At 44.2% G+C, this 72,089-nt stretch overlaps 2 protein-coding genes across 6 annotated transcripts in view; both read left to right on the top strand.

The window, feature by feature from the left end:
- LOC108925235 (probable ribonuclease ZC3H12B) overlaps positions 1-4,975 on the top strand; it is a 7,413-nt gene extending 2,438 nt beyond the window's left edge. Inside the window, exons 2-7 of one of the 3 annotated variants that reach the window (XM_018737061.2) lie at positions 392-980; positions 1,095-1,192; positions 1,313-1,452; positions 2,444-2,678; positions 2,934-3,040; positions 3,227-4,975. In XM_018737061.2, the coding sequence (XP_018592577.1) occupies positions 525-980; positions 1,095-1,192; positions 1,313-1,452; positions 2,444-2,678; positions 2,934-3,040; positions 3,227-4,614 (2,424 nt within the window). In that variant the 5' untranslated portion in view covers positions 392-524 and the 3' untranslated portion in view covers positions 4,615-4,975. Of the gene's footprint in view, positions 1-372; positions 1,193-1,312; positions 1,453-2,443; positions 2,679-2,933; positions 3,041-3,226 lie in introns of those variants that run through there. The other 2 variants (XM_018737059.2, XM_018737060.1) reach the window with 2 other exon arrangements.
- Positions 4,976-32,276: 27,301 nt separating this feature from the next.
- On the top strand, positions 32,277-57,071 carry LOC108925445 (moesin-like). 3 transcript variants are annotated; one of them, XM_018737381.2, is made up of 13 exons: positions 32,277-32,468; positions 34,491-34,574; positions 36,470-36,565; positions 37,153-37,427; positions 38,323-38,406; positions 39,663-39,809; positions 45,418-45,514; positions 45,933-46,096; positions 46,577-46,707; positions 47,396-47,556; positions 47,879-47,971; positions 54,641-54,853; positions 56,050-57,071. In XM_018737381.2, the coding sequence occupies exons 1-13, from the start codon at positions 32,457-32,459 to the stop codon at positions 56,212-56,214; spliced, it is 1,722 nt and encodes a 573-aa protein (XP_018592897.1). In that variant the 5' UTR covers positions 32,277-32,456; the 3' UTR covers positions 56,215-57,071. The 3 variants fall into 3 exon arrangements, with proteins under 3 accessions (XP_018592897.1, XP_018592896.1, XP_018592898.1); XM_018737380.2 differs by having other exon boundaries at positions 54,626-54,853; XM_018737382.2 differs by lacking the exon at positions 39,663-39,809 and having other exon boundaries at positions 54,626-54,853.
- Positions 57,072-72,089: the final 15,018 nt, after the last annotated feature.

Below are 72,089 nucleotides of genomic sequence, written 5' to 3'. Positions count from 1 at the left end.
TTTCTCCGCTTAATTTGCAGGTACACTGCAGTAAGAAACAAGTAGGTTTTAATAGCTTTAAGTGTAGTTAAAATGCTGTCATGCTTAAAATCACACAGGATGATAGAACATTACAGGCAGTGATTATGCAGCGTCCTATATTTCAAACAAAACAGAATGACCCCAGCAAAAGTGAATTTTTTTGGTTGCGTTATAGCCAGTAAATTGTTTCAGTAAAAATTACCCTGCTCTATGAATTGGTAAATTCTAAGTACTTTAACAGTGTGCATCACTCTGGAGAGAAGTATCAGCTAAATGAATAAATGTAAATGTAATTTCCTTTCATTAAAGTAATTATTTGCTTTAGATTGTTGAAGATTGTGATGTTGATGGTGTCATTGTTGTCTTTCAGGATTGTCTTCACCCTGTTTTCACCAGGTTACTAGAGGAATGAGTGTGTAGCCTTTGTGCTCCGGAAACGGCTGCTTGCTCTCAAGTCAGCCAACAGGTATGATTTCTAGGCTGTGCTAGATGTGAGGGATCTCATGCTGGAGGTCTCGAGTGGGAATCAAAATGTTATGACAGCTTGGTCCATGGTGGGGAAACAGAAGATGGAGAAGCGGTCCTCCAGGGCAGAACTGAGCACGCCAAAGGAGGCCCTGGATGGCAGCGGGGACTCGGAGGATGGCACCAGCTCGGAGAGTGAGGCAGAGCAGGTGAGCAGCTCCCGCCACAAGAAGGAGACTTTTATTTCTGCCAAACCCCACCGGCAGCTCTGTCGCTCGCCATGTTTGGACCGGCCAAGCTTCTCCCAGAGTAACACACTGCAGGAACTTTGCGCTGATGACTCTAGGCTCAGCACTGGAAAGCCCAGTGCTGACAAGGGCTACCAGGCAAAGATGGATTTTGCTTTGAAGCTTGGATACTCGGGAGAACAGGTTGAGACGGTGCTGCACAAACTGGGACCTGACGCCCTGATCAACGACATCCTGGCAGAGCTGGTGAGATTGGGGAACAAGGGTGATGCTGAGACCCAAGCCAGTGGCTGCACCAACATGACCACCAGCACTAGCAGTGGGACCGGCACGTTGATACCTCGTAATCCCTGTCCTAAGGAGATCACCAGCCCTGAAGTATCTCTAGAGGATGAATCCATGGACAATCTGGACAATCTTAGACCTGTTGTCATTGATGGTTCTAATGTGGCAATGAGGTAAGTCTCAGAGAATCTGATATAACATTTCTGAATTTGTGCATCTGGACGACTCTCTAGATGTAATCATTTACCGGTGTCTATTTGTTTTCCTTTATTTGTTTCTATTGTTACATGAAGCCATGGCAACAAAGAAGTGTTCTCTTGCCGAGGCATTCAGTTGGCAGTAGACTGGTTCCTGGAGAAAGGGCACAATGACATCACAGTGTTTGTCCCAGCCTGGCGAAAAGAGCAGTCCCGACCAGATGCCCCTATCACAGGTATTAGTCATAGTAATACACGGTAAAGATACATCTGATTTTGTGAATTCTTTTAGTCTTTACAACCCAGCACTCATTGATACTTAAAAATCTCATCAATGAATTTATATGTTTATCATAATATCTTCAGACCTTTCAGACAAGTGTAGCCTAAGACGATGTTGAGATCTTGACAATGTTGAGATCTCTTGCAACTGAATTGAAAGTTTGCAGTATTACAACAATTTCTGACCATTTGAATGAATTATGCCTTGTATTGCAAATACTGATAATGTTTTCAGTTTCAGATTATAATTGGAAACTGTTTCACCTGCCCTTGCAATTTGCACTGAAATACACAGGCTCCTTGTGTTATGAGTGGTTATGTTGTAGATTTTTTTTTAGACTCTTGAGTTTTTTCCACTAAAAGCAAAAAGATTTTCTTAAACATATTTTAGCCATTTAAAATTTATATTTGTTGCTGAGAAAATCGGTGTACTAAATGGCACTGAAGTACTTTTTAGTAGAATAGGAGTGTGAATCCACCTTATTTGACCTAATTTTTACATTGTTCAGTTTGCATGTTGGTGATTCCAGTAGCATCAGAACAGAGTATAATCTTGTCATGGAGATAACATTGGAGGTAATGAAGAATGTTGAAAGGTCTGAGAAGATAAACATTTTGCATTTTGCTTTTGGAGTAAAAGCCCATGTTGGACATGCAAACAAAGCTCTCTGCTCCATGTTGTTTGCAAGCCAAAGAGCTAGTGTATAAGCAGAGTTTCTGAGCCCCTTGGTCCTTCTGTATGAGCAGATTTGTATACCAGTATTTAGATACTAAGAAAATCACCTTAAATGCAGTATGGAAAAAGCTCACCTTTTTAACACAGTACATTTTGTGAGAAATTAGCAAGGCTTATAGATGTTGATATTTTAGCTTGACTGTTGAGTCTTTGTAATGATAATATGGTATAATTTTTTTTAATTTAATGAAATAATTTTTCTCCCCAAGACCAAGAAATTTTGAGAAAACTTGAAAAAGAGAAGATCCTGGTATTCACGCCGTCAAGGAGAGTGCAGGGCAGGAGGGTGGTCTGCTATGATGATCGGTTCATAGTAAAACTGGCATATGATTCAGATGGCATCATTGTGTCCAACGATAACTACAGGGACTTGCAGAATGAGAAACCAGAGTGGAAGAAGTTCATTGAGGAACGTCTTCTCATGTATTCCTTTGTAAATGACAAGTAAGTTATCCCGCATAATGCAGGAGCTGATTTTACATTAAATAAGAAGAGAACAACATAAATTTGGTCAGCTTTTTAAAATATGCAGTGTGATGGCAGAATATTTATGGACAACTAAAATACAGTGTAAGGAGATACACAAGATGTGTATTTTTTCAACAAGTGATATTTTTAGCACCTGCAGCACATTTTTTGTAGTGCCCAAACAAATTCTGTTCTGGATTTTTAAAGAAAGTATGATATTTGATTTTGAAGGTTCATGCCACCAGATGATCCTCTTGGCAGACATGGCCCTAGTCTGGAAAATTTCCTCAGAAAAAGACCTGTCATTCCAGAGCACAAAAAGCAGCCATGTCCATATGGTAAGTTGCTTGAACCACAATACCTCTAGTCTTTCACTTACTGGTCCCCTGGCATCCCTTCAAAGTGAAATGTCAGTGTATTTCAGTCAGAATTATACATTTGTGTACATGAGTAATGTTTTGGCATTCAGAATTTTTAACCATTTAAGTTTTGTGTAAATGACTTTCTTTACTAATGTTTTCCAGGGAAGAAATGCACTTATGGACATAAGTGCAAGTACTACCACCCTGAACGAGTAAACCAGCCGCAAAGATCTGTGGCAGATGAACTACGCGCGTTTGCCAAGCTGACAGCTGTGAAAACAATGAGTGAGGGCGCCCTGGCTAAGTGTGGAGCTGGCCTTGCATCTGCAAAAGCTGAGAGCAGTTCAGAAACCAAGCGCATTGCTCCGAAGCGCCAGTCGGACCCCAGCATTCGCTCGGTGGCTTGTGAGCCCGAGGAGAGGCTTTCTGTCACCCGGAAGTCCGAGGCTAGCTCCGTGCCTTCCCTGGTGACAGCGCTCAGTGTTCCAACTATGCAGGCCACCAAAAGCCACGCAGCTGGCGCCTTGAACACCCGCTCTGCCAGCAGTCCGGTGCCTGGGTCTTCACAGTTCTCTGGCAGCTCCCTGGAGCACATGTCCAGCATGCAGTACCCGCCCATCCTGGTCACCAATAGCCATGGCGCCTCTGTCAGCTACAATGAGCCATTCACTAAGTACGACTCGGTGAGCGATCACGGCTACTACTCCATGATGAGCGACTTCTCCAGTATTAGCTTGGGCAGCATGCAGAACACAGACAGCTTCTACAGCATGGAGCATGAGCATCCCATGTACCAGAAGAACCACTCCAACTGTGAGTCCTTCTCCTCCTACGGGGAGCCCTACATAGGTTCTGTGGACAGCAGCATGGATGAGAACATGAAGGGTCACTCGTCATCCTCACAAAACAGGCTGCAGCCCTTTGCGCATGGGTTCAGCCATGAAGCCTTGACCAGGGTCCAAAGCTATGGTCAGGAGGAGCCGAAGCAGACGCTTCGCAAGCAGTCACACCTGGCCCCACATTTGCAGCACCCGGTGGTAGGGGCTCGTTCCAGCTGCCCCGGGGACTACCCTGTACCACAGAACATCCACCCCTCATCCACCTCCCAGCCCGGACGCTCCCTAGGCATGACCCGCATGGACAGCATCTCCGACTCACGCTTGTACGAGAGCAACCCCACAAGGCAGAGGAGGCCTCCGCTGTGCCGTGAACAGCACGCAAGTTGGGACCCGCTGCCCTGTGGCACGGAATCCTACGGGCATCTGTCCTACCCACTGAGCAGCAGCCTGATGCAGCCATGCTGTGAGCGTGTGATGGTGCGTAGTATGCCTGACAGGATGGAGCAGATCTGGCGCTCGCCCTGGGAAGGTGTGTCCGCTGAGCACCAGGAACACCAAGTCATCCCAGAGCACCAGTACCAGACCTACCGGAACCTCTGCAACATCTTCCCCTCATATGTTGTGCACTCGGTCATGGAGAAGCACCCCCACCTGACTGACCCCCAAGAACTTGCTGCCGTTATTGTTTGTCAGTTGAGGTCAGAACGCTAACAGCTCCCATTGTATGGGGATGAGGCCAATGTAATGTAGTTCATTTAAAGAGAAGTTCACCCCTTTCACATCTGGCCACTTCATAACAGTTAGCAGGGTGATTGCTGATAGCAGGGTCTTGTGCGTTGCCTTTTAAACTTTTTTTTTTTTCATTGTACAGTGCTGTTCTCTGAAATTACCTTGAGTTTAACAAGAAATAATACACGATAGTGGTTAAAATCTTAAATTTGCATTTTAAATGTTATAGATAAAATTTAAATTTTGTAGTCCTTTTAGTCTGTTACACCGCTTTTAGTTATATATTCTCCTGTGATGAGATGACATTATTCCTGCATTTCAAAATTAATATAACAATATAGAGGGGGCGCGGTCCTGCTCTCTGGTGGGTCTGGGATTCGAGTCTTGCTTGGGGTGCCCTGCGACGGACTGGCGTCCCGTCCTGGGTGTGTTCCCTCCCCCTCCAGCCTTGCGCCTTGTGTTGCTGACCCCTTTTGGGACAAGTAGTTTCAGACAGTGTGTGTGTGTATAACAATATACAGTATGTAAGATTACATTTTCAGCAAAAAAAACAAAGAATTTAATCAAAAGAGTCTTTTCAGCAGTGGAAAGCTGTTTGTATCAATAAGGTGTAGAATGTGGTTTCCCTAGGGTAGCTTAAGCTGGCAAAAAATGTGGTGTGTATGAAGTCTGTCACGCACCCATGTGACAGTGGCCAGATGTACAAAAGGGAGAACTTCCTGTTTAATGGTCGCATCTTTAGTTTTAAAACGACGCACAAAGCTTAACACATAGTGTATATATTAAAGGGTTTCTGTGAACATATTTTTAACTAACCTTCTTTCTTTCTGAGTTTGATGAAGAATATGACTGGATCCTAAGGAAGCGGATACCTCTGTGCATGAAATCTAAACTAGAGGCCTTATATTTAAATGACCTCACTGCAGTTCCAATGTATTGTTCAAGGGCCCTCCTCTGCTTAGCAAAATAATCAGTGCTTTCTGTGTGTACACATGTTTTCCCAGCCGTTTTATTAAATCTCGGCCTTTGATGTGCCGAACAGAATGCAGAGCAGTCCAGCCAGGCATAGAGGTAAAAAAAAAAACGCATTGCATTTGCCTGTTGGTAGATATATCTTTGTCACCAACTGACAGGAAAAATAATAAATTAGCTTTGGGTATCGAAGAAGTGTTTTAAAGCTGCTGACATAATGCCAAAAATATAAACACCTGTGTCATATTCAGGCACGTAAATTGTGTGTGGTTAATTTAAATGTTGCTATTGGCAATTTTTAGAAAAAAAAAAAAAAAAAAAAAAAAAAATCTTTCGGTGTATTTCCAACACTGTCAAATGCAGTTACATTGGCAATGTGTTCCAAAGCAAGTTTTTCTTTATTGTTTCAATATTTGAAAACAGAAATTTGAAGATGTGCATTACTTTCCTTGGATGTGACTGAATGTGCAGGAAACGGGTTTTGTGACCTGGAGCCTTCACGAAACTGCACCTTGACTCATTGCTTGCAACATGTTGTGAAGGGGCGGTTGTATTGCCTGTCCGCACAAAGACATTCTCTTCTTTTTTTATTGCTGCAGCACGGACAGTTGTCCCCCCACATAGTGTAAACCCATTTAAATTGCTGGTTAATTTCCTGAAGGAGTTTGAGTCGAGGCCTGTCAAGTATTTTTCATGAAATGGGTGAAAGGCCATGTACGGTCTTTGGTTGTCTTCATGAGAAGGTGTGACACTGCCTAAACGATTCTTCATGTGAAACACGCAGAGCGTGAGGCTGCCGTCAGGGTTGTTTCTGGCATTTGACCAATGGCTTGTGCTCCGCTGTTTTCCTTCCTCTGCTCTCTGTACAATTTCTCAGTGCCACTTTTGCTGGTTCAGTGAAAACCTCTCTGCGGCCTGTTCATTTAAGCAGAGTATCCTGCAAAATTGTATGTGTACAGACAGTTGGATCAAATTCATAGTTTTTACTTTTTAGATTGTATGTATGTAAATTAGTCTCATCTTTGCTTTATATTAGCATTTTCTGCAGTCCTAATCTAAAGGCTGTATTTCTAGTATTCATTTTAGAATTTGGGGCTTATTATCTGCATAATATGTAAACCTGTTATGTTCTTTATGTTATCATGATCATAAACAAGTGGAAGTATTTTTTTCCCCCCAGTATTCCTTCCTTCAATAGCAGCAAACAGCAAAGCCTCAAATGTCCAGAAACAACCTTTGTTTGTTGATACAAATTGTATCTATTTCTTGATTGTACAAAATATTTATGAAATGTATAATATAATCTATGGAGTATCTTTATCTGAAATTGGGGGGAAATTTGCCACAATTTTTGTGACACTGTGTGTCACTGGGAGTAGCCCATGGTTATGTATTTTTTTTCTTACTGGGCACAGTAGTTTATAGACAGAAGCTCTTTCTAATCTGCTACACAAATGTGCACATGATTCTTGCGTGCAGCTGCTGGCATTATTATATTCTAATGGTACATTTGGTTTAAAAACAACCTATAAAATAACAGTCTTGTTGTTATTGAAAGTGCGTGGTTGCTGTGTACTTGTGATGTCAGTGTGGTAACCTAAAGAGTGCTGTTAGTAAAATGCGAAATACAGTTTCTGCCATTTATTTATGTATTTTTTCGTATTTTATCTGTTTGTCCATTTATTTACATTATTCATTTCCATTAGTGTTCTTTTAACCTCCTTAAAAATCCAGATCCAGTACAGCACTTCATTTTTTAACAACTCGCTAACAGTTATGATGTAAATGAGTTTGGGTTACCACACTGTTCTTAAGAAATAATGTAGTGTGACGTTATTTATTTTTCAAATTTGCCACTCCAATGGCACTTCATATTCGCCTTAAATATTGTCAGATGAGTGAAAGTCTTTTGGGATTTAATCTATTATAAGGTGATGTGTTTTGTGAACTAGCTGAAAACCTTTATTTGTGTAGCTGAGAAAGGGTTGTATGTTTTGCAGTATCACTGAATTACTCTTTCTTTACTTGCTGTAAATTTGAATTTTTTTAGCTACTAAGGGCATGTCACATCGACTAAAATTTTAACTTAAAATTGTAAATCTTTATGATGTAGAACTCTTACAAAATGTATTTATTTTGAGAGTACTTTCAATGTTTGCGCTAAAAATCCACGTACGGTGTTATTTAATTGTTCAGTTACCATAGCATTTCTTCAACTAAATGATTGTACTCTGGTTGTGCAGCCCCCAAATCTCAGGTAATACCAAGATTTATAAAACTTTCCTCCACTGCACTATTGACATTGACAAAAAAAAAAATTCTAATGGTTTAATCTCTCAGTACTTATCTCTCGTTCCATACTGTGTCCTCAGCTGTCTTCTGCTTTGCTTATTATGCAGTTTAAAGGTTAAAAGTATGAACTGAGAATAATTCATGTTGTGTTGTATGGTGAGCTGCAGTAGTTCAGTTCTTTGTTCAGTGGAATATATTGCTTAAATTGTTTTAAATCAAGGAACCAAAAAAAGAACCTTTATAAACTCTTTGAGTCTGTTGACTCAAACAAAATGTAAGTCTCAATGACAAAGGGTGTCTGTTTCTGTATGTAATGCCAAAATGTGATGTTTGTACAAATAACCGTAACATACCATGCAGAGTTATGTGGGGTTGTCTGTAAGAGGAATACAGACAATTTTCAGGCACTAGTTTTCTTATTGTATGATTCATAGTGGTGGGTCTCCCATCTCTGAAAGACACCACTAGATGATGAAATGTCTCTTGAAGAGAAAAGGCTTAGAGAAAGGAGAGAATACTTGTCACTGTAGTTACACGTATTTTCTCTTTTCTCCAGGCCTTGTGATAATATAATTGTATTAAGTCAAGGTTGGCAAATGTGGTCAGTCACCGTTTGCTGTTTGCAGACAATTTACTTGAATGGTGTAGCTGAGTAGTCAATGTATTTTCTTGTGTAGTACATGGGCGCCTTCAAACTGGTAATGCCAAGGGCCAATGATGGTTTTATGGTTCTCTTACACTTGGTTACACCTACAGTTTTGTCAGGAATAAAATGAACAGCAATGCATTCTGCAAGGTAAAAAGTAAATCTTAGCGTTGATAGTGCACAATATGTATATTTTGAAAATATGCTTTTACACTGACAATGGCCATGTTTAATATATACCTAGGTTTTTTCCTTTTCATATATTAATCTTTAGATCGGTATAATGTAATAATGAAGAATGTGTGTGGGAGTTCATACTTCTGTCATTAACACATATTACAGTGTTAGTTGGATATTTAAAATTTTCTTCTTAATTTCACGGCTCATTCAGTAAAACATGCAACAGATTTTCCGTTTATCTGTGAGTTTTTCTTCCATTCATTTTGCAGCTAAATTCAAGGCTGTTCAGAACTGATATTATTTGTAAGTTGTTTGTAAATAATGCTATGGGCCCTCTTCAAGTGTGTAATTTATGTGCTTGACTTTGGTTTTCTTGCCTACATGTCACTCCAGATTTCTCACACAGTGGTCATCTGTTACTGTGGAAGGCCATGGTGTGCCCCCCCGAAACTCTTTCGTACAAAATTAGCCTTGGCATCATATTGTAATTTTCTGTGCTATTTAAGATGTGAAACTAAAAGATAAACTCAAATAAAACAAACAATAGAAATGATTAAAGATAACTAACAAAACAGTACTAATTAAATATATAATTTTAAAAATAAATTATATAAATGTAAAATTAAATAAAGACTTAAAACTAGTAACGTATTGCTGTGTTGTATAAATCTGTAAATGACTATGGGAACTGTCACCTTCAATCAAGGTGTCCGATGAATACAAAGGTTGAGACGCAAATAACGCAAGGTTGATGGAATGGCCATCTTAAGTCAAGGGCCACTTGAAAAAGCTTGTTTCCATACAAGGTACTGTATTTCCTTAAGATGATATAGCTGTTTTTAACTGTGCAGGACCTGTTTTATGTACCATGCACACACACATATGTACAAGTAGAGAAGACAGTACATTTTGCAGTTAAGCAGGTTTTCTCATTAATTTTCAATAACCATTTCTACTGGACAGGGTCATGAAGGTCCATAGCCCTTAATCTAGTATCACTTGGTACAAGGCTGAGGAGATTATACTAATCTATCACAGGGTAGTTATACACACTACAAACAGTTTATCATCACCAGTTCACCAGAACTGTATGTCTTTGAACTGTGGGAGGAAACCATGGCACCCAGAATAAATCCACACAGAGAAAGGGAGAGCATACAAACACTACATAGACTAAGGTGGATTCACACCTTTGCTTGAACAGCCCAGGTGTTATGAGGCTGCAGTGCAACCTGCTGTGCCACCATGTATAGGCTGCTGTTCTCTTACTAAGATATTCTCACTTTTCCTTTAATCCACATTGTGGAGTTATTGTGCAATGTAGTACAGCTTTTGGTTAATGGTTATTATAACTTCCCTCTGACATTGAATTGGCCTTCTTTGATTTCCCTAGTTTACATTCAATCTGTTTTGACTGAATGCATTTCAAAAGACTTGTCTTTGAGTTTCACCTCTTTTAAGTTATCCCTTTTGTTATAAAATACACGAGCCAAATTCCACTATTATCCAGCAATTTTTAATGGTTGCTCAAGTACATCACATGTATCTACAAAGGAGGCATTATATTATAACACAATCTAATTTACTCAGCAAATCCACAGTCCACACTCAATTCTCAGTTGCAGCTTTTTTTTAGATGTTCTGTATGAGGGAGTAGTATATTCGAATATTTGTCAGATATGAAAAAAAAATGTTCATGCATGTGTTCTAAATAAAAAACACAAATTACGAAGATCTTTCAAAAGGGTTTTTTTCTAAGGAGTAGTGCATATATACTGAACACAACTTGTCTGCCTGTGTATATACTGTGTGTGTGTGTGTGTGTGTGTGTGTGTGTATATATAGAATATACATACACAGTATGTATATATACACACATACACTACACGTATTCCCTGTTATACAGACCTAATTCATTCTTGAAAACAGTACATATACCAAGAATCTGTAAAACAAAAGTCCTTTCCCGTTATTTTAACTGAGGAGAAAAATTATACGGTCCTGGATTTTATGCATATACCCAAATATTTCCACAAACACCCTCCAAATGCGTAAAGACAGTTTCAAGAAATAGTAAAAACATTAGAATGATAACATGAAAAATAATCAAGGAGGAAATTAACAAGACTAAATTAGGGCTGAAATTTTATTTTTTACTGAACTACTGTACAGTTAGTACTAATAATCATGCAAAAGAAAAATGTAGTATATTTATGTTTGAATTTATTAATTTCATCAGATGCTGTACTCCAAAGTGAGGTCCATCTCAGAAAACAACACAAAAATTCATTACAACATCAAGAGGAGAGGTTTGGATGCAGATGTGATTCCTGAGCATCAATTTGTCACATTCCACCATATAAACCATTATACATGAGTAGCTGCATGTAGGCTTTTCAATTATTAAACAAATTGCTATTAAAAATTATTAAACATAACACAGACATGTTTAATGAACACTTACGAGAGTCAGAAAGAGGTGGGTTTTGAGACCCTTCTTAAATGTAGAGGTACGTGAACAAAAATATTTTAAAAAAGGAAAACTTCTCAAAACTGTAATAAAATAACTTGAAAAACAATGTTAAATTACCAAGAGGTTACCATACATTTTTGAAAATTCTGTGTCTGACTGGCTCATGACTCAGTATCATCGGTCAAAATTCTGCTGCTAACACCAGAAAAAAATACCTAATACCAGGAAGAGTCAGTCTGTATAGCAAACATGGGTACAACTTTTTTAGGGCTGTTATACCAAAAATCTGTAAACTGGGAATCCGCATACTGGGGATATATACCTGTAATTGTGTGTGTGTGAAACCTAGCATAGCATTTATTATTTATTAAAAAAAGATGCTGTTTGTTAAATATTCATTCACTAAGAAGTAAAGATGTTCTAGTAAACAACTTAATATTAAGTTACAAGTTCGATATATTCTTTCTTACCAAAACCTGGGAGAGGGAGGCAGAGCGAGTAGTCGAACACCGGTAGCCAAGACGGCGTCTTTCAAAACAATGGAATTCCTGTTCGACATAAGTTCTAGAATTTGATTTCTATCCGAGAAACGGAGAGTTAGTTGGACTCGGTGTGTCCCGATGCCTCCGTAGTGTCGAACTCGGCGTCGTTGCTTACAGGCCCCAGTACAGCTAACGAGAAGCTGGGTACGCCTGAGTGCTCTCATGCGACTGGGTTACTGTTCAGAGTAAGTCGAATAAAGCGAAGCCTAAGCCACAGCCGTGCCACGGGTTCCTGGTTCGGATTCTCCCGTCCAAACCCAAAATAGATATTCGGCTCTAAGCAGTTCACATAATAATTATGTTCTTATTTTGGGGGATTCGACTATCCTAAATGTTAAGGTTCGGGGCCTGGGAATCGAAGTGTAAGGTGAAGTATTTCCCACGCACGTGTGTCCGACATGGAGGCACGTGTCTGTTCTTTGACTGATAATGCCATGTCAACTATGGTGCATGTTGGTGGTAATGATATTCGTTATCAGCAGTCTGAGGTGTTAAAGAGCCGCTTATTTCTATGTGTAATAATGCCAGAAGGAAATTTTGTAATCTAATAGTCTCTGGTCCTTTACCTAGACTCTTCATGGGGACATAGTCTACAGTCGACTGGTGTCCTTTAACACTACAGGTGGCTGGAGATGTGGTGCTGCTCTAATCGTATATCACTTGTTAATAACTGGGATGACTTATGGGAAAGGCCCAGGTTTTTCACACGTGATGGTATACACCTCAACTGGAGGGGTTCGTTTGTTCTGTCCCAGAACTTGGCCAGCAAGCTGCAGGACTGACTCATCCATGGGTCATCTCCTTTAGTAGCTGTGTGTATTGATGGGTCTGTTACTCATTCTGGTACCAGTGGTCGTTTCTCATGTGATGGGGTTTCTTGTGTCTTGTCCAGTGTGGGCCTCAAAACTTTAAATAAAGGCGTTAAGTGCAGCCAAAACATACAAACTATTATAAGGGCATGCCGTTTAACTAGACTTAGTGATAGGAGCACGCACCAGAAACCTAAAATACATTAAAACAAACATTCTCAACTTACCACCAAGGCCAAACTATAATATAAAATGCTGTATGTTAAATATTCGTTGACTAAGAAGTAAAGATGTTCTGGTAAACAGCTTAATATTAAGTTTCAAGTCCGATATATTCTTTCTTACCAAAACCTGGCTCGGTGAGTCCGATACGATTCCACTAATAGAAGCCACTCCGGATGGATTATTTGCAATAAATCTTGTTCTGTACGTCGTGAAGGTGGAGTCAGCATTCTTTTCAATAATAGATTACAAATAACACAGAAATCGTGATAATTTTACCTCGTTCGAAGTTCTACAGCTAGATTTCAAGTCAAAACCCAATATAATTATATTCCTTATCTACTGTCCACCTGGCTGGACCGCACTCCTCTTTTCTTGAGGAATTTAGTAACTTTATAACCGGTTTAGTCATTACTCATGACAAAATAATCTTGATGGGTGATTTCAATATTCATATAGACGTGTCGTCGGATACTCTCGTTACGTCTCCCTTCAACTCCGTCAGTTTTACTAAAGTTGTTAACGGTACATGTTCATCATGTTAATATTACTCCTTTAAACAAGGCTATTTCTGATCATTACTTATTAATCTTTGATCTATACATGCCAGTGCCATCTGACCACAATAAGACCAAAATCGTGCAGCGCGATGAAATACTGCTGCTAAAACTGTTGATTATATTAGAAGCTCTGATTTTGGAACAAGCGTAGATGTTGGCTTTTGATTATAATTCACTGGTAAAATTCACCCTAGACTCTGTGCTAAAATTCACTCTAGACTCTTCCGTGCTTGCAGAACCTATTGTTAATACGTCGTTACTAAATGGCTGTGTTCCAAATGCTTTTTAAGTCGCCGTTATTAGACCCCTACTAAAGAAATCGGATCTGGATTGTAATAATCCATGTAATTATAGACCCATCTCAAATATACCATTTTTGTCCAAAATTCGAGAAAAGATCATAGCTTCCAAAATTGTAAAATATCTTAATCATCATAGTATATTTGAAAAATTTCAGTCTGGTTTCCGCACTGGACACAGCACTGAAACGGCACTCACACATGTTGTTAATGATATTCTCATCTCTTCTTATGCTGGTCAGATCTCTATTCTTATGTTACTGGACTTGAGTGCTGCATTTGATACTGTAGACCAAAGTATCCTACTGAGTAGACTTGAAAACCTGGTTGGACTAAGAGATACCATTCTGAAGTGGTTTAACTCATATTTAGTTAATTGTGAACAATTTGTACTGAAATCTGATGACTGCACCCCTTCCATCTCATCTGTGGCTCAGTATGGTGTGCCACAGGGCTCTGTGTTGGGGTCATTACTGTTCTCACTCTATATGTTACCATTCACAATGTGAATTTCCATTCATATGCTGATGACACAAAGCTATTTGTATCATTTAAGCCTGATGATCCATCACATGTGGTGTCCTTAGCTAATTGTTTTACCAGTATAAAATTGTGGATGAATAAAAATTTATCTCTAAATGCCAGTGAGTAAAACAGAGGTACTTGTGGTGGGTGGTGATGCCAAAACTCTCTACATAATCACACCAAGCTTTACAACAAATGGTATTAGCTTCAAGCATACAGACTGTGTAAAGGATCTGGGTGTCCTGTTGAATCGGAAGCTGTAATTTGTATCTCATGTAAATACTTTGACTAAGTCATGCTTCCTTCAGTTAAGAAATACAGCTAAATTATAGCGATTCCTATGTAGACGGGATGCTGAGAAACTGGTTCATGCTTTTGTTTCAAGCATGCTGGACTATTGTAATGCTTTACTGTTGGGTTGTCCATACCAGACTGTATCCAAGCTACAGTTGGTACAAAATGCTGCTGCGAGAATTGTCACTAGAACTAGGAAGTACGACCATATAACACCCGTACTTAAATGGTTACATTGACTCCCGGTCGCATTTAGAGTTAATTATAAAATCCTACTTTTGACCTGTAAGACAGCATATGGCATTGCTCCAGCTTACCTTTGTGAGATTATTGATTCTTATATCCCAGGATGATGTCTTTGTTCATTGGATGCAGGTTACCTTAAAGTACCTGTGATCAATCATTAAGAGGTTGCGCCTTTAGTTATAGAGCACCTAAACTATGGAATACTTTGCCAGTTACTGTCAAAAATGCCCTGTCTGTTTCTGTTTTCAAATCCAGACTAAAGACTTAACATGTTCACTCAGGCATTCTACCTCGAAATGTAATTTCATTTGCCTTGGTTTTTTCCGCCTTTATACAAATGCATATTAAATTGACTTGTTTAAGTTACAAATTACTAACTCGAGGAGGCCGCCTGTGGTGACAGACGAATCCCATGCTGACTGAAGATGATGACCAACTGCCACAATGGACGAGAAGTTCCATGCTGAGCTGGGGATTCAAAATACCATAAAGCAACTGTAGCCCACCCACTCGATTCTGATGTTTTTTTTTTTTTTTTTATTACTAGCATGGGAGGTGAATCGGTGGTGTCTACAGCACAACTTTGGGATGCGTGTACTGTTGCTCCCCCAATTGCGGGGTATGGCTCTCGCTAGGTGAGGAGAGGCCCAGTTAGCATCGTGCAGCTATACTGTTATACTACAGTCGTACAAACCTCCCATGCTTCACACACAGCAACCTCAGCACCGCCTTCCTTTCCCCAAAAAAAACATTCACACCTACACAGGGACTGTCACAACATTCAGGTGAAATAAACCCAACAAACATTTAATATAAAATGTCCACACAAATAAACATTATAATAATTCACACCACCAAAGAAAATGAACACGTTTTTTTTCCTTTTATATGAGTATGACTCAGTCTCTGGTACCGGCGTCGTCTCGTTGGCGCGCTTTAGTCTGGAGCTCCTTGTCCACCACCGAGGGAAATTCCCGCCGTTACTCACGGTTTTCGTGCAGTGCAGGAAACCGACAGCGACCTGTCCTCACAGCCACCCTCTCTCCAGTGAGGATGGAGCGATGATTGCGAGTCCTGGCGACCCCCTCTCCGGGTCCAGTGACAGTCGCGCTGGCCAAACCCTAATCTTCCACTCCCCAACTCCGAAAAAAAACTCGGTCAACGCGGTGTCTCCCACACGTACTCCGTTCCCCCTCTATCCCTTAAACTCCTCCAAAAAAACCTAACTGACTCCCCGCGGGCTGGTTGTCGCTCGCGCCGGTTTTTTTCACAAACCCCCCCCCCCGAGCGAGAACGAACCCAAAACTACTCGTTCTCCTTGCCCGGTCTCAAAAAAAAAACAACTCCCCTTTCTCCCCACGTGGTGTTCCAACCCTCTTCCTCCTCCGTCTTCTCCCCCTTCTCCCCCGGAACATCCTGCCCCAAACATCCAACTACGCGAGAACAAGTTGCGTAGGGGCTACACAACAATATCATTGTTACTTGTTAACTGGCTTAGAATTGTTATTTGATCTAGAATGCCCAGGAGGGGTGGGCAACCAGTGGCCCTTGGACCCCCAGAGGTTTCTTACTCCCTCGACTTTCAGTTGGGAGTTTCTGTTCTTTTCCTCTCTGGCCAGTAGGCATAGCTATATAAAAGTACTATATTATGGTAGTCATTAGTCAGCTGTCTTCTTTGTTTCTTATCTGATGTATTTGTTTTTCCTGCCTTTTGCCTATGTTAAAGCACTCTGTGTCACTGCGTGAGAAGAGCGCTCTATAAAAATAAATTGAACTGAATTGATCCTTTGGGTCCAAAGGCAGCAGCGCTATCAGCTCCCTACTGGTATGTTGCATATGATGTACAGTGCCTTGGAAAATTTTCAGGCCCTTGATCAATTATTCTCTCCTACCAGCTGGTGGTCTCCTTCACCATGGTCACCAAATCTCCATTCCTGTTCTGACCACTGATTCAAAGGTTTTTCTGAAGACCTTGGATTTAAAAGCAAATCTTTGATTAGATTGCAGACACATAATGGGTGTTGCCTTTTTGTCTTTATTCCTATTTTAAAATAAACTATATGCTAACCAAATAGTGTACAAGTACCAACAAAACTATTAGCCTTTTTATCATTATTAATTGATTTAAAAGATTTATTGATGACCGTATGATACTAAGGAATCATAAAAGAGCATTTTTAGTGTTACTGGGTATGTGGAGTTAGCCTCATATCACGGTACATTTAAAGCCACAAAAACAGGAAATGTTGAGGCATTCAGCCTGGCTCCATTTATCTGTGTGCTTTTTCTTACTTCCTGGCTAATATCTGCTTCCTCCTATTACAATAAGACATGGTGTACAAGAACTTCTGAGACCAAATCTGTTTAAAGAATGACTTTGTGGAAGAAAGTCGTCACTGGGAAACGAGAAATAAACAGTTGGCTCAAAATTCTTATTTGGGAATTTTAATGTATGAGGTTTAACAGAGTTCATGCTTCTTCTTGATGAGATCAAATGTGATGTTCATGTGGACAGGTAAGTTCTAAAGATGGGTGGATGGACTGATGGACAGATAAATGATGCAAAAAATCTCAAGAGAGCAGATAATATATGAATAAACCAGCAAACCATCGACTTACCAAAATCCATCCATTATTGGTAACATAAGGGTTGTGGTCTCTACAGTCTATCTTGGAAGATGAAGCATAAGACAGTGTTTGCCATGGAAGGGGTGCCAGGCTATTGCTGGGAAGTCTCTCACATACAAACTCATTCGCGCACACATCGATGACTAAAATTATGACATGATCGCTTCTAAACACAAAGTGATTTAAGAAAACTGTTGTACAAAAGTGCAATGTGTGTTTTTTTTCTTATTATGTGCGTTGAAACTACTACAAACTACAAACAGAAGAAACTTATTTAGCTGACTTGTGATGTGAGGTTTATATCTGAAACTACTTACAATGCCTTACAAGTAAGGTAATTTTTTACTGTATCAATTCAGGGTGGGTACTTTGATTAATGGTTCTACAGCAGGAGTTAGGATTTCAACCCAGATCCTTTGTGTGTAAGGTATTGGCTCTAACTTCTAATTTGGAAAATGAAAATTTATCAATAACTTGCAGCTGTAGTTTTTGCGGGTTTTTCAAGTATCGGAAGAGTGGGGGTCTGGGTGCTGTGGGGGAAACTTTATGTGAGTCTGAGGTGATGGATGCCTGGTGTCTCTTGTTCTACTGATGACCATGATCCAAAAATAGATTTTCTCTGGTGGGGAATGTGTGTCCTGCTCACTTGAAGCACCAGTTCTGGACCACATCCATGTGTTCCCATTTCCCTCCCATTCTCTGCTGTACACGCTAGTGCCTTTATATGGGCATAGTGGGCCTGTGCTTAGTGTAAAGCACTGAGCCACTGGCAAACACAGCTATGAGAGTATATTTACCAATATGTCATAAGTACTATGTCGGGCACTCTCTTGATTACAGATTATTTCACATTACTTGTATACAAACCCTTGCCCCTTTTTCTTGGTGTCTTTTCTTCTGTTACATACATATACAAGCACACAATCACATATATAGATATGTGCATCCATAAAGTACCTTTAAAAAATTTAAACCCCACCAGACTTTTTATTCATGTTTTATTGTTTTACAATATTGAATCATAGTGAATATAATTAGGCCTTTTTGACACTGATCATCAGAAGAATAATCTTTGCTAAGGTGAAAATACACATACATTGTCTGAACCGCTTGTCCCATAGGAGGTCGCGGGGAACCGGAGCCGACCCGGCAACACAGGGCGTAAGGCCGGAGGGGGAAGGGACACACTCAGGATGGGACGCCAGGCCGTCGCAAGGCACCCCAAGCAGGACCCGAATCCCAGGCCCACTGGAGAGCAGGACCCGGTCCAACCCACTGCGCCACCACGCCCCCAGGTGAAAATACAATTCTACAAATCAAATTTCAATAATAATAATATTGGTCCCCCTCCTTGAACCGCCACCTTACAGTGGTGGAGGGTTTTGAGTGCCTGAACGATTTCAGGAGCTATGCTGCCTGGGTCTATATGCCCCTAGTAGGGTCTCCCATGGCAAACAGGTCCTGGATGACAGACGAGACAAAGTGCGGTTCAAAAGCCCCTTATGATGACAATTAAACCAAGGCTTTCGTTTACCCTGCCCTGTAAGGGGCCACTGGGGCCCCACCCTGGAGCCTGGCCTGGGGGGGAGGGGGGGTCGCATGCGAGTACCTGGTGGCCAGGTCTATGCCCACGGGGCCTGGCCGGGCTCAGCCCGAAGCCATGATGTGGAGCCACTCTTTGCTGGGCTCAACACCTGCCAGACAGACCGTAAGGGGCCGGTGCGTTGTGATTTGGGCGGTGGTCGGGCCGAGTGCCCGGCCGACCCAAACCTCGGGCACCAATTCTGGTTTTTGGGACTTGGAATGTCACCTCACTGGCGGGGAAGGAGCCTGAGCTGGTGCGGGAAGTTGAGAGATACCATCTAGATATAGTCGGGCTCACTTCTACTCACAGCTTGGGTTCTGGAACCACTCTTCTTGACCAAGGGTGGACTCTCCACTATTCTGGTGTTGCCCAGGGTGAGAGGCGGCGGGCCGGTGTGGGCTTGTTAATAGCCCCCCAGTTCAGCCGCCATGTGTTGGAGTCTACCCGGGTGAATGAGAGGGTCGTCTCCCTGCGCCTTTGGGTCAGGGAATGGTCTCTCACTGTCGTTTGTGCTTATGCGCCTAGCGGCAGTGTAGAGTACCCGGCCTTTTTAGAGTCCCTGGGGGGCGTGCTGGAAAGTGCTCTCACTGGGGACTCTGTCGTTCTACTGGGGGACTTTAACGCCCACGTGGGCAGCGACAGTGACACCTGGAGGGGCTTGATTGGGAGGAACGGCCTCCCTGATCTGAACCAGAGTGGTGAGTTGTTATTGGATTTCTGTGCTAGTCACGGTTTGTCCATAACAAACACCATGTTCATGCATAAGGGTGTCCATCAGTGCACTTGGCACCAGGACACCCTAGGTCGGAGGTCAATGATCGACTTTGTAGTCGCTACTTCTGATCTTCGGCCATATGTCTTGGACACTCGGGTGAAGAGAGGGGCTGAGCTGTCAACTGATCACCACCTGGTGGTGAGTTGGATTTGATGGCGGGGGAAAAAGCTGGACAGACCTGGCAGGCCCAAATGCATAATGAGGGTCTGTTGGGAACATTTGGCGGAGACCTCTGTGAGAGGGGTCTTCAACTTCCACCTCCGACAGAGCTTCAACCAGGTCCCGAGGGAGACTGGGGACATTGAGTCCGAATGGACTATGTTCCACACCTCCATTGTCGGGGAGGCGGTTCGGAGCTGTGGCCATAAAGTCTCCGGTGCCTGTCGCGGCGGCAATCCCCAAACATGGTGGTGGACAGCGGAGGTAAGGGATGCCATCAAGCTGAAGAAGGAATTCTATCGGGCCTGGCTGGCTCATGGGACTCCTGAAGCAGCTGACGGGTACCGGCAGGCCAGACGGAACGCGGCTCTGGCAGTCACCGTGGCAGAAACTCGGGCCTGGGAGGAGTTCGGTGAGGCCATGGAGGAAGACTTTCGGTCAGCCTCAAAGAGATTCTGGCAAACCGTCCGGCGACTCGGAAGAGGGAAGCAGTATTCCGCCAACACTGTTTACAGTGGAAGTGGTGCACTGCTGACCTCAACTGAAGATGTCTTCAGGCGGTGGAAGGAGTACTTTGAGGATCTCCTCAATCCCTCCAACACGCCTTCTGTAGAGGAAGCTGAGGCTGGGGACTCGGAGGGGGACTCGTCCATTACCCTGGCTGAAGTTGCTGAGGTAGTCAAAAAACTCCTCAGTGGCAAGGTTCCGGGGGTGGATGAGATCCGCCCCAAGTTTCTCAAGTCTCTGGATGTTGTGGGGCTGTCTTGGCTGACACGCCTCTGCAGCATTGTGTGGAGCTCTGGAACGGTGCCTCTGGACTGGCAGAGCAGAGTAGTGGTCCCTCTTTTTAAGAAGGGGGACCGGAGATTGTGATCCAACTATAGGGGGATCACACTCCTTAGCCTCCCTGGGAAAGTCTATGCCGGGGGACTGGAGAGGAGAATCCGACCGATAGTCGAACCTCGGATTCAGGAGGAGCAATGGGGTTTTTGCCCTTGCCATGGAACACTGGATCAGCTCTATACCCTCACTAGGGTGTTGGAGGGTTCATGGGAGTTTGTCAAACCAGTCCATATGTGTTTTGTGGACCTGGAGAAGGCATTCGACCGTGTCCCTCGTGGCATCCTGTGGGAGGTACTTCGGGATTATGGGGTTCGGGGCTCGCTGCTACGAGCTGTTCGTTCCCTGTATGACCGGAGCAGGAGCTTGGTTCGCATTGCCGGCAGTAAGTCAGACCTGTTCCCGGTGCATGTTGGACTCCACCAGGGCTGCCGTTTGTCACCGATTCTGTTCATTATCTTCATGGACAGAATTTCTAGGCGCAGCCAGGGAACGGAGGGTATCTGTTTTGGTGGCCGCAGGATCTTGTCTCTGCTTTTTGCGGACGATGTGGTCCTGTTGGCTTCATCAAATCAAGACTTGCAGCGTGCATTGGAGAGGTTTGCAGCTGAGTGGGAAGCGGCGGGGATGAGAATCAGTACCTCCAAGTCCATGGTTCTTAGTCAGAAAAAGGTGGATTGCCCCCTCCGGGTTGGGGGGGAGTTGCTCCCTCAAGTGGAGGAGTTTAAGTATCTCGGGGTCTTGTTCACGAGTGAGGGAAAAATGGAGCGGCAGGTTGACAGACGGATCGGTGCGGCATTCGCAGTAATGCGGTCATTGTACCAGTCTGTTGTGGTGAAGAAGGAGTTGAGTCGTAAGGTGAAGCTCTCAATTTACCGGTCGATCTACGTTCCTACCCTCACCTATGGTCAGGAACTCTGGATCATGACCGAAAGAATGAGATCACGGATACAGAAATTAGTTTCCTCCGCAGAGTGGCTGGGTGCACCCTTAGGGATAGGGTGAGGAGCTCAGTCACCCGAGAGGAGCTCGGAGTAGAGCCGCTGCTCCTCCGCATTGAGAGGAGCCAGTTGAGGTGGCTCGGGCATCTGTTCCGGATGCCTCCTGGATGCCTCCCTGGTGAGGTGTTCCGGGCATGTCCCACTGGGAGGAGGCCTCGGGGCAGACCCAGGACACGTTGGAGAGACTATGTCTCCCAGCTGGCCTGGGAACGCCTTGGGGTTTCCCCAGAGGAACTGGAGGAGGTGTTGTACGAGGAGAGGCAAGTCTGGAGGACTCTGCTTGGACTGCTGCCACCGCGACCCGGCCCCGGATAAGCGGAGGAAGATGGATGGATGGATAATATTAGTTCAGAAAAAGTCCTGTATATAATACAATACAATTACAAGTGTATTGTAATTGTATTGTATTATATACAGGACTTTTACAAGACTTTTACTGTATTATATATAGGACTATTATATACAGTTTTCCCTTGGGATTCCCTTCCATCACTCTGCCTACCTAGGATATACGAGCAGCTGGATAGTGTAGTGGTAAGATTGCTGCCTTTCACCTTGGAAACTGGGGTTTGAATCCTGGTCATGGCCTACTTCCAGTAGGGGGTCCTTAGGCAAGACCTCCTTATGCTTAGCTCTGCCTACCTTGGAGATGAGAGTAAAACAAACAAAGAGAGTCATGCTGGTTCAGATGTTGCCTGGATTAACAAGGTCTGTGCCAGATGTTGGGGAACCAGGACATACTGATGATAAGTGGGCTACTGGACCTAGAACAAGGCATGCATGGACAAGAGATGAGAATAGGGAACTGCTGGTGTTGTCATGAACCACGTTGCAGCTTTTCAAGTTCGCAAATGACGAGACCGACTCCTGGGTTTCTAACAAAACGTTACATTTAATTAAAATACCAACAAATATCCGTCGCTCCACTTGTACACTCTGAGGCAGTACACTCTTCACTACTTTTTTTATATTTACGCAAAAAGACCAAGGAACGTAATTAACGTATGGACATCTAGTGGCAGTTCTAGAAATCGCATTTCAAATTTGTACAATTAAACTCAATGCCAATCACACACACACACACATTTTCAGAACCGCTTGTCCTATACAGGGTCGCGGGGAACCGGAGCCTACCCGGCAACACAGGGCGCAAGGCCGGAGGGGGAGGGGACACACCCAGGACAGGACACCAGTCCATCGCAAGGCACCCTAAGCGGGACTCGAACCCCAGACCTACTGAAGAGCAGGACCCGGTCCAACCGACTGCGCCACCGCGCCCCCCTCCAATGCCAATCATTCATCAGCAATTACAAGTTGACAACCAAATACAAACAATAAAATACAACATCCTCCCCCCCTATGAAGACCGTAACACCATCAAATTTCTAAAGGATATAAACGCTGAACAGGTCTTCTTAACACAGTCCCAGCTGGAAGATGCACAGTGCACGACCTCACACGTCCATCTCTGCCTGGGATCAGCTCCTTTATTATCCCAGTTTTCCAGATCTGTCGTGGCATTCGGTCATCTCCAACCAAGACCAGATCTCCTTCCTTTAGTGGAGTAGGAGGGGGTATCTTATTGGCATGTGCAGACTTCAAGTCTAACAGATACTCCGTTCTCCATCGCTTCCAGTACTCATTCAGAAGCCTCTGACGATATTTCCATCTTCGTGTGAGTTCCTCTTTGCCAACGTTGGTGGCTTGACTCTCAATGTGGAAAGACTTTGGTGGTAAAGAAGTAAGTCTTTTCCCAACAAGAAAATGTGCTGGTGTCAACGGTTGAGGCTCTTCCAACTCACTGTACACAAATGTGAGCGGCCTTGAATTGACTATAGCCTCCACCTCTGTCAACAACGAAGACAATTCTTCAAAACTCAGTGAAGCTCTCCCCATCACTCTTTTCAGGCTTGTTTTCACTGATTGGATTAACCGTTCCCAGAATCCACCCCACCAAGGTGCTCTTTCTGCAATGAACTTCCACCTGATGCCGTTTGAGGAAAAATATTCCAGAAGCTCAGGCTCTTTAATTGCTGCCCAGAGTTCTCTGAGATCATGATCAGCCCTTTTGAAGGTTTGAGCATTGTCTGAGTAGATGACTCTGCAGAGGCCACGCCTGGATACGAACCTCTTTAGAGCCAGGAGGAATTTTTCTGTGGACAAGTCTGACACCAACTCTAAGTGTACCACTCGTGTCACAGCACAAGTGAACAATGCAATGTATGCCTTTTCTACGGTGGTCCGAGTTTTCACATAAAGAGGGCCAGCAAAGTCAATGCCTGTAATTTCAAATGGAGGCGCTTCAACAATCCTGTCCCTCGGTAGGGGTGCAGTCACCTGCTGAACTGGGGTTGCTGTGAACCTTTTGCAGATCATGCAGGCAGATATGATCTTCTTTACCTTCCGTCTGGCACCTGGGATCCAGTATCTTTCTCTCAGCTGGACCAATGTGTCCCTGACCCCTGAATGCATTACCTTGTTGTGGCAACACATAACCAGCATGTCAGACAGTCGGTGGTTGGTAGGTAGCAGCCATGGATGCTGCTCTCTCTCTCTCAGTCTTGACTGTTGCAACCTTCCTTCAGACTGAGTCACTTCAGTGTTGCTAAGCTGGACTGTCACTTGACATGGCTTCATCTCAGACTTCAATTCTTCCTCAGAACACCCTTCCACTGTTGATTCTGGTTGTGTTGGTGATGTGAGGAAAGGTGGACCTGACCACCACAACCCATCTCCTTTCAGCTTGGATGCTGTCTGTCCTCTTGTGATAAGGTCCGCTGGGTTGAGCTTACCACAACAATGTGACCATGATTCTGGTGCTGTCAGTGACTGTATTTCTGTGACTCTGTTCGCAACGAACTGCTTCCATTTTTGTGCTGAGCCACGAATCCACTGAATAACTATCATGGAATCTGACCACAAACAAAGCTGGGATGGCATCATGTTCAGAATCTTTAACAAGTTGCTCCCTACTCTAGCTCCAACTAAAGCTCCCATCAACTCCAAACGTGGTAGAGTTAGTTTCTTTATAGGAGCCACTCTCGATTTGGATGCAACAAAACTGGTGACAGTTCTTCCATCCTTAGTTCGTCCTTGGAGGTATGCAACTGCTCCATATGCCCTTTCGCTGGCATCACTGAAGACATGAAGAAGTGGGGATTGCGCATTCTGCCAGTCGCTTACTCCGTACCACCTCGGAATGGCAATCTGATGCAGCTGTGGGAGCTCCATGCACCATTGTTACCACTCATGACTGAGGTCTTCTGGCAGCTCCTCGTCCCATCCTAAGCTCCTTTGCCACATGTCTTGGAAAAGGCACTTAACTCGTATAGTGAATGGTGCCAGGAAACCTATGGGATCGAATATTCTAGCTGATGATTTTAGGACGCTTCTTTTCGTGTTACCCTGCTCCTTTAAGATGCTCCTCAGGTGTCTAAGGTCAAAGACAAAATCATCACTATCTGGCCTCCACACCAACCCAAGCACCTTTAGCACGCAACCATGTGCTTCAGGTTCTGGCATACATTCAAATCCACCATTCAGCCACTTAGCCTTCAGTTCTGCAGAATTCGTCGTCCACTTACACAAGTTCTTGCTGGCTGTGGACAAGATCTCCTTTGCTCCTGATGTCAACATATAAGCCTCGTCAATATCTTCTGCGCTGGCAATCAGATCATCTACATAAAGGCAGGTTTCTAGAATGTTAACAGCATGTGGATGGCTGTTTCTGTACCCTTGTAGATGATGCCGGATAGTGGCTGCTAGCAGGAATGGGCTTGAAGAAACCCCAAACATGACACGAGTCATCCTCATCTTGCGTGGCCTTGTGTTCTCAGTGTCAGGTGGTCCTGTTATCCATAAAAATCTTAAGGCATCTCTGTCTTTCGTTGCAATGGATATCTGTAGGAAAGCCCTTGTAATGTCTGCTGTGAATGCAACTGGATGCAGTCTAAATTTCACTAAAATGCTTAAAAGGTCTGGATTAAGGTTTGGACCGGTCAGTAAACAATCGTTAAGAGATGGACTGCCACGCTCATGAGAGGAGGCATCAAAGACCACTCTCAGTTTAGTTGTCATTTTGTCTTCTCTGATAACAGCATGATGGGGCAAGTAATACATCACATTGTCCTCCGTCACCTGTGAACAGTCGTCTTCTGGGACATCTTCACACACCCCCTGGTGTAGATAATCCTCAATGACATCATTGTATCTCTTGAACAATACTACATCTGTTTTCAGTTTCCTCTGCAGTCCATCGAGTCTTTTCTGGGCAATTCTGAAATTGTCTGGGAGGTGTGGGGCATTTTGCTTCCACGGTAACCCTACCTCATATCGCCCTCTAATGTATTTGACTGACTCCTCAAAGCTCTGTCTAGCTTCGCGGTCATCTGCGCTGTCCCCATCTCCCTGTGTTATGCCAAGGGAATCCAATTCCCAGAACATGCGCAGCTGCTTTGAGACTTCATTGCATTCACTTATTCCAATGTTCATACAAGCAACCTCACCCATATTTGAAGCAGAGACTGGTCCCTGTACTGCCCAGCCAAATATTGTTTCTACAGCTACTAGGGCTTCTGATATTCGCTCTACTCTTCCTGACAATATCCTCCAGTAGTAATCGGCGCCAATCAGTACGGATATTTCTGGCTCCTCCCTGCTATCGACTGAGACATCTGCTAGTGGTAGGCCTCTCTTCTCTAGCTGGTGTCGAATGTGTTCACCAGGCACCTTCATAATTGCAGTGCACACTTGCGGTGTCTCAATGGCTTCAATCTCTATTTTCTGTTCCTTATTCCAGACATTCTCCAGCACTAATTTTACAACATTTCTCACAGCCGTTACCGGGTTCTCAGAACCAAAGGTATGCAACTTTAGAGTCTCCCTCCTTTGAACTGGCAGACCCAAAATCTTTACCTGCTTCTCGTGGATGAAACTTCGTTGGCTCCCACCATCCATTAAACAGCGCACCGCCTTCCGTCCGCTGGGTCCTTCAGTCCATGCTCTCACTGTTTGCAACAGCACAGTGTTCTGACCCTTCGTGTGTGTGTTTGCAGTACGGGGCATAACAGATGAAATTAGTGCATCTGTAGAACCTTCAGTGTCATTGGAGGCTTCTGCTTTTTTGGCCTTGCCACACAATGTAGCGTGGTGTCTTCTGCCACAAGCAGTGCATGACACACCCTTTGTTTTGCAAACCTTTGCAATGTGTCGTGGTCGTAGGCAAATAAAGCACCTCCCCATTTTCTTTAATATCTCTTTTCGGGTGTTCACTGTGTCATCCGTGCACGCTTCTGATTTGTGGCTTGTGCTATCACAGAATATACAAGTAAGAGGTGCGGTCGAACTGCCTGTGTGGAGAGCTGCGGCTGTAGGCACATTTGCCCTTCTGACCCTTGTCTCGCTCCGTACATCTACTTTACAGTGTTGCTTGTGAGAAGCCTGTGCATCCTTGGTTATGGTTCCTGCGTTAGTCAAGTGCATCGCACGCTCTCTACTTTCAACCTCCCATTGCAGAAAAGTAACAAGCTCGAGAACCTTCCATTCATGACCTGGACTCATTTTGCGGGTGTATTCAAGGGCAAGATCGTCTGGTATCATTTGAAGCAGTATGGGGCACAATAATCCTCCATAAGTGTCTGATACGACACCTAAGGATTCTAAACTTCTGATCTGTACCTCACACTCGTCATACAGTTGTCTTAATGCTTCAACGTCGGAAGATTTCTTTACTGGAGTCAATTTCAATAATTTGGACATGTGCGCACTCACCACAAGGTCCTTTCTTCCAAATCTTTCCTTCAGCATATCAACTGCTGTGTCATAATTGCTGTCCGATATCTTTAATCCTGCAACAGCTCGGGCAGCAGGTCCAGTGAGGTATGACTTCAAGTAAGCAAATTTCTCAGTTTTGCTTAATTCTCTGTTTTCATGGATAGCAGTTTCAAACTGATCCCAGAACTCTTGCCAAAGACATACTTCTCCGTTAAATTTACTTATAGACAGCTTCGGTAATTTCACCGATGACCTATTAGTTAATATGTCTGTATGCGTACTCACATCACTTCGCCGGGCCGCCCTTACTCCCTCCGCCGCTTCAGTCTAATGTTCAATCAACCTGGCAGCACGGGTTTTCCACAGACTGATGTGGTCCTGATAGTCTGCGGTTTTCGCGACATCTGCATCTAGCTCGTCTATTGGTATTTCGTCTTCTATGTCTTTATCCAATTCGCGGAGATTCTCCTCCTTAATGGAGAGCATGGACAACAACTCTCTCAAACGGTCGCAATTCACGTTGTCCTTACATGTTTCTTCTTCTAGAGACCGCAGTAGTTTCGTTGCGGATGCCTGCAAAACTCCGCGTTTATGTTTCAGCCTCTGTAGTCGGTCCGACATTTTCTCTTTCACCTTTTACTTCGCGGCTAGGTGCAACGAGCTATCCGTTTAGTTCGCCTCTTCCCGGGTTTCGGCACCAAAAAATGTTGTTGTCACGAACCACGTTGCAGCCTTTCAAGTTCGCAAATGACGAGACCGACTCCTGGGTTTCTAACAAAACGTTACATTTAATTAAAATACCAACAAATATCCGTCGCTCCACTTGTACACTCTGAGGCAGTACACTCTTCACTACTTTTTTTACATTTACGCAAAAAGACCAAGGAACGTAATTAACGTATGGACATCTAGTGGCAGTTCTAGAAATCGCATTTCAAATTTGTACAATTAAACTCAATGCCAATCATTCATCAGCAATTACAAGTTGACAACCAAATACAAACAATAAAATACAACAGCTGGAATGCTACTACACAAGTAACCCCAGTGAAAGGGGTTACATGAAGAGGATGTGGGACCTATGGATACTTTGAAACCCAACATCAAGACTAATGCCTAAACAGCTAGTAGCTCAGTGTTACAACATCCACAAAAAAACAACTGCTATCACAACTAGAGATTGATAAGGTACAACACAAATGTTATGGCAAGGGGGAGCCAGGACAGGTTGGGGAGGGGGGAGATATCATCATCATCCCCACACTCCAAGATTGGATACCAAGCCCCAAGAACAATGAGCCCTTGTAAGCTGAATGCAAGAGCAGCTGACCTAAGAGATAAGATCATGGCTAAGAAGGATACCTGGAGCCCCTGTGGCTGATTACCAAGACCAAGTGAAGTACCTATTGAAAATCTGCTAGAAGATGTGAATGCAGCACTATGAACAATCCGTATGGAGACCAACCAGCTGATGTACAACACAGCAACAGTGATGCTTGAGATGCTTGGGTACAAGATGAGTACCAAGCATAAGAAGCAGTATCCTCCATGGAAAAGAAGGCTAGAGGCCAAGATCAAGGCAGCACGAAGGGAAGTTAGCCAGCTATCGGAACTGTAGAAAGGGGTGATGAAGACCATGCCTAAGAAGTACAGCAAGCTGTCTATACCTGAGGCCTTAGAAACTGCCAAGCAAAGACTCACAGCCTTGGCTAACACCCTAAAGAGGTACATGAGAGAGATAGAGGGCAGAAGAATAAACCAGATGTTCTCCACAGAACCATCCAAAGTGTACTCTCAGTGGCAGGGTAATAACATGAGAGCAGACCCACCAAGGTTGGAGACTGAGCAATACTGGAAAAACATATGGGAGAAGGAGGCATCACATAACAACAGAGCCCAGTGGCTAGTGGATCTAAGAGCAGACCACAGCAACCTCCCTGAACAGGATCCAGTAACCATCACAGTGACAGACATCCAAGAAAGAGTCTCAAGTATGAAGAACTGGACAGCACAAGGCCCTGACATGATCCATGCCTTCTGGCTAAAGAAGCTAACTGCACTCCATGAGCGCCTGGCAACACAAATGAACCAGCTTCTAATGGATGGGACCCACCCTGAATGGTTAACAGAAGGCTGGACAGTCCTGATCCTGAAGGACCCCCAGAAAGGAGCAGTCCCATCCAACTATCGCCCGATAACCTGCCTCTGCACAACATGGAAGCTGCTCTCAGGTATCATAGCGGCTAAGATGAACAGGCATATGGCTCAATACATGAGCGGGGCCCAGAAAGGAATTGGTAGAAACACCAGAGGAGCAAAACACCAGCTACTGGTAGACAGAACAGTCACTCGAGACTGCAAGACCAAACAGACCAACAGGTGCACCGCTTAGATTGACTACAAGAAAGCCTATGACTCGATGCCTCACTCATGGATCCTGGAATGCTTAGAACTATACAAGATCAAAAGGACACTAAGAGCCTTCATCAGGAACTCAATGGGGCAGTGGAAAAGAACCCTAGAGGCCAACTCCAAGCAAATTGCGCAAGTCACCATGAAGTGCAGCATCTACCAAGGAGATGCATTGTCCCCACTGCTGTTCTGCACAGGCCTGAACCCCCTCAGCCAGATCATCACCAAGACTGGCTACGGATACCGACTACGGAATGGAGTAAACATCAGTCACCTCCTCTACATGGATGACATCGAGCTGTATGCCAAGAGTGAACGAGACATCGATTCCCTGATCCACACCACCAGGATCTACAGCAATGACATCGGAATGTCATTCGGATTGGATAAGTGTAGCCGGATGGTAACAAAGAGAGGGAAGGTAGTCAGAACTGAGGGGATTGTACTACCAGAAGGCAACATAGCCGATGTTGAGGATAGCTACAAGTACCTTGGAATCCCGCAGGCGCATGGGAATCATGAAGAGGCCGCAAGGAAAGCAGCAATCGCCAAATACCTGCAGAGAGTAAGGCAAGTCCTGAGAAGTCAGCTAAATGGGAAGAACAAGGTCCGGGCTATCAACACCTACGCCCTGCCGGTCATCAGATACCCCGCTGGCATAATAAGCTGGCCAAAGGAGGAGATAGAAGCCACTGACATCAAGACAAGGAAGCTCCTGACAATGCCTGGAGGGTTTCACCCCAAATCCAGCACCCTGAGGCTGTACGCTAAGCGGAAAGAAGGAGGCCGAGGACTAGTGAGCATCAGAGCCACTATCCAGGATGAAACAACAAAGATCCTTGATTACATCAGGAAGATGGCCCTAACTGATGAGATGCTTAGTGAATTCCTCAGGCAGCAGAAACCCGAGAAGGAGGACGAGGAGGAACAGGAACCATCATGAAAGGACAAACCCCTACACGGTATGTACCACTGGCAGATTGAAGAAGTGGCTGATATCGAAAAATCATACCAGTGGCTGGACAAAGCTAGACTAAAAGACAGCACAGAGGCACTAATCATAGCAGCACAGGAACAAGCTCTAAGTACAAGATCAATAGAGGCCGGGGTCTACCACACCAGGCAGGACCCCAGGTGCAGGCTGTGCAAAGATGCCCCTGAGACAATCCAGCACATAACAGCAGGGTGTAAGATGCTAGCAGGCAAGGCATACATGGAACGACATAACCAAGTGGCTGGCATAGTGTACAGGAACATCTGTGCCGAGCATGGGCTGGAAGTCCCAGGATCAAAGTGGGATACATCCCAAGGGTGGTCGAGAATGACCAAGCTAAGATCCTGTGGGACTTCCAGATCCAGACTGACAAACTGGTAATGGCTAACCAACCGGACATAGTAGTGGTGGACAAACAGAGGAAGAAAGCCGTAGTGATAGATGTCGCCATCCCAAGCGATGGCAACATCAGAAAGAAAGAACATGAGAAGCTTGAGAAATACCAAGAACTGAGAGAGGAGCTAGAAAAGATGTGGAAGGTGAAGGCAACAGTGGTCCCCGTGGTAATCGGAACACTTGGGGCTGTGACCCCTAAGCTGGGAGAGTGGCTCCAGCAGATCCCGGGAACAACATCTGAGATCTCTGTCAAGAAGAGCGCGGTCCTAGGAACAGCTAAGATGCTGCGCAGAACCCTCAAGCTCCCAGGCCTCTGGTAGAGGACCCGAGCTTGAAGGAGTAAGACCGCCCGCAAAAAGGGGGTGAGTGGGAAAATTTTTTTAAATTTTTTATATTTATATATATATATATATTTATATATAAATCCTTTTTTTGTAGGTTTTACAGGTACTCTGTGTGTATACATGAAATCATAAAATCCCAAATGCAACATTCGAATCTTAATTTTTCATTAATTAGATTTTTAAATTTGATATGGATTTTCCAGTATCTGTGCAACTAATGTTTTTAACAGCAGGGTGGTGGATAATATAGTAATTCAAATTACTGTCTCTAGATGCAGAGGTTGCAAGTTCCAGTTCCACCTCCTGCTTGATCAACTTACCCTGAATTGATGCAGTAAAAATTACCCAGCTGTACAGAGGGATCAATTAATGAAAATATATTAATATTACAAGTCACTCTGGAGAAAAAAGTCAAATGATGCTTGGAGATAAAGGAATAAATCTTATGCTCCTGTATTATTATTAATATTTAAATGTACATACTATCAATAACATAACAGGCCACCTTTGATGATAGAAATAGTGGAAATTCGGGATTATGAAACATTGACGGGTACTATTTATTCTTTAGGCCAGCAGTCACATCCTGAGTCACATCCTACAGGAACATGCAGGGAAAACTCCATTTTGTTGTTTCATATGTTGAACTTTTGGTGGGTGGGGTCTTAACACATCCGCTGGGAGTACAGTGAAGTAGTGCTCCAGAGGAACAGCTCCAACCAGGAACTGTGTCCTCCTAGAAGGTCTGTAAGACTTCTGTCAAGTCCTCTCTCTTCATATCATTGTCCTCCCAGTTGATGATCCCATCTTGATCCCTGAGAAACGGTCACTGCATGTTGGGATTGCCAACCTCTAACAATGCCTAAAACTGTGAGTATGTCTTTTGTTTCACATATACTCATTTCACTGAGACAAAGAAATTAATTTTTACCAAACTATTAGATGACTATTACTTAAGTAGCAATGTTGAATATTAATAAAAAAAATCTGATAACTGCACAGTGTAAGCTATCTTTTTCACAAGCTGGAATTTGTACAGTGTGATGTCACTTTCATCTACAGTCTAAGAATGCCTGTTTTCATAACGTTTCATCCACATTCATGGTTTAATATCGCAATTAGTTGAAACGTGTGCCATTGAGAGTTGTGTGAAAAGATCATGGTGGAACACTCATATTGTCCAGGACATGTGAAGAATGGAGCTCTTCCACCAAATAAACTGGTTTAATTGTGTTCAATCCTACTGTGATTGTTTAATGTATAAGCATTTTGCTGCCTGGCACAACAGCGATACTTGCTTATAGCTCTAAATCTGTTTATAGTCCACATAATGCTAAGCGTATTAAGCACACATTTGGAAACATGCCCTTTCAGCAATGTGCATATTCCACAGGAATTCAGGAAAGAGAAGAATATGTGTGTGTAAGACACTTTTGGTGCAACTACCTTATGATCAATTTTTTCCATATTTGTAATGTTGAATTTTAATGCCAGACTTCATTTTTAACTTTCTAATTGTTACTTTTGATCAAACATTTAACCTTGATCCTCTGAATTGCAAATCTGTGGACTATATAGTTTCTGTACTAAGGTGGAATGATAGTATGAAAAAAGGTGTCAGTCAACTGGGCATGCGGTACAATTGATTGGTAAGGCTAATTGATAGGTAAGGCTTGGGTCCGAGTGTGGATGCTAGTTATGGGTACATAGCAGTAGAGTGTCACTCTTACCCTTCTGTGAAGTTGCTCCTTGCTGGAGCAGCTGACTATACCAGTCCCAGGATCTGTAGGTCTCAACCATGTAAGACACAGGAAATTACAGTAAGTATAGTACAGTAAGATACACAAGCGTTAAAACTTAGTACAGGAGCTCCAAGTCATGTCTCTGATAAGATTCTAGTTTAATCACAAAAAATACTCCCGAAGCACCATCTAAGCAGATAAGGAAAGCATAACCATATCTGTAAAAGTGGAACATAGGTGTCTTGGAGTCAATATGACTTAGTAAAAGTGTGACCTAATAAATTTTTTCATGTAGATGACATTTTTTATCCATAGAAAATTACAATAATTTACCCATTCATACAGCTGGTGGGGGTTTTTGGTGGCGCAATGGGTTGAACCTCCTGCTCTCTGGTGGGTCTGGGGTTCGAGTCCCGCTTGGGGTGCCTTGCGATGGACTGGCGTCCCAGCCTGGGTGTGTCCCCTCCCCTTCCAGCCTTATGCCCTGTGTTGCCAGGCTTGGCTCTGTCTCCATGCGACCCTGTATGGGACAAGCGGTTCAGACAATGCATGTGTGTGTGTGTGTGTGTGTGTACAGCTGGTTAAATTTGTACTGGAGAAATTTAGGATAAGGATTTTCATGTAAGGTATTACAGCTGTAGGTGAGATTTGAACCTGTGACCTTGGGCCAAAGGCATCAGCACCAACTGCAAAGCTACCACCTGTCACTATTTCTTAATGAATCACTAATTAATAATCAATAACAGAAAGACTGGAATGCAAGAAGTACTGAATGTGATTCTGTTGTGCAAGTAGAAAAGAATGTGATAATACAGTAACATTTAAAAATTATTATTACTAAGTGGCTGAGAAATTCCAGCTGTAGGGGATTTGGTGCTTTTTATGAATTAATTAGATCTTTCCAAGACTTTTTCAACAAACAAACAAACAAACAAACACTTTCACAGATATATGTTAATTTTATACGCCACATCTTTTTCATTGCTTGTTAATTGCTGAATTTCATATTTCTGTGAAATTTACTTCAATTAACACTTCCCAGTTAGCTATTTATCAGCCACTAGACTGTTATACATACCAGCATGTTGGATCCAACTGTTGTGCATTTTTCTCCTGAATGGGGAATTTATATTTCTCGTGTTCCTAACAGCTCAATGTACGTGTCACCACAATGGACGCAGAGCTCGATTTTGCCATTCAGAGCAACACTACTGGCAAACAGCTCTTCAATCAGGTACAGTAACTGCTATTCTTTTGCTATTGAGCCATTAATAAGAATAAACAGTAAAAAGATTAGAGCAAAGAATTTGTCGCTCAGAACCTTAAATCCTTGCCATTCCTATACTACTTATTAATTCATTAATAACCATAAAAAGATCAACCATAAAAATATTTAGCATTGGTGAATGTTGGAAACTACAGACCATCTTTCTGTAGTTGATAAAAGGCAAGAAATTCTACAAAAAAATATAATCTCTTATGAAACATAGGATTTCTCTCTCACAATATTCCTATTCATTCCATGTATTCCTCTGCTACTATTAACAAATCATGCATTGCAATAATTTGTATGCGGTGTTTGTGCCAATTGCAGGAAATAAAGTGAAATATTTAAAGTGTGCTGATGGCCCACAGAATGGTCTTTGGGCCCCACCCTTCCAGAGGTGGAGGTCATTGCACCGCATTGTGCTCTACAGCAGTGGGCTGCACTGCCTGTCATTAGCTGATAAGATTGTTTGGGGAGCACAGACAGTCCACCTTTCCTATACGCTGCATGTGTGAATGTGTTTCCTTCTCTGTTTTCCTAGGGGTAAAAAACAGGCAAACTTTTTTTGTAGCTGTTTAGAGATATTGTAGATTTAATTGCACAGATCTAATCTTTGTAAAAATTAATAGAATTTTAAAAACAAATGAGATTAATAGAAAATGACTTCACCGGATCATCATCATATCCACAAGCCATGACAGAGATAATTTAGAGGTTATGATGCTCAAGAGATGGTGAAAGTACCCCAAACTCAAGAGACCTGTCTCAGTCCTTGTGAAAGTGTGGTAGGCAACATGAGTTTCTTCAGTCTAATTTCTCCACTTGAAATAAAAGAATTAGGTTCCACTTTTATTATCATTATTCTTTATGTAAGGAGGCACGGTGGCGCAGTGGGTTGGACCGGGTCCTGCTCTCTGGTGGGTCTGGGGTTCGAGTCCCGCTTGGGGTGCCTTGCGATGGACTGGTGTCCCATCCTGGGTGTGTCCCCTCCCCCTCTGGCCTTGCGCCGTGGGTTCCGGTTCCCCGTGACCCCGTATGGGACAAGCAGTTCAGAAAGTGTGTGTGTGTGTGTGTGTGTGTATGTGTATTCTTTATGTAATGTCCTATGAAAATGGTTTTGTTGAAAGTATTCAATGGAAAAGTTTGGACCATGACATTTACTTGTACATGAGGTTATGTATAAACTAAGATTTTTGTCCAGCTAAAAGCTGTTTTTTTAAATGCAAGGAAAATGCTGAGACAAACTGCAATAGTTGTTCTGAAACTTTACATCTTTTTGGATCTGTCATTCTGGAAAGACTATAGATTAATTATTGATCATCTATGTAGTAACTTCATTATTTATCGATGTATTGCTTGATTTCTATGATACCAACAGGAAAAGAGATAAAGCATACTATTTAATTAACTTTCTTATTTTCTTTGCAAAGTTTCATACTCACACAAGGAAATTATGAATATTAAATTTTTCAAGGAAAACAAAAACACTTGTATTTGTTGTTTTTCATGTTTTCATGTTGTTAAGCAGCACATCAAAACTACCTTGACCTCCAGTAACTTTAAAGCCTTAAAGATTATTTAATTGTGTACATATTTCAAACTTTTAAAATGTTACACTTTTTGTGTTTTTCCCCCGGAGTTTGTTGTGCTTTGTTCTATATATGCTGTTTATATGATAATTATCTTTAGACAGAGCCATTCTCAGCACTGTGTTAACTAGTTTTCTTCCCTTATTTGAACGCTACAGCCTCGACTTTACATGATCTCCAGCCCACAAACAATAACACACCTGGTTCTTCCAAAGTCTTCGGTACCTGTAGTTATTTTTTAGCACAAACCTATTAACATATGTGTTATTAAAGGTGGTGTTGACTGTGGGACTTCGCGAAGTCTGGTTCTTTGGATTGCAGTATCAGGACTCCAAAGGATTCTCCACGTGGCTCAAGCTCAACAAGAAGGTCTGCACTTTAGAACAATAACTTTTGGGACTGGGTAAAAAATGTCTAAAACCGAAGAAGGTTGTACATTCTGTATTTGTATGTTGCATCCTTCACTTTGGGAGCTGCAGAAATGGAACTTTATTATAGTTGTATAATTACAATACTTTGTAACTGATTGTACTGAACCTGGAAATTTTACTTTAATATTTTCACACACACACACACACACACACACACACACACACACACACACACACACACACACACACACACACACTGTCTGAAACCACTTATCCCATCGGATGTGTGGAGCCTAACCTGGCAACACAGGGCGTAAGGCTGGAGAGGGAGGAGACATACCCAGGATGGGACACCAGTCTGTCGCAAGGCACCCCAAGCGGAAGTCGAACCCTTGCCCACCAGAGAGCAAGCACAGGCCAAACCCACTGTGTCATCGCACCGCCCCCTTTAATATTTTCAATAAATTGTAAATATATTTTATATTAAAATATTATGTTCTTGGCAGTTGCTAGTGATCAAAGCAGTTTTCTCTGTTGCATACTTTAGATAGCATTTACTTATACGGATGTCTGCTCCGTGTACAGGTTACAGCCCAAGACATGCGGAAGGAGAGCCCATTACCCTTCAAGTTCCGGGCCAAGTTCTACCCCGAGGATGTGTCCGAGGAACTGATCCAGGAGAGCACCCAGCGGCTCTTCTTTCTCCAGGTGAAAGAGGCAATCCTCAACGATGACATCTACTGTCCACCGGAGACAGCCGTGCTGTTGGCTTCCTATGCTGTACAGACCAAGTATGGAGACCACAGTCCAGGCATCCATCTACCAGGATACCTATCCAATGAGAAGTTTCTACCGCAGAGGTACAATGTGCCTTCTTTGAGTATGCCGGAATATTTCTCATGTTTCACTCCTGCAGTGTTAACAGTTGAATCTGGCCTTTTGAAACTTTACGTTTTTGCTAAATATCACATCACATCACATTATCCAAAACCACTTGTCCCATATGGGTCGCGGGGAGCTGGAGCCCAACCCGGCAACACAGGGTGAAGGGCTGGAGGGGGAGGGGATGCCAGTCTGTCACAAGGCACCCCAAGCAAGACTTGAACCCCAGACCCACTGGAGAGCAGGACCTGGTCCAACCCACGGCACCACTGCACCCCCCACTTTTTGCTAAATATGTAACACTAATTAGTGATGCTCTATGATTCTGTTAATATTTTCATATATGTTCAGTGTAAAACAGTTATAAAACCTTCACAAGCTATGCATGAGATCTTTATAAGCAATGCATAAACAACCAGGCATGATCATAACAGTAATCATAAATATTTAGGAAATGCACCCAATAAAGGACGTGAACGCAAACACCTGGGTGGATTATGTACATAAAGGTTCCTAACATTAGCTTATAAGATTGTTGTACAGGGTCCATTATAAGAAAAGTATTTTAATTCTTTTAAATCCGTTCTGTGCACTACTAACATAGTTGGAGTTCACAGTGAAGTAATGGACTATTTTTGCTGTTCCTAAATAGACATTACTGATGATTGTGTACTGTATTTGTGATGTGGTGTGTATTATTATTATTATTATTATTATTATTATTATTATTATTATTGACTCCATAATTTAATATTTACAGTTGAGAATTTGAATTTGAGGATATATATTTACACTGTGTAATTGTGAGAAGAATATTATATGGAACTAATGTCCATTTCTGATGTGTGAAGCTATAGTGCTCTGTGTGTTTAGAGTCCTGGAGCAACACAAGCTGAGCAAGGAACAGTGGGAGGAGAGAATCCAGGTGTGGCATGAGGAACACAAGGGAATGCCTAGGTGTGTGCAAAACATATGAATAGTCATACTTCATGCGTTCATGCACACTATGTCTTTCTCAAATGTATTTTCAGGTTCAGGTTGCAGTGCTTTTGAAAGCCATACTGGTTTTATATATATATATATGTCAAGGATCTACCCTCCACCTCTCACTCACACATCAACTTCACAACGGAGGAGTACTGCTTGCAGGATCACCACTATATCATTGCCACCTTTTTCTGCTTAGCATAATATTCAGAGCTGGAGAATCCAAAACACATACAGTAGCAGTCAAAGGTTTGTGTGCGTGTGCTCTGGGCTAATTTCATAATAATGAAACTTGAGCAATTGCCTACAGGAACTGAAATTTGGGGAGCCCAATTTTGCTATTAAGATTGAAAAATAAAAATAATCTTGGGAAGGGGAAAAACTTGCTTAATAGTAGAGAAACAAGTCCATCTATCCATCCATCCATCATCAACAACCGCTTGTTACGAGTGGGGCCGCGGAAGGCTGGAGCCTCACCCAAGGGTGTGGGGTGTGGGCCACACGCCCAGGGCGGGATGCCAGTCCGTTGCTGGACATCACGGGTGGGCCTCAAGCCCCAGGCCCTCCACACAGCAGGCACCGGCAAGTTTATTAGAAAACTGATGAAGATATGCCAATATGCCATATATTATGTGAACTTTGCAGGTAACATTTTCTATGAAATGAACTGTCAGTTTATGCAGTAAATATCTGCTTCCTCAATCAAGTTGTCTTGAAGATAACTTTAATTTTCAGTTCATTTTCAGATGTTAGTTAGATTTTATATTTGCATTCTGTGCGTTTATAATATTCACACACGTGTTATCGTAAATGATTACATAATTATTTTATAAATTCCAGTCTTATCTTTTATTTTCTCTTTTTCATGATCTGTATCTCTATCTAAAATTAAATTATTTTCTCATATACATATGTATGTGTACCTTTCATAATTTACTGATAGAGGTCTAAGGAGTGCTAGACTGATTCTTACCAGGGACCACCAAAAACCCTTGTGCCAGCCATGCACATTCTGGAAACCTGGAAATCCTGGAAATTTTGCAATGCATTAGATTAACAGTTTTCAATTTATTTATTGGAGGCTTTCACTCTTCTGTTCTGTTTGCCCCATTTGAATGCTGCTCAGGTTGCTAATTCTACACAGACATTTGACTGTTACTGTACTCATTAGCTCTGCAAAGGTTTGCAGTACACCAGTATGTCATTATCCCAACATCTGTACACAGAGAGGACTCAATGTTGGAATATCTCAAGATCGCTCAGGATCTGGAGATGTACGGAGTCAATTACTTCTGTATCAAGAACAAGAAGGGCTCAGAGCTGTGGCTTGGTGTTGATGCACTGGGACTCAATATATATGAGCAGAATGACAAGTAAGTCTGAACGCTAGTGCTCCTACACACACACATACACACATACACACACACACACACACACACACACACACACACACACACACGCACACACACACACGCACACACACACACACACACACTGGTATTGAAAAGTTTGTAATCACCCAGAAACTGTCATGATTTTTAAAGAACTCATACTTTTTCATTAAGATACCATTAAACTGATTAAAAAAACAAACAAAGCATCATTACTTATGTTGCAAATGGCTATTACTGCTTACAATGACTGCCATGTTCCGTTTCCGGAATGAGAGAACGAATCCAAGTGCAGAGTGAACAGGATGTTTATTAACGGAGATCCAATAATCATCGTCACAGACAGGCGCAGTTAGCCAAGGTGCAATCGTCGTACTGAGGGAGATCCAGGAGGCAAAATCAAGAATCAGGCAAAAGGTCAAAGAACATGGGAATCCAAAAGGTCAGGAGGTTTCAGGGAGCAAGGAGCAAGGAGCAAGGAACACAGGGCGAGGGAGCAGGGAAGAGAAGCGGGGAGCAAGGAGCATGGCGCAGGGATCAAGGGTAACCAGAATGGTGAGCCGTAGGAAGCTTGAGGTGCAAAGCAAACAAGGATCCGCGTCAGTCTTGGTCCTACCACTACCTTTTATGCTTCCATCCCAATTGGGTCCCAGGTGTAGCTGGTTGCATCAGCAACATGGGCATGCCAGTACCCCCTCCAGAAGCTAGACGCTTGGCGAGGACCCGGTGGTCGGCCCTGGGGTCTGGGAGTGGGCCGGTCCGGGTACTCTCTGTAAAAAGTGGAAATCAAATCAGGATCAAGGATGTCCCGAACTACCCTGCCACTTAGCTCCGTTCTTCTGGCCCGTACCCCTCCCAATCCACGAGGTACTGAAGGGTCCCACCCCGGCGGTGCGAGTCCAGTAGCGCCCTGATGGCAAATGCAGTACCACTCCCATCCTGTAAGGGAATTGGGTCAGACACAGTCGTCTGAGGTTGATGTAGAGAGGTGGCCAGGGGTTTTAGAAAGGAAAGATGGAATGTGGGGTGAACTTATAAGTGTTGTGGCAACTGCAGTCTATAGGATACGGGTGTAGAGTACCTTAAATGGGCCTAAATAATTAGGGCTGAGTTTTTTTGGACAGGTAGGACCCTTGGAGACCCCAAGTGGACAGCCATACTCTCTGGCCCAGCACAAAGGAGATGGGTTGTCGACACTGGTCTTCTTGCTGTTTGATTCTGGCTTGTCGTTGAAGGAGGTGTTTCCTTACTGCCTGCCATACCTTTCCGCTGTTTCGATACCATTCATCTATGGCAGGCACGTCATTGGAACTGGGGTGCCATGGGAACAGTGGCGGTTGATAACCTAGGACACACTGAAAGGGAGAGCACCCTGTGGAAGTATGTGTCAGTGTGTTATGTGCATACTCGGCCCAGGGGAGATATCGGACACATTGGTAGGGCTGGTTGAAGCAGTAGCTGTGAAGGAACCTGCCGATATCCTGTTGCAGCCTCTCCACTTGTCCATGCGCTTGTGGGTGGTATCCTGAAGTCAGACTCACCGTAACCCCCAGCTTTTTCCACAAAGTCCTCCAGAGCCTGGCGGTGAATTGTGGTCCCCGATCAGAAGCAATGTCTTCTGGTAAACCATAAAAGCGAAAAACATGGTGAAACAGCAGCTCAGCAGTTTCTAGGGCAGAAGGAAGTTTCGGAAGAGGAATCAAGCGACATCCTTTAGAAAACCTGTATAATACTGTCAGTATCGTGGTATTACCCTCCAAGCTTGGTAGGTCCACCAAGAAGTCCAGAGCTATATGGGTCCATGGGCGGTTAGGAACCAGCAGGGGCTCCAGGAGATCCGCTGGTTTCTGAGTCGATGCCTTTGATTGGGCACAGGTCTGACATGGACGCACATAATCTTGTACATCCTCCTTTAGTGAAGGCCACCAAAACTGTCGTTGCAACAGTGTCTGAGTCTTGCTAAAACCAGGGTGACCTGCCGCAGGGTGGTCATGAGCCCACTGGAGAACAGTGGCTTGCAAACCCGGAGGGACATACTGTTTGCCAACGGGTTTACCTGGGGGTTCAGGCTTGGAGGCTTGAGCTTGGGTCAGGTCTTGAGAGAAGTCCTACTGAACAGGTGCTACCAAGCAGCTTCTGGGAAGTATGTAGTCGGATTCCACCTGGCTGTGTCGCTACTCATGCATACGAGACAGAGCATCCACTTTGGTGTTCTTGGTCCCTGGTCTGTAGGTGACTGAAGACAAAGCGAGAGAAAAAGAGAGCCCACCTAGCCTGCCTGGGGTTTAGGCGATGGGCAGTCTGTAAGTACTCAAAAGTTCTTATGATCAGTCAACACAACAAAGGGATGTTTAGTGCCTTCTAACCAATGCCTCCATTCCTCTAAGGCTAATTTTACTGTGAGCAATTCACAATTCCCTATATTACAATTCCTCTCTGCAGCAGACAGTTTTCTTGAAAAGTATGCACAGGGTTCCATTTTACTGGGCTGGCCTTGGTGCTGAGATAGGACTGCCCCCACTCCAGTCTCGGATGCATCTACCTCCACAACAAAGAGCAGGTTTGGGGCGGGTTGGCACAGAATGGGTGTGGATATGAACCTGTGCTTGAGGTCGTCAAAGGCGCGCTGGGCTTCATCTGTCCAGGGTAGATGGGGGTATCTTGGTGGCCGTCAATGCTGTTAACGGGGCTGCGACTGAGCTGAAGTTTCTAATGAAGTGACGATAGAAGTTAGCAAAACCTAGGAAGCGTTGAAGAGCTTTAGTAATTGTGGGATGGGGCTACTCTTGGATGGCCTTGACCTTCCTGGGATCCATGGCTATTCCGTCACGGGTGAGTATGAACCCAAGGAATGAAACCTGTTTCTGATGAAACTCACAATTCTCTAACTTAACATATAAACGGTGGTGAAGCAATCGTTGCAGTACCTGTTGTACCAGTCGAATGTGTGGGTCCAGGGGCGTGGAGTAGATCAGGATGTCGTCCAAGTGTATGAGGACCCCGTTGTTTACTAGGTCGCCTAGGACATGATTGACAAATGCCTGGAAGACACTCGGAACATTCGCAAGGCCAAAGGGCATAACCAGATACCCCAAATGCTCCATGGTGGTGCTGAATGCAGTCTTCCACTTGTCCCCTTTTCTAATCTGGATGAGATTATAGGCGCTTCTAAGATCTAATTTAGTGAACCATTGGGCGTGACAGACTTGTTCTAAGGCTACTGTGATCAAGGGCATTGGATGTGGGTATTTTATGATTATGTGGTTTAACACCCGATAATCAATGCATGGGGGGAGTCCCCTGTCTTTTTTCTCAATAAAAAAGAACCCCGCGGACACAGGTGAGGTGGACGGGCAGATGATACCTGAGGTGAGGGCTTCTGATATGTACTGTTGAAGGGCCTGTTGCTCAGGACGCGACAAGGGGTAGATTTGGCTGCGTGGGGGCATTGTACCTGGGAAGAGATCGATCGCACAATCCCAGGGCCAATGAGGGGGCAACTCTGCTGCTTGGGTTTGACTGAAAACCTCTGCCAGGTCTTGATACTCTGGTGAAATGGGAATCTGTCGATCGACTTCGGACCCCTTTATTGAAGTAGCTCTACACGGAAATTTCAGACGCTTCTTTGCACTGGGTTCACCAGGTAACCAATTCTCCTGAACTCCAGAGGAATACAGGGTCATGACGAGACAACCAGGGAAAGCCAAGAATGACAGGGACATCTGATGAGGTTATCAGATAAAATTGTATAGTTTCCTGATGACACGCTCCCCCCGTAGCTTGCACTGGTCCAGTCTGTGCCTCCACATAGCCCCCTCCTAATGGCTGACCATCAAGTGCATTTATTCTTAGACGCATCTGATACTGTACCTGGGGTATTTTGTGAGTTCGTGAAAACGTGGCGTCCATAAAACTCACCACAGCTCCTGAATCTACCATAACCTGAGCCACCAGCTTCCCAGCGCCCCAGGATAAAACAATGAGCACAGTGAGATGGTTGCAGTGGAGGGTTCCATTCACCTGGGGGTATGGATGCACAGGACACTGGAGCCAGCGATGGCCTGGGGTCCTGCAGTACAGGCATAGCTGTTCCTGCACTCTCCTCCGGTGTTTGGCGGTGGTCAGGCATCCATGCCCCCACTGCATCGGTTCAGGGTCCCCGCTGCCAGGGCTGGTTCTTTCCGGGGTCGGCTTGGTCCAGGGTTGCCTATCCTGGGTGGTGTTGTCGAGCACTACTGCTGTCTCAATGAACCAGTCCAAAGTCCACTTCTCTCCCCTGAAAGCCATTTCCTTCCGTATGCGCGTGTTCAGCCCTTGTCTGAAACATGCTAGCAAAGCTGAGCTGCCCCAGCCACTGCACTCCACCAGCGTGCAGAATTCTATGGCATAATCTGCCACCGAGCGGTCCCCTTGTCTAATTTCAAACAGTTTATCACTGGCACTTTCATCGGGCTGCAAGAGACCAAAAACTACTAGAAACCAGGTCTTAAAATCTTCACATGTACTGTGAAGGCAGTTCTGCCATGCAGCTATTGCCCAATCTAGTGCTCAGTCCGTTAAAAGCAAGATCAAGTACGTGATTTGACTGATTTGAACTATAAACATGCGGTAACTTGGAAAACACAAGCTTGCATTACATAATAAAGTCTGCACAGCGGGCAGAGTTACTGTCAAAGCGTGTCAGAGGTAGCAGGTATGGATCCTATTGAGGCGGTGGTGAAGGAGACAGTGTGGAGCCTCACAGCGCAGGTGCAGCACAAGCAGGTGACTGTGTTTGCTTCTCCGAGATGAGCAGCCCCTGTTCCTGCAATGTGCTTACCACATCTTGGAAGCCTTCAGCGAGACAACCGAGCATTTGTTCAAGCGTGCCCAAACGCGCTTCCTGTGAGAAGAGGGCTCGCTGGAAACGATCCAGCTCTGCTGGGTCCGTATTGTGGGCGGAACCTTCTGTCTTGTTCCGTTTCTGGAATGAGGGGACGAACACAAGTGAATAGCAAACAGGATGTTTATTAAGGGAGATCCAATAATCACCATCACAGACAGGTGCAGTTAGCTGAGGTGCAATCCTCATACTGAGGGAGATCCAGGAGGCAAAATTGAGAATCAGGCAAAAGATCAAAGAACATGGGAATCCAACCAGGTCAGGAGGTTTCAAGGAGCAAGGGTAACCAGAATGGTGAGCCGTAGGACACTTGAGACACAAGGCAAAGAAAGTTCTACCTCACTCTTAATCCTGCCGCCGCCTTTTATGCTTCTGTCCTGACCGGGTCCCAAGTGTAGCTCGTTGCACCGGCAGTGTGGGTGTGGCAATGACAGAATCATTTATTAACATATGACTGCAAAGCACCATTTATAGCAGCCTTTACCCCAGTGTTCTAATGGTAAACTGTAATGGTCATAATAGTACAGAAAAATTCAATTTATAAACATTTTAGATAATACAGGGACAGAAAGTCCTATGAGAAACAGGATGGTATTATATTATACACAAACTACACATTTGTACTATTCTGTATTTGTTTAAAAGTTAGTATCTGAATGTGACATTTTAATTATTATTTTTGCACACTGTGTGTTTTTGTTTCAACAGGATGACACCAAAAATTGGATTCCCTTGGAGTGAAATTAGAAACATTTCTTTCAGTGACAAGAAATTTGTTATCAAACCAATTGACAAGAAAGCACCAGTAAGGCAACTGCAGCTTCAGAACATGCTCTATATAGTTTTCTTTATTTTTATGAGTAAAGTAAAATTTAATTAAAAGTTACTTTGTTAATTATTTTCTAAAAGAAAAATATTTAAATTTCTGATGTGTCATTGATACACCAACCACAAGTACAAACTTCAACTACCATGTATTAAGTATTAAGACTTTGGTCAAATGTGATCGAATAATGTAGTAGAATATACTATTTTTATGTTTTGTTCTGAAAGCCTATTGAAATTCACGCAAATTGTGGAAGCTGGAAAGAAAGGGGAATGAAATGTTTAACTTGTACAATTAAACCTCAGGTCCTGAAACACTTTAAGGGGCAAAGGCCATGTACTTTGGATATCACTTTTGTGTTTCTTGAGCTTTAATGCCAGCATTCTATGGATCTCAGGACTTTGTGTTCTATGCTGCTCGTCTGCGCATCAACAAACGTATCCTGGCTCTTTGCATGGGCAACCATGAACTGTACATGCGCCGCCGCAAGCCTGACACCATTGAGGTGCAGCAGATGAAGGCTCAGGCCCGTGAGGAGAAGTATCAGAAACAGATTGAGAGGTGAGACAGAGGCAGCTGGAAATGACTAACTGACATTATTGTCGTTTCTTCTTTTATTTCATCTCACCTAGTAATATAAAGCTTTTGATCTTATCAAAAAAGAACATTAATACCTGTTTATTTCTGTTTTTTAAATGGCATAATGTTATCATTAGTAACAACTAACAGGGAAACAGGTACTGAAATCTTTATAGGTGTCCTCTCTGGATTGAAACTGGCCAGGATCAAATCTCACTGTAGTTCCCTTGCTGTAGTTCCCTTGAGCAAGGCACTTACCCTGAATTGCTCAGGAAAAATGGCTTAGCTTTATGAATGAGTCAATAAAGGTAAGCCCCTTTGGACTAACAAGCTTAACTTTGTGAGCTGCTTTGGAGAAAAGCGTCAGTCAAATGACAGAACATAATCAGTTTCTCTTCATTTTCAATGAACTGTGAGGGATCAGGACTTTACATAGCCCAAGAAGTGTTTGCTCCCTTTTAGGGCACTGCTGGAGAATGAGAAGAAGAAGCGAGAAATTGCAGAGAAGGAGAAAGAGAAGATTGAGCGGGAAAAGGAGGAGCTGATGGAGCGGCTCATGGAGATTGAAGAGCAAACCAGAAAAGCTCAACAAGGTGACGTGTCATGAGATACTTTACTGAGTTTAGTCAATAGATATCATTTTGTAGTTGATAATTACCAGTTCAGAGAAGTTCATGGCAACAATTTAGATTACAGAAGCTATTGTAAGGAAAGTTAACCAACTAAACTAAATTAATGTATATGAAACATCTGTAGCAAGAACAATAATAAGTTACAGTATATAAAATTCATGACATTGTAGGAGATGATGCAGGTCATTTTCCTGTAAAGTTTTAAAATGTACTTATCCCCCTTTATTTGGTTCTAATTCATTCCTGAAAGCAAGCAATGTTTAAAAAAAAGAAATTACTTTTTCCATTTTTCTTATAGAGAAAAATTAGTTAATTCCAATCCCATGCCAAGTTCACCCTGAAATTACCATACATGATGCCTAAAACTAAATGGAGAAAATGGTATAAATATTAAAATAGAATAAATAACAATTGTCACAATTATGAAATGTGCTCTCAGCTTATCACATCAAACTGATCATTGCAGGCTCAAACCTGTGTGGTGGACTGGATGAATGAAAACCCAAACCAATTAATGATTAGTGTTAATTATAATTGCTGACCAAATAATTTTGAAATGTGTAATGGGGATGAGAGTATAGTTTTGTGTTTTGATAACCGCCAACTATTATGTTTTTGGACTGGTGAAACTAACCCTTGGGTGGCATAGCACTGGAAGAACAAACAAGGAGGGCTTTGGAGCTTGAACAGGAATGGAGGTGTGCACAGGAGGAAGCGGAACGGCTGGAGAAGGACCGGCGGATGGCTGAGGAGGCCAAAGCTTCCTTATTGCAGCAGTCCAAAAACCAGATGAAGAATCAAGAACTACTAGTATGTGCCAGTCACATAACAAATAGTCTACAGTCACTTATCACAAGATATTGGATACACTACCGATACCTTTGTTGACACCACTGACACCCTAGTACATCTCACCTTTTTACGGGAAAATAACACCTTATGTGTTTATGTGATCAATTTGACAGCTAAAAAAATATAATAAAATCATTATCACACAGTATCAGTTTTGACAAATTGTAAGTATGGAATGGTATTGATAACGACGTAGTGAAACAGCCTTTTGACTACTTCTGAGTTAAACTTCTTTAATATGTTGTGTTACCAGTTCAAATGATGAATTTGCTTTCCTCAGGCCACTGAACTGGCTGAACTGACATCAAAGATCTCGCTCTTGGAAGATGCCAAAAGGAAAAAAGAGGAAGAGGTCACAGAGTGGCAGAAGAAGGTGAGGATATTTTTCTTTGTTTCTCTGTCATAACAGGTCTGAATTTGTATTTATCTAACTGTGCCTGCTATATTAAGGAAGCTTTGCATGAAAAAAGTATTTTTTTTTCCATTTTCAAACTAATAATATGTATTTTGAGTAATGGTGTTTTCTTGTGTAAATAACAGTAGGTATTGTCTGAAATTCATTGCCTCGAGTTTAGATAGAGTTCATTTATGCCTTTTTCCTCAGTAGATGAAGCAGAACTTGCTGACAAAAAACATATATCCCCCATATGTAACACTCAATATATGTATTTTCTTATCTGTAATGGGGAGAACAATGAGGGTGAGAGAACCTGTTGACCACAAAAGGCCACTGTGGAGACTCAAACCCATGCCAGTGACAGTTTGTGTGTGTTACTGGGGGAGGGCTCCAGATGAGCAACTATAGACCTTATTATTTGTAGACAGTTGTGCAAGAAAGTTTAGGTATGTCAAGGCCAAATTTTTCTAGTTTTTACTTGATGACCAAGACAACAATACCAACATTATCAAACAATTTGAGCTACTGTTTTAAAAAAATAGTAACAGAACAAGACAGAACTGGGTCACAACTACCTTGAGAAATAAGAAAGATAGCACACAATTGCAATACTATACATGCAGATACAGCATAACAGAAAAAAGAAGACTCCTAAAGTTTTGTCTTTGTATCTAACATTGACAGCTGTCTGCTGAAATAATATCAGTGAAAATAACAGTTCAGCATAGAAATAGTAATGATAACACTGCATTGTATTTATATCATACATTCATTTTTTGTAATTTGAAAATTGTAGTATCTCCCACAGAACTAATGAAAACATGCTCTGTATTAACTGGGTACATGTTTTTCCAGCAATCTTAACAAAGACACTGGAGGGGAAACAGTGAGGAGTTCCCCTAGGTCACTCCCTGCCCCTCTACCATGCACAATGGTTAGGGGACTACCCCTAGATGTACCCAGAATTCCCCCCGTAACAAAATACATGTAAATGATAAAACAACCAATCATAACATCAAACCGTGTACAGACATGAACACTAATAACTATTTACACTGAGCTTTTTTAGCTGCCCTCAATGCCGTTACATTGCCTCCCCTTCAGCAGTCATCCATCCCGGCAACTGTCGACCCCGCCAACACAAAGTCCCTAAGGTGCGGAGGCAGCCTCCATTTTCTCCTGGGTCTGTGCGGGGGAGGTAAATCTGCTAGACCTGGTGGACTTGTGACAGGGTGTTCAGGTGTGGGTTCTTTGGGACGGTAAAGTGGTGCAGAATCATTGGCCAACGCCTGGGTCCCACCCGCACCCTGTAAATGATGCCTGACAGTTGGTTCAGGGTGACGCATGGGCCCACCCAGCTGTCAGAGAACGTTTCCGCCAGGGGTTGTAGAACCACACTCAATCCCCCGGAGCCAGTGGATGCCTGCGACACTGTGTGTTGTATGTGCGCTTCTACCGCCCCCGTCTTCGTCAGATGACGCCTGGTGAAAGCATGCGTGGACTCCAGGTGCTGCCACAGCTGCTGGAGGTGCTCCGGACCTGGTTCTCCACTCACCTTGGGCTCTGGTGGGCTACCGAAACCTAAGTCCACCGGTGTTCTCAGCTAACGTCTGAATAGGAGCATGGCGGGGGTGCAGTTATTGAACTCCTGGATGGCAGAGTAGCATGCCCACAGGAGTAGGGGCAGGAGCCTCTCTCAGTCGCACTGGTGTTGGGCGGTCAGAACAGAGAACTGCATGATGAGCAAGTGGTTGAAATGCTCCACCTGACCGTTGCTCTGCAGGTGGAGAGGTGTGGTGTGCTTCTTATGCACCCAAAGGCTGGTTGCATACCTCTCTTGTGACCTGCAACTCTAAAGTTCCTATTCCGGTCGCTGTGCAGCTCCTCCAGTGCCCTGAAACAGCAGAACGTCTCTTCTATCAACTGCTCCACCGTAGTAGCAGTATTCTGGTCCGGTACAGCGTACACCTCGGGCCACTTGGTGAAGTAGTCCATTGCCATGAGCACGTAGCGGTTTCTCCAGTCAGTGCGGAAGAGGGGCCCAAGTTGAATTTGAAACCGTTGTGGTAGTCCCGACTGCAACCCGCCCAGTCAAACCGCTGCCCCAGCTGGTGCTGCATCTTCGCCATGCCGAAGTGCCCGATGCCAGTGGGTCCATGCACCTGCTGCAACATGTCTTCCCTGAGGCTGCCTCTTCGGCTTCTTGAAGTTTAGGAGCCACATGAGCAAGGCATGGTCGGTCCGCAGCAGAAATCTGGTAAAGATGAGGCAAAAATGTTTAATACCCGCCACTACTCCTAGGAGCTCTCGCTGGGTGACAGAGCCGGCGGCTGTAAAACGCAACCACTTTCTTACTCCCATCTTCCACCTGTGACAGCATGACTCCAGTGCCCCAGTCACTGGTGTCTGTGGCTAAGGTGAAGGTTTCCCTTGAGATCGGCAGGGCCAGGATGGGGACAGACGCTAGGGCTTCCCTCAGGCAGAGAAAGGCTGCGGCACACTTGGAGATCCACTCAAACAAGGTTCCCTTAGCGGTGCAGGGGTGCAGCGATGTCAGCAAAACCGCGTACAAAGCCAACCCAAGGAAAATCTGCAACTCCGTCACATCCCGTGGCCTGGGTCAGTCTGGCACTTTCTGTCCACACCTTATCGGGGTCTGTGGTCACTCCGCCCACATCTACGACATGACCCAGGAACTTCACCTGCCTCTGGAGGAGGTTGCACTTTGCAGGGTGCAGCTTCAACCCAGCTCTGAGGAGGGCAGCGAATACCTCTTTTAAATTCGCCAGCGCAGACTCAAAGGAAGAGGCGTGCACCAGCAGGCCATCTAGATAAATGATGCACCGGCTCCTGGGCACCTCCGACAGGACCCGCTCTGTCAGTTGTTCAAAGATGGGACCCATGTTACAGAGTACAAATGGCATGATTGTAAAGTTCCAGAGGCTCCACCCCAAGGTGAATGCTGTCTTTTTGTGGGCCCCTGGCACCAAAGCGACCTGCCAGCAGCCGCTCTGCAGGTCTAGAGAGCTGAACCACTGCGACCTTGTGATGCAGTCCAGCACATCATCAGTGCGCGGCAGGGGATAGGAATCCTACTTGGTCACAGTGTTCAGGCGACAATAGTCCATACAAAACCACCAGCTGCTATCTTTTTTCTGCACCAGGACCGCTGGTGCTGACCAGGGGCTGTCGGAGGGTTGCCTCCTGTGGCCATCTCATTCACTTTAGCCTCTGCAATCTGCCTTTTTGCCAGCGCCATGCAATGTGGAGGTAAGCGGATGGGGGTTGCATTACCCATCTTGATGTGGTGCTGCACAAGATCTGTCCTGGTGCAGTCCTCATCTCTGGCTGTGAAAATGTCTGGAAAATTGTCCTTGAGCTCTCTTAACTGCTCTCACTGTTCCTCTGCTAACTCTGCCCTGCTGTGCAGCCACAGCGTCTGCACCACTTTGAGAATTGCTGCCAAGAACTGCGGGGCGTATCCCATGCCAGCAGCGCCCCCACTGTGCCGTTCGGGTCCATCTCACTGTGTGCCCAGGTCTCTCCCTCCATTGTCGTTCCATGCGCAGCCCCAGACTCCTCTACTTGCACACTGGGAAGGACAGCCCAGTGCACGGATCATGGCTCTCCACGAGCCCAGAACTTGTGCTCCAGCTGCAGGATGTCCACGATCGTGTACAAACATCTTTTTCCCCACTTTGCCACGGTCTCTCCTGTGACCGTGCGCAGGTTCACTGACACCTTGGTCCATCCTGCAGGGGGGCGGCTTGCAGTCTCGGACAGTACCCTGGTGCAAACGATGGCGATGGTAGACCCCATGTCCAGAAAGGCTTTTCAGGGTATGCCTTCTATGAGGCAGGGCAGACACAAACAGCAGGGCATCCCCAGATGATGCACTGGGAATGACAGTACTCCCTGAGAGGGGGCACAGTCACAGGGTGAAGTGCCTCTCATGGCACCCATCTGGTGTTTCCCTATGACAAGGCGGGGTTCGGGCTCCCTGCAGTGACGCTCCTGGTGACCTCACTTCCGACAACGCCAGCGGATGATAGGTGGCCATTGGCATAGGGACGGCACCTCAAATTGGCATGACCTCTGCCTCGCCATCCGAGGTGTCCTGCAGGGAGCGGCAAGAATGCATGGTCTCCTTATTGTCTCTCAGGACAACTTCCATGTGTTCCTCTTTGTGCTGCGCCACAACCAGGTTAGCTAGCTAGGGCAGTGAGCCTGACATGTTGCTGCAGGCACTCTGGGGCAAGTGCTCAGAGGAATATCTGTACAGCCAAATCTTCTTTCATGGCTGCGGGGTATTCTGGGTACACCCGCCGTGCCAGGAGTTGAATAGCCGCAGCCAGCACTCCTAGAGCTTCCCCTTTCTTATGCCACTTGGCCTTGAGCTGTCCGTGGGAATGGTCCACTGTTTCTGGCTGACTGAAATGACTTTTCAAGGCAGCTGTGAGAGTGGCCCAACATCATGAGCTGCCCGCTCTCACGGCTGCAAGACGTTCAGCACTTTCCATTTTAAGGATAGCCCCACCTGTGTCAGTGTAGTCTCTGCGTCCCAGCTGTTGTGCCGTGCTGCTAGCCGGAGCTGTGCTTCATGAGTCTCCCACAACTCTGCTCCTGAATACCACAGCAGACGGAACGCAGTATGCTGCGGTGCTTCCCCCAACGTGGGCATCCTGTGTTGGGGCATGCCACTTTTTTTTCCCACACTGTCGCAGGGGAAACCATTTGCCGACACACTGGCAGTGGTCTCCGCACCTGCTCCAAGGCAGCCAGTAGTTCTGTGGTCTTTCACTACAGGTCCTCCATCTTTGACACCCGGTCCCTCCTGCGATGCAGTCTCTGGGTCTGTTTGCACACAACCTGCTCTATCCCGCTCTGACACCAATGTAGTATCCCCCCACAGAGCTACTGGAAACAGGCTTGGGAGTCAGGGTGAAAGGAACGTGCTCTTTATTAACAGTATACATGTCTTTGCAATAGTCTTAACAAAGATGCTAAAGATAGTACAAGTGATACAGGACAGTGGGGCGCTCTCCTAGGTCACTCCCAGCCCCCCACCGTGCATAACAATTAAGGGAACACCCCTAGAAGTACCCAGAATTTCCCCCGTAACAAAATACACGTAAACGATAATACCAAACGACAGAACACCAAACCATGTACAGACATGCACACTAATAACTATTTACACAGAGCTTTTTCAGCTCCCCTCAGCGCCATTACAATACTTTGTAACATTAGTGAAAAAAATGTGACAAAATCCTATTATACAATGTAACATTGATTTGTGTTAATTGTTCATAGTTACAGTATATCCTTATGGTTCATAGGACACAGTTCAAGGAATTTAGTGACTTTTGACAATTGAATTACAGACCACTTGTACAATGTCACTGTATGACGCAGGTCATATATTTCCAAAGTGGAACAGTGGTCCAGACAGGATATCACCCTGACCTGTACTAGAAGTACTTTACAGTGTGTTTAGTGATGAGTGGATTCTGTTGAAGTTAAACAGAAGGTATCACCTGGTTACTGCAAGGCTCTTAACCAGGAATGAGCGAGTTGTCCAGTTTGACAGAGAGTTCCTAGCAGGTGGATGGCCATGCAGGGAGGTGAAGAAACACAGTTTCAGGTAGCTGTAGATGGTGATCAGTCATTCAAGGAGAGATGTCTAAAAGGCAGGTTAAGATTCAAAACTAATCCAGGGTGTTCCTAAACTGGGGTCTATGGAGCTGATGGAGCTGCTTAGTCTGTGAAGCACAATCCATCTATCCATCCATCCATTTTTAACAACCACATGTCCAAAGCGGGGTTGTGATGAGCGAAGTCTTACCCAGCAACGCAAGGGGCAAGGTCAAGGGGGGTTGGGATGCACCCAGGATGGGACGCCAGTCTGTCACATGGCACCCCAAGCAGGGCTCAAACCCCAGACCTGCCACACAGCAGGCACCGGCTGAACCCACCGCGCCTCCCTGTGTTGAAGCACTACCGACACACACACACACACACACACACACACACACACACACACACACACACACACACACACACACACACACTTGCACACTTGCACACTTGCACACTTGCACACTTGCAAGCTAAAGGGGGTGCAATGGTTCAGTAGGTTTGGCCAAGTTCTGCTTTTTGGTGGATCTGGGGTTTGAGTCCTGCTTGGGGTGCCTTGCAATGGACTGGTGTCCTGTCCATGGTGAGTCCCCTCCCCCTCCAGCCCTGCGCCCTGTGCTGCTGGGTTAGGCTCCAGCTTGTCGCAACCCTGCTCAGGACAAGCAGCTTGAGACAATATATATATGTGCGTGTGTGTGTGTATTGCTAGCTGAGACATTCTAAACGAGGGTAATAACCTTTCTGTGCAATAAATGGAATACAATATTTTCTCACAATTTATTTATGGACATTTTTCTGAGAGGGATCCTTACATTTCTCCCCATTCTTCAGGAGATGGGTGGCCTATCAAAGGTTAAGAACCTCTGATCCATATCCTTCATCATTATATGGGTTAATTTTTCTTAACATTGAAAGAAAAGTTAAGAAAAGTATGAAAGTATTTGAATGCATATGTGCAAATTCATTTTAATTAGTGTGGCTCATTTTAATTAGTGTCGCTCACGGCAGACAGATTTGGTGCAGGAAGACTTGAAAAAGACCAAGGTGGAGCTCAGGAGCAAGGTGATGTCCTTTACTGTTGAAAATGAGCACGACGAGAACGACGAGAGCAGTGCAGAAGCGAGTGCAGAGCTCACGGCTGTGGGGTCCTACAGAGACCGCAGTGAAGAGGACCGACTGACTGAGGCCGAGAAGAATGAACGTGTTCAGAAACACCTGCTGGTAAGAGACACAATTCAAGGAGGACTTACTATTTTGAACATGAAAAAATATAACAAAACCATGTAATACAACATACCGCTCATTTATGTTAAAATGTTAAAAGGTGAAGAAACAGTTTTGGAGAGCAGAGTTCTAGATGGTGCTTTTGTAGTCATACGGTTCAAATAATGTAAGAGGATTTTTTAATTTGACGTAATGACAGAGTCCTCAGAATGGAACCCTGATGTAAGTCAGGGATTACCTGTGCTCTTTTTTTCTTGTTTATTTAGATAATTTTCAATATTAAGCAATTAGGAGAAGCACATTGTAGCCAAAGTACCTTTGTTTAAGGGATATGATGCAAACGATGAATTTTCAAATTTCAACAGCTATTGTTTCATGCGAATAAGCACTATTTTGGTTTCTCATCAGTGCAAAACTAGATGGATCTACAGATGTGAGGATGGATTCATGAATAGACGGATTGATGGATGAGCACTGAATACCGTTTTAGGCAATAAATTCCTAGATTCCAGAACTGTAGAACTCCCTCAGAATGTCCTCCCCAAAAAAGGAAACAAAATTCAAGTATTTGTCCTCTTATATTCCCTTGATAGCGATAGTTCTGACCATTCATGTATTAAAATTATAATATAATATAATAGTCATGTAGGGGAGTGTTTTAAAACCTGATTAGCTGCATTTTAAAACATTTCTCAGTGTCAGGCCAGCTGAAGAATTTCATAAAATTGCTAATCAAATTCGTGAAACTGATAGCATAGTGGTTAACGGTACTGCCTTTCGACCCACAGGTCACATGTTTAAATCTCACCTCTGAGCAAGGTACTTACCTAAAATGGCTAGTTATTTTACCCAGCTCTATGAATGGGTAAATAATTGTAAGTAGCTTATCACTATAAGTTGCTTTGGAGAAAAAGTGACAGCTAAATGAATAAATTACATGTAAGTACTGTTTTTCTGACATCATGTATTATTTGGGGGAGTATTTAGACTGCTCTTGATGTTTTTCAATTTAGGAATGTTTACAAAGTAGACTAATTGCCCATGCCACTATGACTACAGTATGTATAACTATTATATTTGTAAATTAAGCACAGACCAAGAGAAAAAGCTGAAGAGAACACAAGGAGCAATTTGACTGCAGTATAATATTGCTGAATTTGTCCATGAGCTGTGCGTGATGCATTCCATTGCAGGCCCTCAGCTCGGAGCTGGCCAACGCTCGTGACGAAACTAAGAAAACAGCAAATGACATCATCCATGCTGAGAATGTGAGATCTGGTCGCGACAAGTACAAAACCTTGCGGCAGATCAGACAGGGCAACACCAAACAGCGCATCGATGAGTTTGAGTCCATGTAAGCAGGACAGACCAGAGGGCGTTCATGAGTAAAACCAGCAGACCCCTTCCTAGCCGCACTGGGATTTTATATTTACACCTTTTTGTTATGAACAATTTTGCTATCATTAATCATACAGCAGTACACTAATCTGGTAGAAAAAAAAAATACTGACACTATTGTGCTGTACATATTTACTTGTATCTGGCAAAATTCAGACCTTATTGGGTAGATTTCTGTTCAACAGGTGCTATTCTGTAATACTCATCTGTCGCGGGATTTTATTTTTCATTGTGTGTTCTTCTGTCTGTTTGAATCAGTTTTTTGAACAATAGCCCCCTTTTTTCAAGATTATCAGCCAAGTCATGTTTGCAAAACACTTATATTCCCTTTACAACATTTAAAAATATTGCTTTAGCATCATATAGCCTTTTGTTTTTTTTAATTCTTCTTGCTATTACATCTGTACTTTACTTACAGTTAATTTGCAGTACTTTCCATGGTCAGCATTTAAAACAAAGAAATGAAAGGCAACACTTATATTTCTTTCTTTATTTCTTTCAATTTGCTGTCCTAAGCAATGTTGGTCATTGCTACTGTTGTGCTATGCTGTATGTACTTCTATACTTTCATTAATTTAATATTGATAGCCAGTATTCCAAAAGCAAAGTGAAAGTGGTCCACAACATATCCTGGAAACACAGGACACTTAGCAGGATACACTCTGGGGTTATTACAGGGTGTACACACACACACACACACACACACACACACACACACACACACACACCTTTGCTCACATTTACCAGTTCATCTGCAACACACAGCAATTCAGTTCATTTATTAATATTTTATAAATTGCCATTTTGCCCATTTTAATGTAAAAAAATCATTAAAAATATTGTTTCTTTTATCAGATATGTTGCTAATTATAAGAAGATTGTTTGGAAGTTCACTCTTAGGCTGTGCTTCATGATGCAAGTTTTGACAAAACACTTGCATTCAACAACACATTAATGATAATGAGTAAATTTTTCAGAACAAATAAAACCTGTTAGTCTATTCATTTTGTGTTCAATTCAATTTCTTTTTGTAGTGTGCTCTTCTCACACAGAAGCACTTGAACAGGCAAAGAAACAAATATTGACTACAGACTAGTGTAATAGATTATCAATGCATTTATCAAAGTTATAAGTATGCCTACTGGCCACAGGGGAAAGGAACACACACACACTTTCAGAACCGCTTGTCCCATACGGGGTTACAGGGAACCAGAGCCCAACCTGGCAACACAGGGCGCAAGGGACACACCCAGGACAGGACGCCAGTCCGTCGCAAGGCACCCCAAGCGGGACTCGAACCCCAGACCCACCGGAGAGGAGGACTGTGGTCCAACCCACCGCGCCACCATGCCACCACACCCCCATGGGGAAAGGAACAAAAAACTCCCAACTGAAAGTCGAGGGAGAAAAACCTCTGGGGGTCCAGGTGCCCACCCCCCTTATGTTCTAAAATTATTATTTTTTTTAAACGTGGAAATAAAGTTTTAATCCTAACAATCTGTGCAATCTTTGCCTGCAATATATAAGGCCACAAGAGGCCACAAATAGTTTTATATTTCTCTCGGATCAGAATGGATCACCAGCTCCCCAAGGGTGTCTGGTTCAACACACTGTCCAACTCAACAGGAATGAGTATCTCCATTCATCATTTCCAGTAATTAAAATCTTTATTCAATAAATAAATTAATCGTAAAAACTGCCATGCAAATAATAAAACTTAAAATAAAACAATAAAAATCAATAAAACCAGCTAATATAAAGACCGCTTGGCAGAACCTTTGAAACACTAAGAACATACCCCAAGGCTTAAAACCATACATAATAAATAATTAAAAGGCAACTTATCCGGTAAAATTCACCGCTCAAGAGGGGCGGTACCCAGGCCTCTTCCCAGGGTGTTACCGCACACCTTACCTACCATTTTGGGTGATTCCCTTTTTGCAACACGTCTCCCCTATTGTTGTTTTAGTGGGATAGGTGAATAATAAAATACCTATACAGAATTAGAACACAACATGCACCCACACAACAAGCTATACTACACTAAATTAAAGGAAATAAATAAATAAATAACAACAAATAAATAGATGATTAATATTAACATACCAAACGTAGTCATTTATAGGTAACTACTTAAAAGTGCAATAAGTGCTATAAATTTTTAAAATAGTGCAAATTAAATAAAATGTGCCATAAAGAATTAGAAACCCTACACCTAACATAAAACACATAACACACCACAAAACACAACACTTGAATTCACCAAAAATAGGGGTTACGGTGTTTTGTAAGTGCGAAAGGACATGTGTTATTTACCCCAGGATGGAGGATCTGCCACAAAGATGTAGGGTCAAAAAAGGCCCTTCCAGTTCTCTTTGACTTCTGAGTAACCCCATTGAGTGACATCTTTCTCCATCCTAAACGTTACGTCAGCCCAGATTTTATGATACACACCCTGGATGCCCAAGTCTACCCCTGTCTGGACCAGCTGGGTTCTTGTGTTCCAGAGCATTTGCTTGGCCACGCTAATCACCAGCCACGACCGGGTGGCTGCTGCATTCTGAGTGCCATCTGCAGATCAAGCTTGCTGCACAGGGGAGTCACCAAATGACTGTCCTCCCGCACCTGACAGCAGTCCCAAAAGGCATGTGCGAGAGTTTCACTGTCGCCACACTGGAGTCACGGGCAGAGTGGGTGGCTGATCAATTTGTGCCTGTACAGGACTACTTTGATCGGCAACTTACTGTGTAAACGATGCCAGTTCAAATCTTGCAGATGATGATCAAGACCCTTTGGCTGAATCTTGGCCCAGGTGCCCTCCTTGAGCCCCAGAAGAACTTGAGTTCCTCTCCTCTCGATCAAGGCCTTATACAAGGCCCTGTGGTTAAGGAGGGTCTCTGCCTCGGCCCCGGCCGTCGTGGTCTTACTTCACTTTACAGCGTGGCTGTAATGGGCAGGCAGGATCTCGGCATTTGGCCCGGTGTTGGACCAGGACTTCACCAACTGGCGCATCGAAAGCGCCAACCAAAGACACACAAAGTACTGGTGGGGATGCTCAATCGGAGCTGCCAGTCGGTTACATAACTGGGAGAGGAAGAGACAATCCAATTTAAGAGGAAATGTCAGGCACATCCCTCCCCCAGATCAGATCGAAAACATCCTTTGTGAGTCCTCTCCGCATTGTTCAGGGCAAGGGGTACACCTACGCAAGGTAGAGCAATGTGAGAAGGATGTCCACCTTCAGCACCAATGTTTTCCCCATTAAGGAGAGGGACCTTGCCTCCACAAACCCATTTTCCATCTAGCTTTGATCAAACGTTCTTCCCAATTGGCCCTGGCAGCACCTTCCGAAAGAAAGTTGACCCCCAGCACCTTCAGAGGACCCTCACATAGGGAAAAACCACCGATGCAGTCTCTCTCTGTTTCCAGCTGCCGAAGAGCTTGACAAGAGACTTGTTGAGGTTTAGCGTTGAGCCTGAGGCACACCCAGACGCCTAAACCAGGCCGAGCGCCTGGTCTGAGCACAGGAATGATGTGGTGTCGTCCGCGTACTGGGCCAGCTTCACCACCTCACCACCACCACCACCTCGCAGAAGCAGACTGTCAATCCCCGGGTGGGCGTGTATGGCAACCACCAGCGGCTCAATGTAAAAAACATAAAGGAGCGGGAAGAGTGGGCACCCAACCCCCAAGGGAACTATTGATACTGATTCGGCTACCTACCTCGCTGTAGAGCACACGCACCCACCTCAGGAAATTAGGGCCAAAGCCCAATCTGCTCAAGGTGTTAATTAGGAAGCGGTAAGTCACTTGGTCAAACGCCTTTTCCTGGTCCAAACCAACCAGCGCGAGAAGTACCCTTTGGTCCTCCCATCAGGCGATCGCATCCCAGAGCAGGTGCAAATTCCAGAACACAGAACACCTGGGTACTCCGCACGTCTGGTCCTGGTGGACCAGGTCGGCCATTACCTTCCTCAGGCGCTCAGTCAGGACTTTCGCTATGATCTTTGCATCGACACAAAGCATCGTAAGGGGTCTCCAGTTGGCAAGATCGGATTTATCGCCTTTTTTGTGCAACAAGGAGAGCATCCCTGTCCTCATCCTCTTAGTAAGCATGCCCCTGCCCAGCACCTCCTCGACAACGCGCAAAGAAACCGGCCCCAAGATGTCCCAAAACGTGGAATAAAATTCCACTGGTAAACTGTCGAGGCTGGGAACCTTGCGCCAATTCATCTTACCAAGTGCCTCTGACAGCTCGAACAAAGTGATGGGGCTCTCTAAGCCGCCAAGGGCATCCTCGGTAACACATGACGTCAAATTATCTAAAAACCTCCTTTCCGTCACTGGGTCCGTTTCCCTGACTTTAAAAAGATTTCTATAAAAGCAAGATGCAACCTCTAACATCTGGGTGGTGTCGGTGAAGGACTCACCCTGCTGGTTCCGCAGAGAAGTAAAACCTCTCTTACGTTTCAAGTCCTTCACCTTATTAAAAAAGTAGGAGGTACACTTCTCATTCTCCTCTACCTCCTTAACTCTGGCACCAAACAGAAAGGCTTTGGCCTGCTGCTCATGCAGCTGCCTTAAAATAGCCTTTATCTCCACAGCCCTATCATAATAAAAAGTCGCTCTGTTATTGTGGCAAGAATAAATCCCCTGGAGTTCCTCCTCAAGCAAGCTGATATCCTGATGTCGCAAAGCGGCACGTTGGATACGGTAGTTGATGGTGAGGGTCACCACCTTGACTTCGCCTTGACCCCCTCCCACCATTCAGCTGCTGAGGGGTAAAAATCCATGAAATCCTGCCACAATGAAAAATTCTCATAAAAAAAGGTCTCTAAACTCCTTTTCTTGCAGAACTTCAAATATTCATCTTCAAGTAGCCCCAACCTGGCCAGAGGGCGATGCTAAAATGTAATCTGAACGGCTGCAGGCACCGTGGTTGTTGTGCCAGGTAATACCCGGATCGGTGAGGTTGCGTTTCCTAAAACTGTCAGTGAGGTTAAAACTGCTAATAAAGTTTTTAAAATGTTTGATACGAGCATCATCCTTGCCCTCAAGAAAAATGTTGAAGTCTCCTCCTATTATTAGATGTCTGTCAGTCACACAATGAGGGACCAGTTCTTCAAACAGAGCAACGCGGGACTTGACCTCCACCGGACCGTAGATGCACAGAACACGTAAGTGCAAACTTCTCCACGTGACGTCCACCCTCAACACTCGGCCAGCATGAACAATGAAAGGCACGGTACCCAAAAAATATTCCCACACCTGCAGAGTGGATGCCACCTACGCTCCAGTAGGACTCACCCTTCCTCCATTCTTGAGAGAAGACAGTCACGTCCCGCTGGTCCCAGAGGTGGACTTTCTGCATAAAACACAAGTTGAAGGCATAGGACTCAAATTGGTTAAACAAAGCAGTTCTTTTTACTTTGTTTTTTAACCCCCTGATGTTGAGTTAAAATTTTAAAATCAGCCATTGGGGTATGTTATTAAAAAACCAAATAAAACGATTAAATAACACTGAAATGAAGTTAAAAACCAGCCCTTTCTCAATCCATTAAAAACTCCTCCCCAGAAGACCCCGCCTTCGCTGCCCCACAAGAATCCCCGTCTGGCAGGTACGCCTCAGAGTTGGGCGTTGCCCGTCCTCTCTCATACGATGACCGCTGACTCAACGACGTTGACAGGGAGTCACGCAGGGCCCACACAGCATCTTTCTCCTCCAGGGAGGAGGAACGGTCCCGGCCTTCTTCCGAAGGGGGCCCGGCTGGCAAAGGGCCCCCCTCCGGTGCCGCAGCCTCCCTTCCAGACTTTTTCTTCTTTTGTTTTTTTGGAGTTGAATCTTCCTATTTCCGCTTTTGAATCTCCACCAGGGTAAGGGCAGGGCTTGCACCACGGACATTACTAGCTTCGTCAAGGGCTTCTCCAGCCCCCGCCAGCATTTCCACTGCTGTCTCCATCACTTCAGCTTTGTTCTCCACCAAAGTTAATACCTGGAAACCCTGCTCCACAGACACCCCGCTTCTGGAAAAGGCATCTGCATATGAGGGTCTGTACTGCGGACAGAGACAAACCAGGTGATCTTCACTGCAGCAAATGTTGTAGCGGCGGGGGCCCTTGCAGTCTCTGGTGAAATGCTCGGTCTCTAAGCAGTTCCTACATTTCATGTTTTTGGATGCTTCTGCTGTATGCCCCTGACCCTGGCAGAGCCTGCAGAAGGGAGGCTGCTGGGGGTAAAAGAGGTAAGCCTTACTATTCTGTATGGTAAAATACGCCAGAGGATGATGGAGCCCATCAGGGGCCACAGGCTTGGGACACAGGTATGCCTGAAACTGTCTGCACCCATTCCATATACCAAACTCACCTCTGATTTCCCTGTGGCCAGGTAAAAGATCGACATGGGGCTGAATAAAAGCACAGACGGCCTCGGCAGGGACAAAGGGGTTGAAAACGTGGACGGTAATTATCCTTCTATCCGTCCACCAAAGGTGCTCAGTCTTGTATTGCTTTAACCCCAAGTCCTTCCCCTTCTTACAAATTTCCACCATTCTCTGATAGGTTTCATCTGCGAGGACAGTAACGTCGACAAACCGCTGGGGTCCATTTCTTTGAATACAAACAACTTGTGCAGTGGTCAGACCCAACTTTCTAAAGATGAATTCCCTGATAAACCCTACACAGTCCGGGAAATCCTCTGTTACCTCAGAGTTTTGCCATCTGAAGCGAGTTGTATGCTTCATCCTCAGAGCCGCAAGTGCTCCAGGCTGCTTCTCCTCTTCCGATGATCCACTCGGGGTAGCAAGGTTCTTCTCGAGCCTGGCCGCATCTTCTGCAGCCGAGGCCGTTGTCGCTTCCATCCTTACATATGTCGTCTCCTCCTTCGTCAGCTCCGCTGTAATGTTCGGATTCGCCGCTTCTGCCGCTGCCTCCACTACCGGTCCTCCTGCAACCTGCGTTGGGGCTCTGGCATCCTGACTGAGCCTTCTTCTGGGGAGCTCTTCTGGGTGGGCGACTCCCAAAAAAGAGAAGCACAATGCTGCTTTCCTGGAGAAAAAGGCCTCACCTGCCCCCCAGCGGTCGTCTTCATCCTCACCGCTGTCTTCTCTGCCGAGGCTGTCATCTTCCTGGCTGTAGCTGTTGTTGTCGTCTTTGTTCCCATCGCCAGTCTCCCCACAGACGTCTGCAGGGCCTTCATCCTCCAGTGCAACCCAAGGATGAGTTGATAAGGACAAGGAAAGCCCTTAAAAGGGTTATGTTGTAGTAAAGCTCTCTTCTGCCCCCTGGTGACAAAACCACAGCACTACACTTGATCTTAGGTAAAAGGCAGAGAACAGTTTTTTTATAATTAAACTTTTTTTAATAAAGTTACCAATAAAATACACAACCAAAAACAAACATCAAAAAATCCACAATCAAACGAACTGAAAACCATTTTCCTACAGTTGGTCAGCAAAATTACTAAACAGCCATTACATAAAATACATTATCAAGAAAATAACAGTCTTTCCCATAACTATCCCCCTTCCTGGCTTCAAAACATATAACTGACCCATGTCCTCCCCACACCAATATACCCACAAAAGGACTGTCCCTCAGTAGCAGCTCAACTGAAGTCATCATGTCATATACATGCATCCTTCAAAACACATAAAATACTTCTAAAAAGTAGTAGAAAACTTCATCATACCCCTCAAAACAGACAAATAAATATAAAGCAGACATACACATGTTTAGTCATCAATATAATAGGCTAAAAGCGCACAAAATAACCTGATAAAACAAGGCCATTAAAATCTCTAAATAAAATGACACAAAGCTACAAAATTCTGTGAATAAAATACTGTACAAATAAAAACCACACATTAAACAAATATAAAATAAATGTACAAAGGGGTAAGATACAAGAAAGTACAATTTGTTTTAAAAGAATGCAGTTCCATAAATCAGACGTCCATTTTGAGAGCTTCAGACACATTTATCCATGAGTCCTTTCCATCTGTCCTTTGCCTGTTGGTAGCCCCAGGCAATCAGATCCCGCTGTATTCTGAGCTTCAGTTCAGCTCGGATTTTTAAAATGACACCATAAGCTTCCATTTTCAACCCCGTTCAGACAAGGTCAATGCGTGCATTCCACAATTCTTTCTATGTCAAACTCACAATCAACCAAATCCTACCAGAGATTGCTTTGCTTACCTTGGGGGACAGTCCCCTCATGATATTATCAGAAATCAATGCCATCTCGCCGTCTAACTCTCCTCACAAGGGCTCAACCAATGACCAGACTGTCCCGGCATAACTGCAATCCCAAAAAACGGGTTTAATCATTTCCGCACCCAAACACGGGGGTCGCGGGCAGTTGGGACGTCCGGTCAACCCGTACCTATAAAGTTTCTCCATTATGGGTAGTCTTTCATGGAGGCACTGCCAGTTTAGATCCTGCAGCCTATTGTCAAGCCCCTTTGGCTGAATTCGGGCCCAAATGTCTTTCCTAAGACCTAACATCACTCTCCAACAAAGGATTATATACCACTTTGTGCTTGAGGAGGGTATTTGCGTCAGTGTCTGTCGGAATGATTTTGCTCCATTTCACCATCTGCTTATAGTGATCTGGCAGAGATTCGGCCTTTGGTCCAGCATTGGACCACGAATTCACCAAATGCCGCAATGGGAAAGACAGCCAGAGACGAACAAAATGCTGGTGTGGGTGTTCCAGGGGAGTTGCCAAATGGAAACTGCACGAAAAAGAGGCAATCACATTTTAGGGGGAAATCAGAGACCCCTCTTCAGCCCCTGTCCTTCCCTAGGTACATCACCTCCCTCCTCAAAAACTCATGCTTCCCACCCCATACCAAGCCAAAAACGTCTCTCACAAACCCTTTCCTTAAATTGCAAGGCATGGGGTAGACATGAGCCAAATAAAGTAAGGTCCGGAGGACGTCAGCTTTCAAGATCAGTACTTTACACAGGAAGGACAGGGACCTTGCCTTCTGCAGCCCCATCTTCTGCCTAGCTATCGCAAGATGCTCCTCCCAGTTGACTCGGGCTGCTCCTTTTGAAAGAAAACTCCCACCCAGCACTCTGAGGGGACAGCTACAAAGTGAGAAACCATCAAAGTTGTCTTTTTGCACTTCCCAGAATCCAAAGTACTTTACGGCTGTCTTCCTGAGGTTGAGTGCTGAACCTGAGGCCCTACCGAACGTCTGAGTCAGGTGCAGCACCTGGGCAAGTAAGAGGTCGGATCACGCAAACAGGACTGTGTCATCTGCATACTGGGCCAACTTAACAGTCCTACCCCCGCCTCCTGGAATGAGCAACCCATCTATATCCAGGTGGGCCCTAATTGCTGTCACCAATGGCTCCATGTACAAAACATAGAGGAGGGGAGAGAGTGGACACCCCTGTCTGACCCCACTCGTCTGGGGCAACCACTCCCTGAGAGAGCCATTACTAAGAACCCGGCTACCAACCTCGTTATAAATTGTTCGAACACACCCAAGAAAGGGGGTGCCTAATCCCAATCTGCCCAAAACGTTAAACATATAAGTATGGTCCATCCGATCAAACGCCTTTTTCTGGTCCAGGCTGACCAGCGGTAGGGGAATTCTTTGGTCTTCCACCCAGACGATTGCGTCTCTAATAAGATGTAAATTTCAGACTGCCGAACACTTGGGAACCCCGCACGTCTGGTCTTCATGGTCCAGGAGGGTCATAACCTTCCTCAGACACTCGGTTAGGATTTTAGCAATTAACTTTACGATGACACACAGCATGGTCAGGGGCCTCCAGTTGCTCAGGTCGGCTCTATCGCCTTTCTTATGCAACAAGGATAAAACCCCCGACCTCATGCTGTCCGTTAACTTACCTCGGGTCAGCACTTATTCCACAACCTCAAGGAAGACAGGGCCCAGAACATCCCAAAATGTGGAATAAAATTCCACCGGCAGTCCATCCAAACCTGGGACTTTCCTTCGGTTCATTCTGGAGAGCACCTCAGACAGTTCCCCCAGAGTGATGGGTGCCTCTAGGCAAGCCCGGGAATCAGCCGGGAGGGTCGCCTGCAAATGCTGTAAAAAGGAATCCCCTGTGACAGGGTCAGTTTCCTTTACCTTAAAAAGACTTTCGTAAAATTCTGTAGCAACCTCAGTCATCCCGGCCATATCCTTAACCAGCTCTCATTGCCTAGTTCGCAAAAAAGTAAAACCAATATCACGTTGAAAGCCCCTCGTTTTATGAAAAAAAAAGGAGGAACATTTTTCATCTGCCTCCAATTCTTTTATTCGGACTCTTGCAAGGAGAGCACTAGCTTGCTGGTCATATAGTTGCCTTAATTCTGCCTTTAATTCCGCTTCTCTGTCACTGTTAAAATCTTTTCCATTATTATGGTGAGCATAGAGCTTTCCCAACTTTTTCTCCACTTTCCGCATGGCTGTGCAAGATCGAACCCTCCTATGAAGACAGTACTGCCTAGTAATGGTTCACACCTTTGTTTTGGTGGCTTCCCACCAATCTGAAGCAGAGCTACAGAAAGATTTGCGCTCCTGCCATACCTTAAAATGCTCATACAAAAGGTCCCTGTACTCTTTCTCCTTTGAAAGATCTACGTCCAGTTTCCAATACCTAGGACCATGCAACAGGGCCTCTATGGAAACCATAGCCTCTACCATCAAATGGTCCGTCGGAGAGAGATGAACCCGTTTGAAAACAACAGAGTCTTAAGCTAAAATGTAATCCAGGCGACTTTGTGCTCCTCTAGACCAGGCAATGCCCAGATAACTGGGATTGCATACTTTAAAACCATCAGAAAGACCAAATCTGAGCATAAAATTCTCAAAATGTTTGATGCTAAGATCCTCTTTATCCTCCAGATATATATTAAAATCCCCCCAATTATTAAGTGTCTATTACAGACACAAAAGGGGGTGAACTCTTCTAAGAGAGATACGCGGGATGCGGCCTCTACCGGAGCGCAGACATACATTGCACAGATGCACTGTCCCCTTCAGGTGGCGTCCACTCCCAATCCCACTCTACCCTGTAGAACTGTAAACGTGCTTACATTCTCAAAGCTTCGTTCTCCAAAGAGAATGCCAACACCTGTTGAGTGGATGTCACCTGCACTCTAGTATGAGCTACCTTTCCTCCAACCCAAAAAGAATACAGCCACATCCTGCTGGTCTCGAAGATGGACTTCCTGTAAAAAACATAGATGGAAGGTAAAGGATGCAAGCCTGTCAAACATTCCTGCTCTTTTCAAGACATTCTTCAGTCCTCTGACGTTTAAGGTTAAAATTTTAAAATCTGCCATAAAAGGGGCAAATTAAATAATTAGCCAACCATCAGAACAATAAAAAAAAACCCTACTAAAATTCATTAAAAACAAATTTAAAACAAAATCATTCCCCTCCCGACATTTCTGTCATACTCTGAAAGTCTACAACAACATATGGCTGCTCACTGATATCATCATTCTGGTCTGAATAAAGAGGGGAACTCATCATACTATAGGGGGGTACAGCCACAACCGGCCAATCCGTATGGCTTCCATCCCCTACCAGCAAACACTGGTCTCGGTCCTCCTCCACCTTTGCTGCTGGCTTTTCCTCTTTCCTGCTCACCCCCTCCTCTTTTCTGCTCTTCTTGTATTCCTTTGGAGTAGGGCCTTTACTCCTTTTCCTATTTGTATCCTTTGGGGTACTCTGGGCTTTGGTGGGTGTGGTCCTTGGGGTCACAAACATCAGGTGTTCCTTCTCTACTGCCAACTCTGCATGCGCCTGCTGCTCAGCAACATTAGGTTGAGCCAACATTTCTTCCTCCCTTCCACCAGACACCCGGCTCCTTGACATGGCATCGGCATAGGTGGGTTTCCTCTGAGAGCAGGTGTGGGCAGGATAATCTTCTGCCCCGCAGATATTACACCTGCATGGACCATTACAATCTCTAGTCATATGACCTTTCTCCAAACAGTTATTGCACCGCATATTGGTGCACTCAGCCCCCGTATGCCCAAACCCCGGGCACACTCAACAGAAGGGTGGCTGGTTAGAATAAAATAAATAGCCCTTGCTTGTGCCCAAATTAAAAGTAGCGGGTGGGTGGTGAAACTCATCAAAACCTTGTGGATCAGGGAGCAAACGTACCCGAAACTGTTTTTTTCCCATACCAGAAACCAAGTTCATCCCTCATGTCTTTGTGACCCGGCAGAACTTCAACATACCTTTGTAAAAATTCTCGTATCGACTCCGCCTTAATAAAAGGGTTAAAAACATGCACAGTCACTATGCGCTGGTTGTTAACCCAGCGGTTCTCAACATCATAAGATTTCAATGCAGAATGATCGGCGAGGATTCTGCAACTCTCAACCATCCTTTTAAAACAAAGTTCTGTAGTTAAAGTGACGTCAAAGAACCACAGCGGGTTATTCCGTTAAATGCAAATAACGTCCTCCACAGTAAGACCAAGGAGACCCAAAATTACCTCTTTTATAAAGGTAAGTTGGTTGTGGAAGTCTCTATCTTCCTCCTGGGGTCTCCAATAAAAACAGGCTGTGTTTTTCAACGGTCCTCCATCCGCTGCCCGCATTCCATTCAGTGGAAAAGAAGTTCTGCCGGTGTCCATTGTTTTCATCAATGGTCCATCTGTATTCTTCAGTGGTGTGTCATCGAAAGTTTCTCCTTTGCAGATGGAGTCCTTCTTGGTGAAAGCTTCACGTGTAAACTAACGAAGGGATTTAGGAAACAAAAAACTCCAGCTCACCCCATGACAGCAACAGTTATGCCACCTGCTAGACATGCATTAGGATCACTGGGGTATCTAAAAGAAAATAAAAGCCTTCCAGAAAACAGAGGATCACCCTATGCCAGAAGTGGACAAGCCACCTACTGGTCACACACTACGATCACCTCCATCACCTCTAACCCCCTTTAAGCTATGCAGAAACCGAAAAACAAAAACAAACAAAAACAAAAACAAAAACAAAAACAAAAACAAAAAAACAAAAACAAAAACAAAAACAAAAACAAAAACAAAAACAAAAACAAAAACAAAAACAAAAACAAAAACAAAAACAAAAACAAAAACAAAAACAAAAAGCAATTACACACAGAGAACAAAACCACTTGTCTCAAATGGGATTGCTACAAGCTGAGGCCTAGCCCTGGGCCTGGGGAACACACCCAGGGTGGGACGCCAATCTGGCGCAGGGCACCCCAAGTGGAATGCAAACCCCAGACCCATCAGAGAGCAAGCACAGGCTAAACCTGCTGCACCGCTGCACCGCCACACTCCTCTATAGTCTTAGTAATAGTAATTATTTAGTCATCTCCTATTATGTCACTGCATTTTTATATCTTACTTTTTGCAGTATGCTTGATTGTTCAAATGACCAAATGTTATCATCAACTGACTTCTTTTCTTTTTTAAATTGTTCTTTTTTTTCTCATTTCAGTATCAGTATTTCTGTATATTGATGGGCGGTTTAAACTGTATGTGACCCATGCATGCATGCATACTGTATATAAAGAAAAAATTGTTTGGTCTCTTGACTGTTAAGCAGTTATGCCCTCAAGGCTTTAAAGCCCTGAGTACAGGAAGGTTAGACAGTTAATGATGCTCACTGTCACAAGACTGGAAAGAGCAGTATGCTTTACTTAGAGGTTCTATTCAAAAACAACTGAAATATTTCAGTCTGCTTTGATGTAATTGTCTTTCACTGGCATATGCATCATAAACGTGCAATAAGCTTCCCGCTCTCACTGCACATTGCAGTTACCTAGACCTGCAGTAATTCATATCCTGGGTGACTGGATCAAAAAAGGTGTTAAAATTTTTGTCTGCCCATACACTTAATTTATAAACAATTGTAAAGCGTAGTGTATCGAGACAGATTCTGACTTCTTAGATTCATCTGAAGTACCAAAATGACAACTGGGAGTTTATTAGACAAGTGGTAAGCATATGAATTATTAAGATTTCATACTGAAAATGCAATTTGAGTTTGGAAGACTGGTTTGGCGTAGACACTTCCTGATTTCTTCTTTTAAGTTGTTAACTCCTTGTTAAAATATCCCCTTGCAACCCCGATTATGCAAAATAAAAAACTCTCTACAGAAATTACTGATAATTTCTTTAATGAATGCTTAGTATAAAAAATATGAATAAAAAATTCAGTAGGCATCTTTACTTTGGTCTTCTCAGTGCAGAGACAGGGAGAACAATGTAATCAAACAGGTAAAGGGGCACACTTTAAGAGAACTGTCAAATCAAGAAAAACCTCTGATGCTGTCTCTCTAAAAGTTGCCAAAAGTACTTGATAAGAGACTTGCCAAAGTTCAGCACTGTGCTAGAAGCAGACCAAAATGCCCAAACCAGGCCTAGCATTTCATTGAGTTCCTAATCCAAGCACATGAACTACATAGTGTCATCCACGTACTGGGCCAACTTTGTTGTTTTGCTACTGCTAGGAGAAAGACGAGTGGAGTCATTGGATAAAAAAGAGAAAGAAGTGAAAGAATCTGAGGAGTATCTGTATGAGGTTGAAACATACCACTTGTTTTTGGTAGAGGAGAATGGAGATAGTAGAAGACTATTTTCATCAGGGAGGTCATCTTTTAGCCTGGCTACTGGTCAAGTTTTTTGTATTGTAAGGAATAGAACCCAGCTTGTCAATTCAATTCATTTTTAGAGAGTGCTCTTCTCACGAAGTGACACAGAGCACTTCAACACAGGCATACGGCAAAGAAACAAAGAAGACAGTTGACTACAGACTAGCGTTATACAAGTGCTTTTAAAGCTATAAGTATGCCTACTGGCAACGGAGAATGGAACAAAAATACTCCCAACTGTAGGTCGAGGGAGAAAAAACCTCTGGGGGTAAGTGGCAGTGGCTGCCCACCCCTCCTGGGCATTCTAAATTAAATAAGACTTCAAAATCAGTTTACAGCTAATAATAGCATTGTTGCTGTATGGTAGCTTGATTTCCCAGTTCAGCTAGGTATGTCTCGTCCATCATGGCAGTTGGCTATCATCTTCAGTCAGCATGGGGTGCTTCTGTGACGGCCAGCCAGCCTCCTCAGGTCTTATTGTTGAGAAACAATGCTCAACAAGAAATTCTTAATAATTTATAACAAAGAAATTTGTTGAATATGTTTTTATACAGAGGTGGGAAAAACAGAAACACACACACACACACACACACACACACACACACACACACTTTCAGAACCGCTTGTCCCATACGGGGTCACGGAGCCTACCCGGCAACACAGGGCATAGGGCCGGAGGGGGAGGGGACACACCCAGGACAGGACGCCAGTCCGTCGCAAGGCACCCCAAGCGGGACTCGAACCCCAAACCCACCGGACAGCAGGACCGTGGTCCAACCCACTGCGCCACTGCACCCCTACAATAAACAGAAACACAGTCAAGTGGAATTACATTACTTAGTGATGTGCCTAAGTAAACATGTAAAGATTTAGTCTGGATTTCAAGACTAAGACAGATGGGGCATTTCTGGGAGTAACTGGTAGACTATTCCACAATTTAGGTGCTCTATAGCTAAAGGCTATAGGCTCAGCACCTCCAAGTCTGAGTCCATGGTTCTCTCAGAGAAAAGGATGGCAGACCCCTTCAGGTAAGTGAAGAAAATTTGCCCCAGGTGGAGGAGTTTAAGTATCTTGGGGTCTTATTCATGAGTGACGGAAGAAGGGAGCATGAGATCAGCTGCAAACTGGGAGCAGTGGCAGCAGTAATGCAGTCGCTGTACCGGGCAGTAGTGGTGAAGGGGGAGCTGAGCCATACGGCAAAGCTTTCTATTTACCGGTCGGTCTACGTCCCTACC

Source organism: Scleropages formosus, chromosome 13 (assembly GCF_900964775.1).
Source record: "Scleropages formosus chromosome 13, fSclFor1.1, whole genome shotgun sequence".
In the NCBI taxonomy this organism is placed as follows: Eukaryota; Metazoa; Chordata; class Actinopteri; order Osteoglossiformes; family Osteoglossidae; genus Scleropages; species Scleropages formosus.
Note: the sequence above shows the minus strand (reverse complement) of the source record. Positions and strands in the feature narration are given on the sequence as shown.

Excerpts from the sequence above, each read along its gene's own strand:
- LOC108925445 (XM_018737380.2), top strand. Across the intron at positions 36,566-37,152 it reads GGCTCAAGCTCAACAAGAAG|GTTACAGCCCAAGACATGCG; the intron begins GTCTGCACTTTA and ends CTCCGTGTACAG. Across the intron at positions 38,407-39,662 it reads GAACACAAGGGAATGCCTAG|AGAGGACTCAATGTTGGAAT; the intron begins GTGTGTGCAAAA and ends ATCTGTACACAG.